Below are 72,089 nucleotides of genomic sequence, written 5' to 3'. Positions count from 1 at the left end.
GGTATGGCAACCTGAGTTTGAGCCCTCGGCATCCGTGTAAGACAGTTGGGTGTGACTGGGTAAAGACAGGACAGTCGCTGAGGCTTAAATAGCTACCAACCTAGCTCCAGGTCCAAAGCTCGAGGCCAAGTCATAGGGGAGTAAGGCAAAGACTGTAAGAGCAAAACACTTGGTGTCTGCCTCTGGCCCCTGTGTATAAACCTGTATACACACATGTGCACATACACTATACACACATACAAGTACACATACACCATACACACACACACAAGTGCACATACACCATACACACACACACACACAAGTGCACATACACCATACACACACACAAGTGCACATACACCATGCACACACACAAGTGCACATACACCATGCACACACATAAGTGCCCATATACCTTACACACACACACACACACACACACACAAGTTAGTACACCTACACCATACACACACATGTGCATATATACCACACACATATGTGCACACACACATACACACACACACAGTATCTGCCTGCAGAGAAGAAGCTGATCCAGGGACTTCACTATGCTATGAAACTCACCATTCCTCTGAGAAAGATGGTCCTTTGCACTCTGGACACAAACAGAGAAATTGATATTTCCTACCTGGCTTCTAGAAAACTACGAAAAGTTTCTGGTTTGAGGCCAAGAGTTCTCAGGGGGAAGACCAAGCACCCAGAGTGCTGGGAGTGGGTAGAGATGTTTCCAGATGGAGTGCCTATGTATCCGTGCAGGACAACTCGCTGGGGCACGGGAGGAAGCTGTTACAATTTCCTGTCTGTTCTTACCTAGGGCTTTAGCTGCTTCACTCGCAGGCGGATGCTAGGATCTTGTCCGTCAAACAGGAATACAGCCATTTATTTGGGGCAACCAGATCCAGGACATTGGTGACCTCTGTCCTGGTACACACAGCTTATGGACTCTGTATGGTAGTTCTCACAGGAACCAAACCTCTTGTCAAGAATTTCCTCTAACTCCTGTCTAGCTGGGTCTCCCTCCGATGCCCTGAAAAGAGCCTTGGCATTAGGTTCACAGACACACACAAAGGGCATGGGAGGCACCAAGTCTATTTTTACTGTGGAAAAAAACAGAGTATAAAATTTTAATTCTGCCTTGGGGAAGCAGGCTGGGAGTCAGAAGAAGGAAGACCGGCACTGAAAGCCACAAGAGAATCTTAACAAGGAACGATCTTTGGAACACAGAGAAACAGCACACGTAAAGGAGACACGCAAGGCTTCTTGGGTGAGCAGCACGGGAATCCAAATGGCAGAAGAAACAACGCCCGGGCAGGCGGGACAAGACAGGCAGAGGGGCTGAAGCCAGAGCACACTTTTGGTGCTCAAAGACGTTTAACACTCTTCTGAGATTGTGGAGAAGAATATTGAAGTTGTTTTGGTTTTCAGCAGGAAGCTCACTTTTTCCAGAGTTTACGCTGGGAGATGAACTTGGCAGTCTTGCTGGTGTGACTGAGGAGAGAACAATGAGAAAAGCGATTCTGCCACCCGAGTGGAAAGTACGACGGCTTCCATGAGGTTCCGGGGGTGAGGATTCCGAGGTGACATTTGGGGCCATCACAGAGTTGGAAGGACTGAGTCAGGAAGGCAGGCCTTTGAACCTGAGGGTCTAGGGCTAGCAGGCTGGTAGGTGAGAGATAAAACTATCATTGAGATCAAGCTTCATAGAGAGAGGCCTTGGGTGAGAGGTGAGAACCGTATGGCACAGGCCAGGCGATCTGAGATCATGGAGATTAGCATGTTGGAAACTCACTGAGTTTGATGGTCCAGTAGGACTTGGCACAGAAGAGCACCCGGGTCATACACTACAATGGAGGGCTATCAAGCAAAATCACCAGAGGAAAGGGGTCTATGATAAAATCCAAGGGACTTAAGCACCGCTATCCAAGAGTTTTCTACTCATGGGTCACACAGGACATGTAACAACACATGGGAAACGCTGTCTTCCAGGAAAAGTTATTAGCGTCACAGGGTGCAGGGTTTTCAATGGATGAGGGTCATATAAGAATCCCTGGCCTGTTGTGAACCATTTGCAGGCTCCTGAGAGAAAGTGGGTGTTTGACATCAAACACATTGCTTTGCAAACAGTCTAGCCAAGCACACTGCTCTTATCATTTCTGGGAATAGCACAAACCCCGCTGAAATCCAGGTTCCAGACACCAGCCAAGGGCTGGACTCCTGAGCAAACACTTCATGGGATAGCAGTCTCGGGCTGTTGGGCTGTCTTCTCTTGAACGTGTTCCTCTGAACATCCCCTGATTATGGAAGGAAGGAGCAGAACGGGGCAGAAGGAGAAGGATGCCACTGAACCAGTTACAACAAAGACCCCAGGAAATCCCAGACAGTGCTGGGTGGCCATCGAAGATGTCCTAATTTGAGGTCAGGTGGTTAGGCCTGCCTATCCTTAACACAGACCTGTAGGAAGCAGCTTCTATGATCACCCCCAGGGATGACAGAAGGAACTCAGGGACCTTCCAGAAGCTGGGTCACTGAGTCTTTTAGCCGTATGGTCAGCATGGTCCGGCCTCCCACAGAGAGTATATTGAAGAGTGCCATTAGCTGTATGAATTGCCCTCTTACAGTTGCTTCTTTTCTAATGGCAGCCAATTCCTTTGGAGACTGAAATGTTGGTAGAATAAATTAAGTCCCATGGGCTCTAAATACAAACAAGAAGCACACAGGGCATAGTATTTTTGAGAGACCTTGGTGTCGAGGAACCCGGAGCACAGTAGCCACGATTCTTTTCCAGACTATATGAGAAATTTCACTCACCGTCAGACAACTTCCTGCGTCCTGACCATGCTCACCAGACACCAAGGAAACTCTTCCTTGGATTGACGGCTTCATTCGGTGCCCGAGAAGCAGCCCTGCTTTGGGAGGAGACTAGAAGTGGCTAGTTTCTAAGCAGTTAAGCACAATGATGCTCCAACATCATTTTGTTGGACATCTCCTTCCATAGATCTTTAATAAGTGTTGGGCAGGGGCTTGAGAGAAGGCTCGGCAGTTAAGAGCATGGGCTGCTCCTCCAGAGTACTCAGGCTTGATTCCCAGCACCTACGTGGCAGCTCACAGTGGTCTGTGTTTCTGGTTCTGGGGTATCCAGTGCCCTCTTCTGGTTTCCATGGGCACTGGACAGACACAACTCACAGATATGCATTCAGGCAAAACATCCACACATAAAATAAATATAAAATGATCTTTCAGCTTCTGCCAGGCAGGACCCAGGTTCCAGCTGCCTCTGGGCTGAGCGCTGGGTGGGCTGAACACTGGGGAATGTGTTCTATTTCCTTTCCATTATTTACACATCTCTGCACCACTAAGTCCCTTTCCCCAGAAGATAGACCCTGGGCCTTGGGTATGCTTTAAGGAGATGGCAAACATCTTTTAATTAAAATACTTGAAAGTTTTAAAACCTCCACATTGTTTTCTTGGGGGCCAGAATGCCAGAATCCCTTGCAAAGGAACTGCTAACTCATAAACGCAATGAACAAGATTGCGGAGGTCGGCAACGACTGCTTTGGGAATTTAAATATTCTGCTGTTGAGAGGTTCTGTTGGTTTTGGAGAGATCATTAATCACTTCCCGAAAGAACAGATAATGGAAGCTTTTCATTCCAAGTTCCCAGGAAATGTTGTCTAAGGACAGAGGACCTTTGAGAACATCAGGACATGCTCAGAGGTCTTTGCTTGACGACCTGGATCATCTCTCTCATCACCAGTCAGCAACTGTACTTGGGAAAAGCTGAGTCCTGCCAGATGTGATGTTCCTCCCAAGTGGTCAGGCTCAGGCACTATGGGAAAGGTTTGTTTCCTTCCTGTCCATTCTAACAGGTTCCGTTGGTCGGAAATGCATTCCTCTGATGGTCAGTTATGGAAATCACAGATTGGAGACTTGTTTTTTGTTGTTGTTTTTTCGATACAAGGTTTCTCTTTGGAGCCTGCCCTGGAACTAGCTCTTGTAGAGCAGGCTGGCCTCGAACTCACAGAGATCCACCTGTCTCTGCCTCCTGAGTGCTGGGATTAAAGGCATGCGCCACCACTGCCCGGCAGAGACCTAGTTTTTAAAGCTCCGGTAAGGGCCTCTTACCTGGAAATTAATGTCCAGTGAAGCCAGAGCCCCGAGAAACTCAGAAGAGCAGATTCACGTGTGCTTTGGGAGATTGTGAGAGAGGGGATGCTTGTCAGCACGAGAGAGGCAGGGGGCAGTCAGCACCATGCCCTGGCCCTCCCACAGCCCATCTATGCTTTTCCATCCTGTGTAGCCCAACCATAAAAATTCACAAGTTGAAACTTGAAGCACTTTTTTTTTCTTTTTAAAGACCGTGAACATTTCAACTCCTCGTATGATACAGCTGAGATCGATTGGCCTTTCCAAGCAAGAGGAAAGAAAGCAGATCAGCTGCGAGACATCGAACGCAATGAGACCTCTATATCCAGAACGGATATAGAGGGCAACCTCTTTTCCCATGTTTCCCCTGGGCAACCTCTTTTCCCATGCTCGTGAAGTGGCACCGAAATAGTAAACAGTTTGTTTAAAATCGATACCGTCTGCTGTCAAAGATCGTCCACAATGTCTGATGAACGCCTTTGCTAACAATCAAAATCAGTCTTCTCAGTTCAACTCAGTGTTACGAGGAGAAGGCAAAACTATAATGTTTAAGTTTTGCAGTGAAATAAAAGTAGGATTGCCATTGATAGAATCTTTTATTTTTCATTGTGAACAAGAGACTAGCGGAAGATATCAGGGTTATCAGTTAGACGTCTTGACTTACACACCGCAGTTGGTCAAGGGAAAATATTAATATCCTAACGTATGTTCTGTTTGGTATCACTTTGTTCTGACATATCTTATTTTTAAATTAACATCATCTATGCCTTATCCACCAGGAAGATGTCTAAAGAGAGCATGCAATAAATTGGTGGTATCTTCTCAAGATTTCAACCAATGTCAGAGATGATATCTATGTTTTGTGAGTCCAGAGTTCCTCGCTGAGCAGCTTAGCTGTGTCCTTAAGCCTCGGCGGGCCTTGTTTCTCATGGCTGTGTATACCTGAGCTTGACAACTGCAAACAGAGGCCAGGAACTGGCCTGTGATGTTTTTATTGCACCAGGTTACGGGGCGGTAGATTGACAAAAAAAAAAAAAAAAAAACAAACCCATTCTGTTCGAACATAACAAATATGAGACGCTTAATTTGTACTATTACAAAAATCACAGGCTTTGATAGTAACACCCTGGAAATGTGTTTATAAAGAGCCAAGTAAAATAACAACTTTTAACGAGACAACGAATTTTGTGCAATGATAGTAGAGCATTTTACAGCGCCTTCATTTCACCAAGAAAGCCTGGAGATTAGTGGAATTACAGACTATTAGAATCCAAAGGGTCCTTGGCCCATAAATACTGGGATTCTCTGCTAATGTCAATGGACCTCACCAAGTCAAGTCAGTCTGTGTTGTCTGTATTTTTATTGGCGCATAGCTAAACTCCCAGTGGCCAGCCCCTTAAAAAGGAAAACGAATCCTTCCTCCCCACCCCGCCCCAACAATCATCAACCCTGAAGAGCTACACTTTGTGGTGTCTTTATCATGATTTTTTAAGGACTCTCTTCAATGGCTTCACGCCTGGAATTTTTCTTTTGTGTGTGTAGGCGGGAGGGGGGATGTGTGGGCCTAGAACCCTTCAATGTCTCTCATTCTCTGAGTCTACAGCTATCCATACCCTTGCAAAAGAAGCTTCCCTACCTACAGCAGTCAGTGGCAGCCTGGATTGTGCCTATCACATCCGCATGGTTTTTGGCGGTAGCATAGATAAGTGGGCATCAGCATGACCTCCAGTAGCAGCTTGGACCATGGAAATCGACATGGCCTCTGGCCATGGACTGTAGACATCCATGTTGCTTCCTGTAGCAACAAAGACCAACGTTCTTGGTGACAGGCAGCATAGATCGCGGACGTGAACATGACTTCATGGATTTTTGAAAGACAGCAAGGGCATGGCAGGATTTTGAGGGAGGAAAGGAAGAAGAGAAATGATGCAATTGTATTAGAATCCCAAAATAATATAGTTAAGATAGCAACAAAAGATACCCTCGAAATAATCCCGATAAGGACATTAGTTATCCTTTAACAACCACTGTGACAAGGAGCTTGTTCTATTTTTGGATGATTAATTAAGCTGTAATTAAATTAATTGAACTGTAATTAAAGCAACAATGGCTTGACACACACTGCTTCTATTGACATAAACTGTGGTCCTCCCTCTCGGTCACCCCTGTAATCCTAGCATCCTTTGTTAGGCTTAAGAATCTTGGGAGTGTCTTAGGGTAGCCTCGAATATGCTCTCAAGAACTGGTCCCTGTTGACATAGTGAGCTGACATGAGACCGTCACTCCTAGGCAAGACTCTTCGCAGATGGTATCCACAGCTGATACCCTCTTCCCCTTCATTCTCGTCAAGACCCTGAGGCGATGGAAATATCTGAGGTGTTGATCAAATTTCCAAAAAGGTGAGGAAGTGTGAAAGGAGAGAGTAAGACAGAAAATCTTGAAGTGGTGACCCCGGGTCCAGCTCTCTACAGAAGGAAGTACCCTGGGGCCCTAGGAGTCTCCCTTCCTGGGCGATCCAGTCAAGAAGACTCCTGCTCCAGTCCTGATTTCCTGCCCCTGTACTGACCTCTGCCAAGGACGGCTGTCAGGGAAGCTCTACCCACTAGACTTGCGGATCCGTGTTCAGACTTGCCTGTTGTCGCTTTATTGTTAATTGACTTAGTAGCTACCACATCTGGCTCGCTGAGCAACCCTTCCCTGAGGAAGTACAAAAGGAACAAGAGTTCATCTTTCTACAAACACTGGCCTTCAACTCTGCCATGTGTATAACGGAACTCCAGTGTCCCCTGACAGCAGCTCTGATAGACATCCAGGTTTCTGACTATGCTCGAAGAATCAAAAGCCCCATCCAGTCTAATTCACTTTCAAATTTCCTGCTCCAATGCAAATGGCCTCATTCTCCAGCCTCAGAGTCCGGATTGCTTCCTGGAACATGTCCCTCTGTTTCCTGTACCCCTACTCTCCCTGGAGACTGAGACGAAGGACAAGAGACAGGGAGGGGAGGGGAAGAGATGGGGAAGAGGCCTTTTTTACCTTCCGGAGGGAAAGTGGCCTCTCTGGCTATTACTCTCTGGCTGTTGGGCCTTCCCTATAGGAGATATCCAAACACTGACTTCCTCATTTGCGCCTATGTGAATGTTTCTTAAGTCCCATTGGGGACCTCCTATTTTACCCGTGCCGCCATCTGCTTCAACTCTTGTCAGTTGGCTGATGTTTGCTATGAGGGTCCATTTTCCTGCAGTGACATCTCTTAGGTTAGATACTATTGAAACAACCCCAAAGCTGGCTGCTTTCCGTTGCACCGCTTGACCATGGTAAAATCTCATCTATGACCAGATGCCAACGGTTAGGCATAGGCGGCCCTCCACCCACATTTCCAAGAGGTGGGGTGGTTGGGTCCTGGTTATTCAGTGGGTTATGAATGTTTGTGATTGTTTAGGGAGGGGTATAGGAATACAGGATGAAAAGACAACTATTAACTTCAAATATTTTATATTGGTATGGACCTTGGTATATTGATACAAATTATTTTTGTTATACTGAATGTGTGTTTCTACTTTTGTTTGGGATATTGTGCTTATGCAGTTCATTTAAAATTGTAATATATAATTAAGAAATGCAGGTTACTTAGTCATCTATAATAATCAAACTTTTGTAGTCATATTAGATATGTTTTTAAGGCTAAACTGTTATATTTTTGATAGATGGGTGATCTTCAGACACTTCAAAGACCTACAGAATATGGCATTTAAGATATTTAATAACCTGAGGCTTTTCATGACAATGAGACACGTCTGCTCCTGGCAGTACCAACGTACTTCATAAAAAGATGATGGGTATCAAAGAACCTCCATATGGAGTTTGCTTTCACTGTGGCAAAGTTAGCCATTTGGACAAGAAACTGCCCTTGCCTTGACTGCTAACAGTTTTCCCTTTAAGCCTAAAAGCTTTTCGTTTAGTTCAAGATGGAGACTGGTGGGCAACCCACTGAAGACAATGTTGGAAAATTTCCCCAATTCTTTATTTGTTATCTGTCCTTTCTGGAATGGCTTGCTGACTAGAGATAATCTATGTAAGTGAAGCTCAGCTTCTTGGTCTCTTCCCACAACACCATGACCAGCATATGCTCTGCAACCTCACTTCCTTCACTGCCAACCACTGTGGCCCCAGCATTCACTGCTCCAACTCCACCCCCCAGCATCTGCTGTGCAACTCTAGGGTAAATTTCTTAAAAATTAAGGGCTAGTTATAACTGGATTTTATTAGTCTCTCTTATTTGTTTTCCATTTTAGCCTCATACATATATATATGTATCATGGAGAGATGGCAGAGTGGTTAAGAATGTTCGCTGCTCTGGTAGAGCGTTGAGTTCATTTCCCAGCACCCACACAGTAGCTCACAACCACTTGTATGTTCAGTTCTAGGGCATCTGACTTTTGACCTCCCAGGGCCTCCTGGAGGCACCTGGTGCACATCCATACACGCAAGCAAATACTCGTGCACATAAACGAAATCATCCACACACACACACGTAACACATGATGAGAAAAGTGGAAGCCACATGAGTTTGCAGTGGTTGGTTTGTTAACTGATGAGAGTGGGGTTTGGGTCTCTACTTCCTATGTTTTAGGAACATTCCACGTGTCTATTGTGTTATGAAAAATGATGATCCATATTTTGAGATGTCAACATGATTAAATTTAAAAAGTTAGAATAGAAAGGTCTAAATTATTTATTTATAAATGTTCTGTATGTGTTATATAGAATTCTCTCTGGCTGATGCTGCGACCAGCCTCCTAAAGTATATGGAAAATGGAATGACCAGATCCGCTTTGTCACACTTCTTCTTGAGGCTCCTGAAGACTCCACCAAAAATATTTTTTAAAAAGGCAACAGGCTTTATTCTTAAGAGGAGTATACACATTGAAAGAGCAACTATGTCTCTGAAATTTAATGGACTCCACAACAAGTTTGAGCTAGCTAAATCTTTCCTTATCCCATGTCCAGCTGCTCCCATGGCATCTTGTAAGGCCCTACAATACATGTATATAAAAGCACCACTATCTTTTCTGGAAATATACAAGCCTTCCGAAAATAGAGCTCACTGCAGTGGTGATTCCAAGATCAACATTTAACATTCTTCGAATTTTCTGCAACAGTCTATGACAGAAAGCTGTTTCAACAATGTATATTGTGCATAACTGAGTGCTGAACTTCATCAAATACTTAAGCTATCAGAATTAAACTGCTGCGTTTATCAAAGGTTTGTGTGGCGATGTAAGTAGCAAAAACGTGCCATTGAAGGAAATAGCATTGACACACGAGGTTGTGAGAATATACTTTTCCCCCGGAGAGTCGTGACATCAAACCCTTAACTCACTGGAGTGGTAAAGACGGCCTTTGTCAAATCAGGAAGGCTCTTCTTCATTCTGATCCTACCCTTGCCTCACTCCAATCTGCATCAATTAGCGATCCCTGTTGCATTACATGTCTCAGCATTGTCTCCACAGTGAGTCCTCACAGTGCACACCCTGTTTCTTCTCTGATGCTCTAAAGATGCTGAAGAGGATGTCGGGCGATTTGTGAGCTCGCTTTCATCCTCAAGACCTGACAGTTCTAAGACGCGATTTCTTTAAAATTAGCTCCTTCAGCTGGGCCCAGGGGCACAAGCTGCTCAGGGTGAAAGGCAGAAGGAGCACAGCTGGCAGAGTGGATCCGAGGTCGGCTCTGGCAACTTGGGGAGAACAGGAATCAAAATAAAAAAGGAAACAGACAGCTGGGGACACAGTGCGGTGGGAGAGGACTCGCTAGCAGGCAGAAGACTGTAGGTTGAAAATTTAAAAGCGGTGTAAATTCTTGGAGAAAAAATGATTGACTAACACCTAGAGACCTGGATTGTGAATGACTTAAGCGTGCATTCCTCCAGATTCACTTCTTGGTATTTTCCAGATTTTCGGAACAACAGTATTAAATTTAAAGCAAAATGACCAGTCTACCATAGGGCATTTGCAGGTAACACAGCTCACTTAATCAAACTTTAAACACATTGCTTGCAAAGGCCATGAGTGGCAGCTTGGCGAGTCTCATGCACAATTCCTACCATTTTATTGATATTACAAACCAAACACAAAACTGGCCTAACACAAACCTCCCCAAGCCATTAATGAACAGCTATCTCCGTTAACTATCTTCCCCATCTTTCTTATTTGATATTGCTTCTTGATTATAATGTTGAAATGAAAAGGAAATCTATGTTGTATAAACCATGTCTCCTAACTGCCAATTGTCTTTCAAGAGATTCATGTTTAAAAAAAAAAACTGTGTGTAAATGTCCAAAAGACACCAGACAGTTCCACAGCACAAATCAAAGACAGGTCCCTGAGAGACTCAGCCTAATCTGGCCTAGAATAAGGGGTTTGCAGAAAGTGGGGTTTCACCCATCTGGTGACGCCATACTTATTCTTATCAGTGCCTGCAACCCCAGAGCACAGTTATTTCGGGAAGGATTTGTAGTGTAGAACTCAATTCCTTCAGTGCGGGCAAGCAGAGCTATTTATAGCTACCTAATTTTTTTTTTTGCTTTAATTTATGTATCTGAGAGAGTCGACTCTAATTGTGGGCGGTTATCTGGGGAACTGTGTTCTCAGGTGCCTCGGGGGATTTGTTTGTGTGCCGATAGTTCTGAATAGCCCATTTATTCCCCAGTGGGTGGGAAAAAAATCAATTTTATAGATCTTCAAACATAGATGAGAACCACCGTGAATAATAAAGCTAAACATTAAAGTGGTATCAGCACACTCTACATTCGCTTTATTGGTTTCTCAATTAGTCTAGAAGCCCTGTATAATGTTACGTGCTTTCCCGAGTGCTGCTCACATAATAGAACACAAAGGGGAATTTCCACACACTGTATAGATTTCTAAGACTAACTGAGAGTGGTTAATACATTGATGAAGGAGACCCAGGCCCCAAGCAACAAAGATCCCCAAGGCATGAGGGATGACAGGAATGAGTTCCCACTAGCTGCAACTGGCCTCACAGAAGCCCCCAAAATGTTTCCTAACCGATGATGAAGCATTTGGTGAGCACAGCCTCACAATCCAGTCCCTACAAAAGCCATTAAATGAAGGTAATTCTTGAAGGCTGAAATACATTTATTTTTGCGTGATTCAGAAGACAGTTAGAAACCCCAATCTTGAATGATTGCCCATAGTGATCCCCTGACAATTTCCATTTCCCCCAACATCCTAGGCGCTGGACCCCATTCCCACTGATCTTGTCTGAAAATCTCATTCGAAAATTTATAGTGATAGCTCCAAGTCATCTTTTCTGATCAAAACTAATGCTTTTTAATAAAACAAAAAAATCCTCCCCGGCCTTTAAAGCCTGCTGAGGTACTACTACCTTCATTTTTCTTACTATGATGAATCGCTGACATTTCTCTTCTGTTTGCTGTGTACTTTATGGCTTAGATAGTTTTATTTGTCTGCATCTGAATGATACAATCCACCCATATATCTCCCATGTATAAATTATGAGAGGGAAATGACGCAGGTGCTACATTTGTTGAGAGGAGAAGGAACTAGACTACATCCCTGGCCCATTCTTCTACAGGTATCTCTTTCATGGTGCCCAGCACCCTGAGTTCCGACTCTATCACAGGAAGCAAACATACTTCTCATAGCTTCAATATCTGTTTGGTCAAGTGGAGAGTGATGGGCTGGGGAGTCAGGCAGGTGCAGTGCAGGATGCGACATGAGTCTCAAATGGATTACGTAGCGGGGTACCTAGTAATGCCCGTGATGGACTTGGTATTCACGGAGGCAGAGAACGTGATGGAGATATAGCTAGCCACACTGGATTGCCTGGCTGTGTCCACATATTAGTGAAAAGCCACCCTGAGAATCAAATAAGAGTAGCTCTATTGTTCTCTGTTGCTGAGTGATAGGGGTTCTGATAAGAAAAATTGCCCTCTGCCTATCTATGACTTCCATAGACAGAGGTTAGCCTAGGAAAGTAGACTTGGCATACTGTAGGTAGACTCTGTGCTGAAGTAAACCTTTACATAAGGAGAGGTTTATAAGGCAGTTGTATTAAAGACACCTTAAAGACAAGGACAACTTGGAAGGGCCATCTTCATCTTTCTCCATCGGGGAGAGTCAGGGCTGTCAGACACCATCCCTGTCTGTGCAATGAGAAGCTGAATCCAAAACAGGTCTCAGAAGCTCCGTCCTGAGCCACGCAGGTGCCCAAACCATTGATCTGAAGAGGCTAGGCAGGGTGCAGGTTTCTGAGCCGAAACACACGTTTGATCTGCTCAGTGAAACCAGCTCCGCTCTCAGGACAGAGAAAGCTCTTCTCACGGTGATGACTCAGCCTGGAAAAAAAAAAAAAGTGCTTGTTTGGAGATTATATTCTGTTGACAGCAAAGACTCATGGGAATCACTTGTTATGCCATGTTTTTCTCACTCTTTTAGAGATAAGTTGTGTCAAGGAAGGTCTTACTGAAACCATAAACCTTACATGTTGTAAAGCAGAGAGAGGTCAAAATTTCATGTGCTAAGAGGGAGTGTTCTAAAAGGTTGCTATAGGACTAAACAGAAGTGTGTGTGTGTGTGTGTGTGTGTGTGTGTGTGGTGTGTGTTAGAGAGAGGGTGGGATAGGGATGAAGAAAAATAAAAATATCTGGAGAGATTGGTGTCTAAGTATGAATAGTACCAGAGACTCAGGTTTCAAAGATGACTTGTTTCAAGTCTAGCTGAAGAGAAAAATGTTGTCTAGAGTTGAGAGTTAACCCTAAAAGGTGGAAGCATTTACCTCTCAGGTGAGAACGTGAGTAGGGATGGTGAGGGAGTTTGGGTGGCGATGCACAGAGTGGTAGTGAGATGGTGTTTGAATGAGCAGCTAGTGTTGGTTACCTTGGAAGATTTTTAATCTCTTTAACGCCAACCGTTGGAAAGTTTCTTTGCATCTGAACAGAACTGATAAAATACAGATCAACCGGAGAAAAGCATACAGACTCATATAATGGCTGCTTCTTGTGGCATAAAGAAACAGAACAAAAGGATCTATTAAAGCCAGCGACCTAAATTCTATAGGCAGAATTTCACAAAGAATATGTTTTGAAGAGACAAGCAATTCCACAAGACATCTTCAAGGTCTGCATAGTGTCCTCTTTGCTTTGGTTTCTACTCTTTGGGTGAGGAGACTGTTGGCTTTCCTCCAGGTTCAGAAGAGTGTTTTTTCATACGGGAATGTCCCCTGCATTTAAGAAACAGAAAAATAGGTCAGCGCGATCTTTTCACACCTGCCGCTTCTTAAGTGTTTTTAATTCAAAATAGTCAATATGCCAAAGTGCTGTATTTTTAGCTCCTCCACTGTGTATAGAGGTATTTACAGTGTCATAAAGAGAACCATGAAGTCTTCAGAGTGATGAGAACTACCACAGCTACTTCTAGAAGTATCTTTAGAATTCAAATAAAGAAACTGGGACACCAGAAGCATGGTGCCAAAGATGATAAAACAGTTTGTAAGGGATTCAATTCTGCAGGTCTGAAAGCTAAGATATATAATGATTTGCTCCTATGAATTAAAAACCGTGTGAAGGACTGGGGATCAGAGATTAAGAGTGCAGATTGCTCTTCAAGAGGACCTGAATTTAGTTCCCAGTACCCACGTTGGGTGGCTTACAACCTCCAGTACCTCTAGTTCCAGTGGTATATGACACCTCCAGCCTTTCCCGGAACCCACACATATACACAATTAATTAAAAAAAAATCTTTAAAGCACATGTAAGGTTCCATGTGAACTGGTTTATTAGTGTGCTGCCATGGCGTGAAGCAGCTTCTTTAATTTGCCCAGCCCCTAAATTAGGTCAGCCTCTCCACACACTGGCCCCATTTGGTTGGACTGTGGCGGACTTCTAACCAGGTGTTCTGGTTTCAATCCTGCTGCTACAATAGGTACTGTAGCAACAAGAAACTTCGTGGAGAAAGGACTTATTTGGCTTTTAATTCCAGTTTTACCAATATGCTTGAAAAGTGTGTTGATTTATGACTTTCTTTGTTGATACTTTTAGCACTCCCATGAAATAGCACATCACAGAAACACAGCATCTGGGCAGGTCTGAATTTGTGTCCTGAACCCAGGGTCACTCATATTTGACTCTGGAATAGACTGTCATTTGTCTTCCTTTGTTGCGAGAGCTGTGTTTTGGGGTCAGCATTGGCAATGTCTTGCCCTCTTGGAAGAGCTGATGGTTTATAAGGGCACACGAGGGACCCGCTGATTCCTGGGTCTGGGACATCAAAGTGCTACGTTGATGGAGGGGCCCTAAGGTAGCGATGCAACAACATCCAACTCACTGTGGCTCCAGCACAGTGTGTGTGCTCATTGTCCATACCTGCAAGACAGGCTGGGCCCTCGGGGTTGCTTCTAGCCAAGGGGAGCAAGGTCCTTGGCTCTCTGTCCCCACGCCATTGGCTATGCCATCTCCTCTTCCTGCTGAGTTCACTAGTCTAGGCTCCTCTTGCCTTCTCTCTTCCTGGCAATGGGTAGTGTCAGTCCAGTCTTCCTTCCTGTTGTCCTAGGACATAGACTCAATGCTTGCTTCCCTAAGGTCTTTTTGTTCAACTCTCACAGTCCTTTAGTTCTCAAAAATCAATCAAACAAACAAAAAACCAACCAACCAAACAAAAACAAACAGACAAAATCCACCAAGCTCAAACTTGTGTTTCTAATAGCCTATTGCAAAAGAGTCTATTTTGTAAATCAAAACAAAAATCTTTAGAAGCACAGAAGCCCAATCACACATTTACACATACAAGTAGAAATACAAACACAAGCATACAGGCATGCATATACAGCATATATATACATAGCACTCATACATGTGAACAGACTGAAAAACATATACTCCAACCACAACACTAGCATGCATGCAAACAGAAGGAACTCCTACACCAATGTTCAACTAGCTTTCCTGTACTTCACAGACCTGTGTACCCTGGGTTGGCCCCGCCCACAGTGGGCTGGGTCCTCCAACATAGTATGCAAGCAAGAAAATGCCCCATAGACTGCTCACAGGCCAATCTGCAGGAGATGGTTTTTCAACTGAGGTTCTCCCTTCCTGTGTGTGTGAAGTTAACAGCCAACATTAGCCATTACATGTCCAAAACGCATGTCAAACCTACAAATACACACTGACAGACATATACACATGCAAAGGTTTGCAAGCATATGTGCACAAACACACAAATCCTCACATGCAAACAACATGCAAACATACACACAAGCACACAAATTACTCTCTCAAGAAAATCACCTTGAGAATGGGTGGGCTCGTTGTCCTTCAAGTCACATCCTCCCTGAGAACTAGGGAGCTGATGAACGTACTTACAGAGATGAAAATGTGTGGAAATCACAGCGACAGTCAGGGAAGCTGGTGGCGACAGGGATGCTTAAGTTGCTGGCATGGTTGAGGTCTCAACCCACTCCGTCCCTCCACTGAAGATGCCCTTTCATCCTTAAACACCCTTCTTCTTCTTTCTAAATGTGTGTGTGTGTGTGTGTGTGTGTGTGTGTTTATGTGTCTGACACCTGTGTGCCTGTGCCCAGGGAGCCCAGGAAAGGGCTTTGGATCCCCTGTAGCTGGAGTTACAGGGGCCGTGAGTTGGCTGGGCACTGAATGCCAGTCCTGTGGAAGAGCAGCAAGTACTCTTAACCCCTGAGCCACCTTTCCATCCCACCTGTGTTCGTACAAACTAAATTTGAGATTTTCCTTAAGCTAGCTCAAGCCAGCTTCTATTTTTAACAACCAAGGCAGTGCTTATTAATAGGGTTTTATAGTTTCAAAGCTAAGCCACATTTCCCCAACTGTCTAAAAAAAACGACTATAGAGATGAACATAGCAGGCAGCTCTATGGGCCAAGAGCGTTCATCATGCAAGTCTGAATTATTCATTGCCGCTGTCTTTCATCTGGCCCAGGTGAAGACTTCAGATTGCCGTGGCAACCTCAGGTCTTCAGGGCTGCAATCATCTGGAAGACGTAGGACCAAGGCAGTAGACTTCCCCACCCTCTGAGTGCTATACGGGGAACGAGCGTGGTGCCCATGCTAGCTAGCTATTGCCCCGACTGCCAACACGGTGATCTGCTTGTCTGGATTCCAGATGTGCCTCTCAGTAGAGATGTGTTCTCTCCTTACGGTTTTCACTCTGACCTGAAACTGATCAGTGGGGAACCTGAAGGTCCCTTCTTGGAAAGTTTGCTCCATATCTCATACTAACCAGGCAGTAACTAACTCACTGCGTCACGTTCACGGCCATCGTGGGAACAATCACATTCTCCCTGTGGGGAATTTGGAATCATTCTTAGTGACTTTGGTGAGTGTTGCGAGGGTCTGGTCAGAAAGGCATTGCTGGTCTGAGCAGGACAGCCAGGGACGCCCTGAAGCAGATACTTTACTGAGGTAAAGCAACTGTGCAGAAGGAAGCAGGGTGAGGGGACAAGGAACCCTCTCAGAGAGGGGGAGATGAGAGCCACTGCCTCGCAGGCCCCGGCATCCTGGGTTCCAGATGCCCTTGGGGCTGGGTTGAACACTGTGCTCAGATTCCCCTGGGATCTCTGTGTATTCCTCCCCAAACGCCCCTCTCTCAGAATGTACCAGAATGTATCCTGTAGCTCTGTACAGGCAAGGGATTAATTGATAGAGTTGGCCTGTTGCCCCATCACCTGATACTCAAAACAGGTAAATCAAGAAAAATAGCACAGCCCAAGTTTGTCCCCGCCCTTCCCGTGCACGGCCTCAGAACAAGGAAGGGCGTTTCAGCTCCTTGGCATTTGTGTTCAATATGTTCTCAGATTCTAGAATGTCCAAAGTAGCATTGTGATTTTAGTTACAGGCCTAGATGTGACATCCAAAGAATGATATAGCATCAAGGCAGAGTGACAGCTTCTCAGTGCTCACTCTAGACAGTCCCAAAGCCATCCCATTCATTTCCCCACAGATTCTACTTGTGGGATGAACTCATGATTAGCTCAGCTCCTTACATCTGTAGGATTTTAATTGCATTTTATTGAATAAAAAAGCCAGCTGAACACGTAATGCCGCCTGTCCCAGTCAAAGGTAGCTTGGGTGTCATATTCCCAGATACAGTAAGAGGAGATGAACCAGACTGGGCTTGCTGACCTCCTGGTACCCACGCGTGTGAAGGCCAACCAGATCAGGGCCTGTTGACCTCCTGGTACCCACATGTGTGAAGGCTAGAGGGTGATTACGGGTGTCTTTCTCCATCTCTCTCCACCTTGTGGTTAGAGACAAGATCTCTCACGGAACCTGAAACTTGCTGACTTGACTAGACTAGCTGGCCGGCGGGGCTCCAGGAAACCCCCTATGTCTGTTTAAACCCCTTTCACAAAGGAAAATGAGATCTAGCAAAAAAAATCATGATGTAGGGGCTGGGCATAGTGTCCTGTGCCTGTAATCTCAGAGCTCAGAAGGCAGAGGCCAGAAAATGTGAAGTCAAGACCAACCTGGGCTACACGGCAACATTCTGTCTCTGAAAACCTAAATAAGTAAGATTTGTTAAGTAACCTACGAATACAATGGCAGAATCCAGGTGCTGGGAATTACCCAATTTTCTCCTACTGTGTCATAGCCCTTCTGCAAGCTTAAATGAAGCCCCCAAAGGCGAGAAGGCGGCAAATAAACAAACCCTGCTCTCCAGTGGAAAGAGAACATTTGTGGATACTGAGAACTCTTGTTTCAATACATGCTAGTAAATACTTACACACTTAAAGACAGAACTTGGGGGCTGAGGACATGGCAGTGGGCAAGAGCTTGGCATGCAGGATATTTATCAGAAAATCAATAATTATCAGACATGAAAAGACGCCTTATATCAAGCCCATAGATATAAACGCTTATATAGATTACTTTTTATCGACGGGTTCTGTTTTACTTGCGCGTATTCCATTAAACAATTCCAATATTGGTACCACTTGCCAAAATGTTCTATAGAGCTCCTCGAGTCAACTCATCTTCATGGCTCCTATGACTGATGCTCTTTATCCTGGGGCTTCTTCCTGCCTGGCTTCCACAATGCCCCTTCCTTTAGTTTGTTACCTCACCTCGCTGGCTGCTTAGTTCTTCAATGGCTCTTCTTATTCTAAACGACAAGTATTATACCAAATGAGCAGAGCAAGTATTTCCAAGTCTTATCCATAGCCACCTTCTTCGTTGCTGGTAATCTCATTTGATGCCCTGGTTTCAGCTGCTTTAGGAAAACTCTGATGGGTCATGAGCAGAAGAGATTTTTTTTTTTTATCTGAACTCCAATCTTTTGTCTCTACACAATCTTAACCAGCTTTGAGATAACAGGTAATTCAACGAGTCCCAAACAGAGCTCACCTGCACGGCTCTGGAAGATGGCCAGGATGACCTCCAGTCTGTCCCATCTTCCGAGATCACATCCGTGAATCGAGGCAGAGGATGGGCCTGTGCGTTAGGTATAGTTGGTAATTCCTGCTTATTCCCAGCATTCCCACAATGCTCTCTGTATTCAATCATAAACATTTCTGGTGTTCTCACTGGGTGAGTCTCACAAGTTTGGACACTGGTTTCTTGTATTTGAGGAGCCTCTGAGGTTTTTAGTTTTGTTGTTATTTTTTAAGACAGGGTCTCACTAGCTCTGGCTGTCATGGAACTCACTAAGTAGACCAGGCTGGCCTTGATCTCACCAAAAATCTGCCTACCTCTGCCTCCCAAGTACTGAGATTACAGATGAGGGCCACTCCGTTTGGCATGCCTTTGAGTTTAAAAAAAAAATATTTTCTTTCATCATAAAGGCCCTTAATGGGCATAACCAGGGCAAGAAATGACATTTCTATTTGGGCTTGAAGTTATCTTAAGTTATCCACACTGTTTCTTCTCAGCTTCTGCACAGCCAGGTCACAGGGACCCTCATGCTGGCCGCGGGGCCCTGGAGAGGGGACTTACGCTTTTTAAAGAGTATGTGTTTCCTTCCTTATTACAGAAAGCAAGCAGGACAAAAGCAACACACAGCATGAAAATGGGTTCCTCCTCTCAGTATCAATAGGTTCTGGAATTTCTTGGTGGTTTTTCCTTTCCATAAAGATGCCAGCACCAGATCTACTGGCTTATAAGCTTTAGGTCACAATTGCAGCAATAACATTCACCTCGCAAGCTTTAAGCCAATGAGCTTCTAGAAATTTCTCACTGGGTGCAGGAAAGGAAGACAGAGTTCAGGATAGTCAATTAGCCCTTCCTCATTGTAATTTACAGATGCAAACGAGGTTAAAACGAACTGCTGTCTGAAATACAACTAACTGGCCGCCGCTTTTGAACCCACCACCTCGCGCGGTCCATAAAGAACACACAAAGCAGACCTCAGCCTCTCATCACAGGGTTCCTGGGGTTTTGTGTGTTGATGCATGTGGGGGCCAGAAGACAACAGCCTGTCTTGTTCCCTCCCACGTGGTCCTTCCTTTTTCTTTCCCTTCCTTCCTTCCTTCCTTCCTTTCCTTCCTTCCTTCCTTCCTTCTTTCCTTCTCCTTCCTCTTTCTTTCTTTCTTTCTTTCTTTCTTTTCTCTTTCTCCTCTCCCTTCCTTTCCCTTCCTTCCTTCCTCCTTCCCTCCCTCCCCTCCCCCTTAGACAGAGTCTCTCACTGACCACCAAGTGGACTATGCATGAATGCCACCATGCCACCACACCCGGCTTTTTACAAAGGTTTGGGGATCAAACTCAGATGAAGTCCTTAACTTCGGCTTAGATCTTACTCTATCTTTGGTCCTTTCCTTTCCAAGCCCACCCCAGTGCTGGGAATTGGATCTAGGGCCTTACCCACACTAGGCAAACACTCCTAATGAACTCTATGTCCAGCCTCTTCCATCATTTCTTGCTGTTTGCAGGACAGCTCTGTCCACACAGGTGAACGGCTCCAGAATTCTCCCAAACAAAATGTTGAGTACCAAACTTTCCTTCCTAAATTTCCCTTTGGAAAGCCTGTTTCCTAAGTTCCTAACCATGGTTAATGTCTATCCAGTGGTCACAAGCTAGACATTTAAACTATAAAGTCACTTCTGCTAGACAGATGTGTCCCTGGAGGCAGGGACAGCTAATGATCTTCTTTACCTACTTCCTAACCCTGCGTGTGCCTGGACATCTTTAGGCAAATGTCTTTGTTTTTGTTTTTTGAGATAGGGTTTCTCTATGTAACCAGCTCTTATAGACCAGGCTGGCCTCGAACTCACAGAGATCCGCCTACCTCTGCCTCCCGAGTGCTGGGATTAAAGGCGTGCGCCACCACCGCCCGGCTTAGGCAAATGCCTTAGCAAATGTTTGCTGTTTGAACTATCAACTGACTGTGGATCCTTTATGCCCTACTCTGCACATACAGTTTGAGCTGAGGTTGGGTATCTCCAACAGCGCCCTCACACCGCCTGCCACAGCCAGAGGCCCCAAAAAACCCTGTGGAGCGTCTCGAAATACTCAAGCATCCGGTCTGTATTATTCTGGGGTATTTCCAACCTTCTTGCGCTGTTTCTCATCTTCAAAAACTTCAGTTTCTCATATAATCCTTTGCCCTGAGTTTCTAGGCATTGGGTTTAACTGGGATTCTCCTTGCTGTTTCCGATCTTTATTCAGCTCCTCTGCTCATCCCTAAGAGCATGAGCCTGTGTCTATCTCACACCCCCCCTTGGCGGTTTAGTCCCAAAGCTGTTGGTTTATCTATTTTCTGGCTTCAACCTTGGCCTTTCAGTGTGTTGGCTGCCTTCAGAAGTCTCTGCTGCAGTCCCAGCAGTCACCCGACTCACACTGCTATCAACACAATCACCCGACGATATACTATCCTGCCGTCAACATGATCATCCCATTCGTGTCTAGAGTTTCTTCATATGTGAATATTTAAGCCGAATCTGTAGAACGTGCTCACTGGGCAGTGTTCATGTTCCTGGGTTTCAGGGATGTCTGTTTGTGGTGTGATGGATTAGCACAGGTATGTAGTAACCATTACCACATCTCAGGGGTGTGTCCCATCTGCATAGCTGGGATGACGACTGTAGATTAAATGGAAGGCTGTTGGCCTTGTGCCAGGAAACTGTGGGTTTGCGACACCCCACCATCGCAGTTATGACTAGTTTAAGATTAGGTCATCGGCCTCACTAGGCAGAACCAGTCCTGTCTTTTAATACGGGACCAAAGAACAAAGTGCCCCTCTCCCTTGTAAACACAAGCTTGGTCTCGGTGAAGGAAACGCCTTTTTTCCCCATCTAAAACATCGCAGTATCAAGCATGTTCTTTGGAAAAATTAGATGATTTCCGTTTACGTCACCATCAATGTTAATTCTAAATGGAAATTGTCATCGGCCACCCTAAGTACTGGAATAAAGTGCTTAGCTGTCGTTGAGATAGCCTGATCCCATCGCACAAGCTGCCTTGTGCTTTATCAGTCGAATCAATGAACGAGTTAGCTATGAACGTGGATACATACATACACACACACACACACACATATAAGGTGGAGCGATACAGTAAATACGGTCATGTTTTGACAGCAGAAAGACTGGCTGGAAGGGCGAGGACGGCCTTGTCAGTATTGACTGTTGATGGAAAACCGCTCTGTCCGAGTCAGGACCAGAGAGGGGAAAGCATGCGTGTTAAATAAAACAGTGAGACCTCCGCGTGAGGACATAGGTCTTCACAAAGAAAGCCCCGTCTGGGAAGGACAAGAGCAGGTCCAGGGCTGGACCACAGGGGACAACTGACAACAGCAGTCAGCTTCAAAAAGTCACCGACGGGGGTCTGGAGAGATGGCTCAGTGGTTAAGAGCATTGCCTGCTCTTCCAAAGGTCCTGAGTTCAATTCCCAGCAACCACATGGTGGCTCACAACCATCTGGAATGAGGTCTGGTGCCCTCTTCTGGCCTTTAGGAATACACACAGACAGAACATTGTATATATAATAAATAAATAAATAAATAAATAAATAAATAAATAAATATTTTTTTTTTAAAAAAAAGTCACCGACGGCTACGCTGAGCAGGTCACTGGCAGGACCCCACCCACAGACACATTCCTTAATCACATTCCCAAGTGCTCACGCCTAAGTGACCTGCCGAGATAGGATGCCGAAAACCGTTAGCGAATGGCCTAGGATGGTACGTGGGCGCTAAACACGGCATTCTCAGTCTAAATTTATGAGGTGCAAACTTTGAATAAGAAGATGACTCAAGCCTGGCGGTGGTGGCGCACGCCTTTAATCCTAGCACTCGGGAGGCAGAGGCAGGTGGATCTCTGTGAGTTCGAGGCCAGCCTGGTCTACAAGAGCTAGTTCCAGGACAGGAACCAAAAAGCTACAGAGAAACCCTGTCTCGAAAAATCCAAAAAAAAAAAAAAAAAAAAAAAAAAAGACGACGACTCACAAGGTTTCAGAATGTGTAAACACGAAGCCCCGTCTGATTTATAATGTCATGGGCTCTCACCCACAGCGAGCCTCGTGCGCTGCTCAGAAAATTGTTTGGGCTCCCAGGAAACATCAAAATGAGGCCCTCTGAGGCTGACAGAGAAGGCCGCTGTGGCAGGATTCCCACCCTGAGCTGGCGTGGTCCCGTACTCCCTGCATGTGAGGCATAGGGGCCTGGCGGCAACATCCGCTGCAAATGTTTCTTTGGGGTTGTGAGGAAGCAGGTTGAATGAGACCCGTAGACAGCGATTATAAAGATTAGAAAACACGGTGCTAAGAACATTGCTCGGTGACAGCGCTGGACGCAGGAGGCTCCGCGTTCAACCCTAGGACACTCAAAATGGATTTAGGTTCTGGAAACCTCAAATTGCCTCCGTGTCCAGTTCTCAGTTTCTATCGATGTTAAACTGTTTTTGCGACGCTGTGTAGGATGACCAGTTCAAAAAACCACTCTACCGAAAGTTTAGCAAAGGCAAGCGAGGTGACTGAGAACAGTCACCAAATGCCTGTCACACACCACCAGGGGACACATTCCCACCCAGGCGCCTTGGTCGGTGGCAATCAGCATGCACTCTACACAGCAATGAAAAGAGCAGGGCTGCCAACGTGGCTCAGGGTAAAGGTGCCACGCAAGCCTGCCACCTGTGTCCAATCTCGTGCCAAGAGGGGAGCCAGCTCCACCGAGCTGTCCTCCGCCCCACACACGTGGGCCATGGCCCACATGCCATTCACACATCATGCACAACACACAACAGGCACATTTTCAAAAAGAATTCATGGTCGTTTGGTTCACTCGAATATATACACTTTTATTTACCGAGGCATGGTTTTCCTTTTGAGACAGGTCTTTCTGTGTAGGCCGAACACAAAACTCACAGTGATCTTCGCCTCAGTCTTCAAGGACTGCCTAAAGCCTGACCTCCTACTGGCCCGATCAAATATTTTAAAAGTAAAAAAAGGAAACATAATAGTAGCGAGCATTTCACATAAATGCAGAGAGAAATCCTAAGGTTACTGTTATGTGATATTATTTCAAATGTTTCTCTTTGAAGGTCATACTGGATTGCTACAAACATCTCAGATTCTTTGGTTGAAGATGAACCTCCATTCTTCTACGGTGAGGCTTGGATGTAGTGGAGCTACTGGAAGAACGATCGTGGAAATTGTGACCAGAATCGGACTTCCAGGAGACCAGACTTCAAAAGGACGCTGTTGTAATGCCTAAGGATTATGTGGCCTAGCAGATGGGGAAATAGGAAGGGAAGGAGTGAGGGAGGGAGGGAAGGAAGGAAAGAGTTCTAACAACTCAATTTATAATGAAACTAGCTCTCATTTATGATTCTGTTAAAAACCGTGGTCAAAACTTGACAGACAGACAGAACACGTGTAAACCAAATGTAAAACTTAAAAACATTAAGAACTCAAACCTCTCGTTCATATTTTCTGATAAGAAACAGTGATTGTTTTTCTTCATTATCATAATCAGTAGAACCAGAATCCACGGCAGTTTGGAAGACTGAACCATTGCTCATTCAGAAATAAAAATGCTACCACAGTGTTAGCATTTGATGATTTAGGGGTTGCAAAAGTTTGTCTTGAAAGGTCACTACAGAGTCAGCTATCACCAAGGTTTCTGAGATCAATTTGGGGTTTCAACAGCCATGTCAGGATGCTTGGTTACCGTGAAGCCCGTTGGAGACTCTCATTCCTGAGAAAGCCCACGGTTAAGAGCAAGTTAACAGGCTTAAATTTCCCTGAAACGACGCTCGCACACAGCGCGGCCAGAAGTGGGGTTTAATGATTTAAAGTATTTGCCATCGTGTCTCCTCGCATTCTGAACCTTCAAAAGAAAACCAAGCACACATCACTGCAGTGAGCAGGAGCCCCTACCGTCTTTTAGTTTTCTTCGGAAGATTCAGAACACTATCAAAGCCATAAACAAAATGGTGCTGGACCAATAATACTTAGCCATCTCCAGTGCGAGATGTGTGAGCCACATACTAGGAAGGGCCTCCCAAGGTAACCAATACCTCTCCGGTCTACAGAGCGAACTCAAGGCCCGCTCAGGCAAGTTAGTAATCCTGTCTCAGAAGAAAAATGTAGAACAGGTGCTGGGCCTATCACTTAGTAGTAGAACCCTGGTCCATGTGTGAGGCCTGTGTGTTCAGCCCCCAGCGTCACGGGAAGAAAAAAGATGTTACCTTGTGCCCTGACACGCTGTAGGCGAGGCGAGTGGGCAGCGTCACGGTTGATGGAAGGTTCTAGGCATAGACCCGTGAGGCACAGAAGTCTTTATTGCCACAGGAAGCAAAGTGCACTCATCTCTTCTCATCAACAGTTTTAAGAATCACAAAAAGTTCAGAATTCACACAAGAAAGATAATACAGACCTGGGGAGAAATGGTCCCTGGGGTTATATTGGCTGTAATACTGAGGTAACCAATTGACCTTGTTCAGTGAAAATATCTTAACCCAAATGAAAAAAAAAATCACTAGTTATAACATCTAATTTATATACACCGTTCAAATAAAAATATATATTATATTTGCTTTAATGTATAGCAAGTTTAATACGTTAGTGTTTATAAAATAAAAACTGTATTCTACTGAACTTTTTTATTTTTGTGCTTCTTTATCTCTAAGCTTGGAAGTCAGAAAAAAACGTTACTCAAGGAAACCTACTTCTAGAGCCAAAGATGCAGGGTCTAGGCCTCGGAGAGACAGACCAATGCCAGCTGGAAGATTTCATCTCCTAAGACCTGCATGTTAAAATCTACAATCCTGAAATGTAAGACACAAGTTTTTTGTTTTTGTTTTTTTTTTAAAAACAGGACCCCATACATTTCTCAAAATAGATTACAGAATACAGGAAGTGGTTCATGAAAGTACTGGGCTACTACTGGCCAGTGCTGTGGCTAATATTAAAACCTGGACGTTCTATTCATCCGCTCTCACGCTCGCTCTCCACAAAGTGTGTGGGGAAACCACGACAATCAGCGTCGGGGTAGCACAGAGGCCGAGGTCCGTAAGAGACTTCTGCAGTGGGCAAAACGCCCTGGTCCCGTGGGAACCCGTAGGAAGGGAGAGAAGCCATCTGAAGGCCCGAAAGCTGCTTCCTGGCATCTCCTACTGTGACCCTCTTCTGCAGGTCACAAGGGAAAGCGACGGTGACAGTGGTTAGAGACTGGGGTGCAGCCATCTCAGGGGACACGCGGTCAGCGGGGGTTCCGTAGAGCGGAGTGGGGGCCAGTGTTTATTACAGCCGTGATCTACCACAGAACTAAAAACAAGACACATACGCCATGCCGATTCACCCAGGTCGCCATCTTTATCACACGGAGGGTTAACTTACTATGCCTTAATTTACTCAGCGTATTCGGAAACACCAATGTTTACGTCAGGGCTCGCAGAGTTAGCTCATTTATTTCAAGCTGTCTGTCCTGCTTTCTTACATCTCGAGCGCCTGTCATAAACCAGCTACACATTTCCCACGAACCAACATCAATTTTAATCAAGCAGTCAGTACACAGCCTCTTCCTTGGTGTAAACCGAGTAGTTGCCTTCCATCTCTCTCCCGTCACTGCCACCGTGCCCATCGCTACGTTGCTTAGGCTTTCTCCGTACGACTGCACGAATCCAAAACGTGGATGGGGGACATTTACCGTAAATACGTTTAGACAGAATTTCAAGTAAAAAGAATGGGTATCCACATCTATTAGACCTAAGGTTTAGACAAAAGGTTTCAACACCTAGATTTGCTTCTATAAATTACACAAGACACGTTGTACACTCTTAAATAGCAGATGCTTACAATATCGAGCCTCTCCATACGAACAACTTACAGAGAAAGGTAACGGTCAGTGTTTATTACATCGCAACGCTCTCTTGATTTCCTCCTCTGTGGCTGTTGCTTTGTCCTGGTTTCCACAGACTGTGTGAGTTCTTATGCTTTGGCTGTGATCTGTTTGAGCTGAATGAGGCAACAGTGGTTATTAAGGCTTATTCTATGATGGAGCATTATCCTTGAATCCGCTGCCGTTTGCAGAGAGCAGTGGGAGAGTCTCAGCTATCTTGGGTCTTCGGGCTCCGTCTTAATGGTTTTCTTTTCCAAGGGGAAAGCGGAGTGAGGATAGTCTTTTAAGATGCCAAGGCTCTCTGCATCCAACAGAACCAGAAAGAGTCAGGTTATTAAAGCCTCGCATCTCACAGCAAATAGTACTGACTAATAATAATTGTGAAATTCTACATGGAATTTTATTTACAGACTCGTGGTTAAAAGCATGGGTTTTGGCTGAACATGGTAGTGATGTATTCCTAGGCCATTCCCAGGAGGCTGAGGCAGGAGGACTGCTTTAAGTTGCAGGTCAGCCTGGGCTACATGGAGAGCAGCTAGCCAGCCAGGACCACAAAACTAGACCCTGTCTTACGAAAAACAAACAAAAAAATGAAGCAAACGAAAACAAACCACAGTTCCATTTAACCCCCAACTACATCAACTGCTAGCTATAAATCAGTGAGTTACCAGCTGAACCTTCATGTCCTTTCCTATAAAATGAGCAAAGTATCACCACAGAGCAGGAGGGGTAACCAGGAAATGTATATGAATAAACAGACCCTTCTAAAATGCCCACTGCACTGTGGTCAGTACCTAGAATCAAACAGGTCACATACAAATTGTCGTCGAAATACATCTTCAATTTTAAATACGAAACTACATCTAGATGTCCAATGGCATTCTAAACTGGGGAATCAAGTGGGAATAAAGAATGAAAAGTTTACTTTCCTAAGCAAAGATTCCATGGAGTTTTATTAATAGTTATTTTAACAATGGAGACCACTAAATGTGAAGTGTGGTCTTTACATAATGTACTAATACTTGGAGATACACACACACACAAACAAACACACATATATACATTACATATGTGCAAACATGTGAACTAATACACACACATAAAGCACACACACACATCCCTTAAGAGGGCTATACAAAGGGAACCAACACACCTACCCCATGTGAACACGGGGAGATAACTCACGGTCTGCAAGCCTCTCTACACAGAAAAGGATTTAACTTGCACTGAGGGGTAGGAAGAACAACCACAGTCCTTTGATTTTTTTACCAGCGGGACGGCTCACATGCTCTTGGTTATGGCTTACAATGATCCTGTGGATACCCACTTTACAGGCAAACCTCATGAGAAGCAGGGAGAACAAACTCTGGGTCACAGGGAATGTGTGTCATTTCTACTCATTTTCCTTAAGGAAAAGATTCCTCAACGGACTGACACGCGGTACATATGAACCACACTCGGGGACAGGTCCCATGCTCAGGAGTCACTGCCCAACATGAATCAGACTTCATGGTTTTGTTGTTGTTGTTCTGTGAAGGCGTAGGAGTGGGAGTAGGTTTACTTTTTAAGATAAAAATCATGAAGTTCGCTGAGTAATGAGGTGGGGACAAAATGGAAGAAATTGTGGGAGGGGAAGGGTATGGTCAATATATTTTAGGAAATTCTCAAAAAATAAAAAAAAAATTAAGACTAAACTTACATCTTAAAAAAAGCAACAATTCTTTTTTAGGTATTGCTTTGTTCTGTTCTATGTAAAATCCCAGCTTCACTAAATCTTCATAGAGCAGAGACACTAAGGTGTCATCGTGGTGAGGCAAGAATGATCAATGTATTGCAGCATGTCTTTTACGGAGGGTCTTTGAAGCAGTATGACTTTGTAGAAAACATGTTAGTTTGTTAAGAACTTGAAAGAAGAGTTGGTTTTTCATAGCGATGAGAAGAGGAGACCAATTTGCTGTCTTTTTGGGAGGGTTTCACTTGCTATCTTTGACAGTCAGGGAGAGCAAGGACTGATGGGCATAAGGTACAGACCAGTATCTAGACGTCAAGCTTTTCTGGAAGCATCTGCTCCCAGGCACATGAACAGGAAGACGCAGACTCTCGACAGACTTCCTAGACAATTCTTAATCCACCATCAGCTCTAAAGCCGTGTTCCCGCCGACTCAACTGTCCTATCCGCCCTCAGCTTCCCCACCTACTTAACTGTCCTATCCACTCTCAGCTTCCCTGTCCCTAAATTCAGTGACTGCGCTCAACTGATCCCTAATGTTACTTTTATTCAAAGGCTAAATGATACCAGATTCTCTTACATGGTGCTGGCATCTACTAATGGATGCTGTAAGATTCATTTTACTTGCGTAAATACCAGAAACCTTCACCCTAAAATGCTTCTGCACCAAAAGTCAGGTTCTGGTAACAAGGCTTTCTCGGCCCGAGAAGGGATGCGGAGCCCACCTGTGTCCCGTCACAGAACTGTCAGCCAATAGAGCCAGTCCAACTCATCGTAACCATTATCACCCAGCTTAGACCGCCTCCAAGTTGCCACCCATACAGAGGCTAGCCAGTAGTCTCAACTCTACGACTCTTCCCTGTCATCCCCTATAAACACCGTAATTCTCAAAGAGGCTGGCTAACGTTCTGGCGATCTATAATTTCCACTGGGGACTGACGTGTTCAGCGGGGACAGGACGGGGAGAGCAGAGCTAAGGGAACGCCATCCAGGCTTTCTCTGACAGCAGACTGCATTCTCACCTGACGAGTGGGACTTCCCCTCGCTGGAGTAAAGTCTGCTCAGCTCCCCATCGACCACAAAATGATGGGGCTGCCGGTTCTGTACGTTAGGCATTCGGAGATTCAAAGGTCTTTCCCCTAACGGAAGGAAGAAAGGAAAGGGAAACGAAGCAACGATTAAAACATTCCCAGTGGGTTTGGTTCGTTTTCTGTTGACTTTGTAGATAAAGGCTCACAAATTGCCGGAGCAGACCTTACGAAGAAAGGAACGGGTCACAAGACCCTGAAGCACGTATGCTAACTGGGAAGAGACATCTGAAATACCCACTTCCGAGGAAAATGGCGAGACCTGAAAGCTAGCACCAGAAGTGTACAACCGTTGGGGTATCTAAGATGAATCTAACAGGAGAGGGACATTTCCAGACACCGTCAAGCACTGTAAACACAGCTCCCTTGTAGCCATTATCCTGAACGCTGGGACCATGTACCCAAGCATGCTGTTACCAAACCACCAGGTAAAAAGAGAGCCAGAGACGGCTTCAGGCCAATTAGAGTTTTGTTCTGTTTTTAAGCACAATCCGTGGAAAAATAATTAGCAAAATGCTTTATAAATTATTACGTTATCATCACAGAAAATTGATATCCCTCTGTAAGCCACTCTAGGGTCATAAACTCAGCTCCATCAAATCTTTCTTAATTGTGTTTGCTTAACTGTTAGTTCTTAGCTACTAAGAAGGGTCAGAGAAGTTAAACAAGACCTCAGCTAACACATTTTTGTCATGTTTTAGAAAGAAAATCTTTCTTTTACTCTTGTGTCATGATCTAGGGGGCAATATTTCATCCCATCGCTAGAGAATGCTTGCTAACATGCTATTCTTGTTTGGATGGGAAAAAAAAATCCTTGGCAAGACACATCATACAAGGGATTAATATCTAGGACATATAAGGGAGTGCAGAAAAATTAGTCACGAAAACCGCTAACCTTCCAAATAGTAACTGTATTAATGAAATGATTAGATAACTCTGAAAAAAAAAAGAAATACACATGCATGCTCCCCAAATATTTGAAAACCTGCCCAACATTCTCGGCTATCACATAAAAACATACTAAAATTAAAATTGCTTTGATATTCTCTTCACCCCAGTTAGGATGGCTAACATTGAGAAAACAGAAGCCAACCAATGCCAGAGGGGATGTGGCGGGGCAAGAAGATCCCTACTCCTGCCTGGTGAGAGCCTACACTGGTACTGCCACACCAATGGAAACCAGCGGGGAGGGGTCTCAAAACCCAACACGACGGCCACATAATCTAGCTATACCACTCCTGTGTATACACCTGCCAGGATGGCAGAAATTCTGCCACTGAGATATGCACACGCTTGGTTATTGCTGCACGGCTCGTAATAGCTAAGGCAACAGCCCGGCCCAGATGTGCACCAGCGGATTAACGGTAAGGACCACGAGGCACAGATGCGCACAGAGTTGTGTTCTTCCACAAAGAAGAGCAAAATGACAACCCTTGCAGGAACGCAGATGGAATGGGAATCATTATACATTATGTTAAGTGAAATAAACCACATTCAGAAAGACAAACAGCACATTTTCTTTTGTACGTTGAACCTAGTGTGTGTGTGTGTGTGTGTGTGTGTGTGTGTGTGTGTGTGTGTGACGAAACTAGAAAGACTAGAAAGGGGACAATGAGCTGGGAAGAAGGGATTTTAGGGGAGGGCGAGGGGAGAAGAGGGTAATGCCATACACGTGACATGAAAGGGGGTGTGGGAGGGAGGAAGGCACTGGGGGAGTAGGGCAAATAAGAACACCATCTTCCCAAAATGCCTCATCAAAACCTGTTCCTTTATATGGACTTGAACCATCTTTTAAAAGATGGGTTCTAGCCGGGCGGTTGGTGGCGCACGCCTTTAATCCCAGCACTCGGGAGGCAGAGGCAGGCGGATCTCTGTGAGTTCGAGACCAGCCTGGTCTACAAGAGCTAGTTCCAGGACAGGCTCCAAAACCACAGAGAAACCCTGTCTCGAAAAACCAAAATAAATAAATAAAAGAAAAGATGGATTCTTACATGAGAAGGAGTTACCAGCAGTGGTAACCACTTGCTAGAAAGTGAACACCACATAAAACAAGACAACTTGGAAACACTGTTTTCCTTCAACATACTATACGGTGATATTTGAAACTGCAGGACCTATTTATAGGTTGACACGGCATGCTTCTCTACTCGAAGCTAAGCTGCACATGAACAAGGATATCTTTTGAGTTTCTATGCCTTCTGGGCTTAGAGGCATGCCTGGCATACAGAAAACCACTTCAAAAAAATCCTCTGAACAAAGGGATAACAATGACTTGGGATTGTCTTCACGCTGGGGACATGAGAAAAGTAAAAGAATTTTCACTGTGAAAATACTCACAATCCACCAGGCTCTCTGACATGGACTGGTGTTCTGTGTGTTTTAGAGATAACCAAGTCTTCTTAGGAAATAAATACTACTATATTTTGGACAAATTGGTTTTTGAAATTTAAAGAAAGATGTTTTGATCATTTTGAAAAGGCGAGGGTGTACCTCAGTGGAAGGTCCTAGATTCAATGCCTGGCAAAACAAGGGAACAGAGTCCATCTAAGTATGGTCTTTGATGGGAACTGTTTCTTTGAGAAGTGGCCTAATTGTTCGCATCTGCATCCTGACTAAGCCTCTCCAAGACACATGTGCAAACTATAATACAGGAATAATAAAACTTGAGGACTTCAGAAACGAAGGTAAACAGGATGAATAATTTCCTTTGAAAAGGAACTAGCTAAAACAGATTTTCACAGAGATAAAGTAATCCCCTCACAATATTGATTTAGCTCTAATCCATCCTCCTCCCCCTTTCTCTTGGAAAGGCGCGTGGCGCTGACTTGGGAGGCCAGGTCACCGCCGCTGAGGCCCACCTTGTCCATCAGAGCCATCGGAGGGCAGACCGTCTGGGCTGCGCTCTCCGGAGCTCTGCCTGTAGAGCCCTGCCGCCAGTCTCCTCTCCTGCTGCAGCCTCTCGTAGCCGGCCTGGGCACACAGGAGCTCCATCTGCTTGGCCATCCCCTTCTCAGCCTGCTAGAAAATAAAGCCGAAACAAAACCAGTAACTGCAGCGGTCTAGATTTCCTAACGGCTTAAAGACGCCAATTTGAGACGCCAGCAAATGTATTTAGTATTTATTAAAATGAGATCACACTTTCTATGGTATGCTTGTCTCCCTAAATAGGAATAAATGTCTGTGTCCTGTGAGATATTGAGCTTCAAAAGGTTTCTCTTCTGTCCCATAAAGAGAGTCCCATGTAAGCTCAGAAACAATAGAACTTTCACCCTTCACTTTGTTTTCCAAGGTCCTGGGTCTTTTAAAGGATTTCCCTTTCTTCAAAAAAAAAAAAAAAATACCCAAGAGCACCAGCAACATCTGCTATCACCTACTTTGAACATAGGGTGAAATTCTGGCATTTTATTTTAGGATTTGGCGCTACCCAGACTCCTGCTTGGAGGAGAGAAAGTGTAAAAACGCCCGTCTAGAAGAACAAGACAGACACACCTCCCACCAAAATTAAACAATGCAGAGTATGCAGAGAGGCCTCCTTGCCAGCAAGGCTCTCTGCCTCCGCCCAGTCAGAAGCAGCAGCGCCCCAGCCAGCACAGAGGGACATGTTTAAAACACAAGGCTGGTGTGTGACACAGGAAGTCGTATCCGCATGAGTTTCAAAGCCCCTTTCTTAGGTACTGTTCTAATTGACTTGCGAGTGATATTCAAAGTAGTGTATCTACGACATTTGCCAAGGAAGCCATAGTCAAAATGCAGAAGTGATTCATGACCATGTTACATAAAAGCACTATAAGGATTCTGCTATGTAAAATTGGTTACCAAAGCCATGATTCACAATTTTAAAAATCAATAGATGGAGCACATAATGAATTAGGTAACCAGGAAGACTGTCCACGCTTTTCTAAACGTGCACAAACCAAGCCGAAGGTAACAATAACTTCATTTCACTTGCGATGTCAGCCGGTGAACAGTCTGACATTTCAGCAGGTAGCTTCGCGCGGGAAGAGGCAAGGGATCCCTCCGTCTCCCCGGGACAGGTTTGGCAATACTACAGGGATACAAACATCCCCGGCGTCAACAAGGGGCAGTCACACACGGACTTTGGAAATACCTGTTTCTGAGTACATACAGAGTTAACAATTTACTAGAATTTGGAAGCAGGGGGAGGGTTCGTGCAGCACAGCGCTAGCTGAACAAGCCTGAGAAGCCATATTCAAACCCGGGCATGCACTACGATCCCAGCACTGGGGAGGCAGAGATGGGTGGATCCCTGGGGCTTAGCAGGCAGTAAACAAGATCCCACCTCAAAAAACCAAGGTGGGTGGATCCTGAGGAAGGACACTCACGGCTTTCCTCTGGCCTCCACAGACAGGTGTGCACACAAACATGCGCCCCTCACATATATACAGAAATCAGTAAGCTACCCCACTAATTTAACAATCCTTCAGTAAGGCTTGAAATGAGGTAAGAGTCACAATGTTGACAATATGTTACTGAGATCTTGTGTGATTTCACCTCAGAATTGTGCTGTACATGGTCATGGTGAGACTGGCTGCTTCCCCGCAATGCTACAAGAATGTCTTATTTCCTCTAAGAAAGGAATATATTACCAGACTTTGTTCATGAACCAAACGAAACCAAGCTGTTTCCGCCACCTTACCGAGATGGCTGCGGAGAAGACATTTTAACAATAACCAGAAACAAACTCAACCCTCTAAAACCTCAACGTGAAGCCGGCTGAAGCGGCCCCCTCTCTTCCAGCCTACAGCCGTCTCCCCCAAGGCATCCACTGTGGGGTTACCTGAGTACTGAGCGCCGCAAGCTCCTCGCTCTTGGCTCTGGCCTGCTGGAAGAGCGTCTGCACAGATTCCTGGAAATCTGGAAATCCGTCCTGCGGGGCAGATCACAGGGCCTGGGTGTTTAGACTTTGTTAGCACACAAAGAAAAATAACACTGCAGTGGTAAATGATCTAATGCGGCTGTAGAGTGCGTGGGTCATCGGCTACCACGCCTCACTCGCTACAGTCGGCCACGGGTGAACAAGATGGGAAACGCCAGCCATCATCACGGCCACCAGCACTGCCAAGGGGACTCTGGTTTTATGAAGCGCTGGGAACTATTTCCATGGAAACAGTACTTTCCTATGGGTTCAACGAGCCAGTAGGAAAACCATCATGAGGAAGAAGGAACCCTTCATCAGGACATCCTCTGCCACCATTTGCGGTGATTCCAAACCTTCCTAATACCGCGACCCTTTAACACGGTTCCTCAGGTTGTAGTAACCCTCACCTATAAAATTGTCATCATGGCTACTTCACAGCTGTAATTTCACTACTGTTGTAAATCATAATGTAAGTATCTGTTTTTTTTTAAATATTTATTTATTTATTATGTATACAATATTCTGTCTGTGTGTCTGCCTGCAGGCCAGAAGAGGGCACCAGATCTCATTACAGATGGTTGTGAGCCACCATGTGGTTGCCAGGAATTGAACTCAGAACCTTTGGAAGAGCGGGCAATGCTCTTAACCACTGAGCCATCTTTCCAGCCCCAAGTATCTGTTATCTTATGGTTCACAGCATTTTCTACTTAGCCTCAGAAACGATGCTTGGTTTCCTGCAGTCCACAGTTGCAGACACTCGCTCCGAGCCTAGGTTCAACCCATACACTCCTCACATGAAGACATCTTGGAAACACCATCCTTACAGCTGGGGTTGTCCCTGGTATGAAACCTAATCCTATTGTTCTTGCTGCTATGGCAAAGCAGACCATTTTGTCCCGGGTATACTGCTCCATCTGTAGGAGGGATGCTCTGGCAGTCGTGAGGCTAATTTATATCATCATTTTCAGAGGAACAAAAACGCATAGAAAATACTCAGGTCAGTGTTTGGCACGTAGGAATTATACATGAAATTCCTTTTTTTTTTTTTTGCCATTTAGACAATCCAAGTAAAAAGCTACTGGGCTTAATCAAAATAAAACAGCCCAATGTAGGTGACATACCATTCCAGTTATATAGAGGGGGGGGAAACATGTTTTAGAGATATTTACACAGTATAGCTATACGAGGATGAGTGGGTGATGTGGGAGTTCCCTCTGCGTGCTGTGATTACCATTAATGAATAAAGAAACTGTTTTGGACCTATAGCAAGGCAGAACTTAGGTAGGCAGGGAAAACTAAACTGAATGCTGGGAGAAAGAAGGGCGGAGTCAGAAAGAAGGCATGGAGCCACCACTGGAGACAGAAGCTGAAAACCTTACCTGGTAAGCCACAGTCATATAGCAATATACAGATGAGTAGAAATGGGTTAAATTAATATGTAAGAGTTAGCCAATAAGAAGCTAGAGATAATGGGTCAAGCAATGATTTAAATAATATGGTTTCTGTGCGATTATTTTGGGTCTAAGCTAGCCGGGCGGTCAGGAACCAACAAGCAGCGAGTGGCTCCTTGCAACAAGTGGGAACTACAAACTCTATAACCAGCAAGAAAGTCCTGGGTATGGGCAGGGGTGCACACTGGTGGAAAACACAGGGGAAATCCAGAAACACCTATTGGACAGAGACCCAGAACACCCAGGAGGCTCCCTGGAGGGCCTGGAGCTTAAGAGATGAGAGCGCTTCAGGAAAAGATGGTGACTCGTGTAGAGGCCTGAAGGCGAACCTGCCAGGCTGCACAGCACCGGTTTACTGTGGCTTCTGTAAGACAAGCCGTAAGGAAGAGAGCGGCAGGAAGGCTAGAAACTCACAGCTGGATTCTGTGGGGCCCGAGCAACATCTGAACCTCATCTCAAATGGAGTAAATATTCTCCTTCCTATAGAGAAGCCACCGACAGACACGCCCCGAAGACCTGATTAAGGCCACACGACGCACAGCTGAGATTAGCTGATGCCTATGCTGAAGACAGAGCAGAGGTCTGGCACTACGTGGAACTTCTGCTTCAAGCAAGGCTGCAGGGCCAGGCATCACTTAAGAGAGAACTAGAGATTGGTTGGACTCAGTCAAGAGGCAAGACTTCCTGCACACAAACCAGGCACAGGGAGTCTGAATGAAGGGGTGAGGTCGGGACTGGAGACTCCAGTTACCAGCTCAGCAGCAGGCTGTGGGTGGAGCTGCTCATGCCCCGGATGCCCCCACATCTCAAACGCTGTTGGAGGAGGCTTGTGAAGGAGGAAGAAGCTAGCCGGTCTTCTGCAAGGACCAGATGTGTGGTCTCAGCAAGTCAACCTCATTATTCTCGGCGTTCCCAATGTTTCCACAGAGATTACATTACCTGTTTGGCGGGCTCAGGGGGGGAAGAGCTATGGGCATTAAATGAACTAATGCAGATGGCAAATCTTGGCAGAGAGCGCCATCATGGTCAGGACTGTTCAGCCATGAGAATAATACAGCAAGGCTGGGGAGGGGCCCTCAAAATGCAGAGAAAGCTTTCTGGGAAGCGGGTAGTGCTTTGTCCTGAACAATGAGAAAGAAGCTATCTGGAATGTGTGAGGAGAAATGAAAGGGAGAAGCCTCCCCACCCCCACCCCCCCAAACACCCCCCCACACACACACTGGCGCACTGGTAGAGGAGCCTTGGTCCTTGGTCTCCTTCTCTGGGTTTGGCGCAGGACTTCCTCTGAGTCTCTACAGCTGTCTTTCCAGGCACCAGCTGTACCATGCTATGAGCCATTTATCTCCCTGTCACATTGCTGGCTGCTGCCATAATTCACAGCGTTCCCTTGGTGACGAGACTCCGGGCCTCAGCACTGAGAGAATAATATCTACGTTTGGAAGGCTGTTCCTGCCCTAATTAGCCTCACCGCTTCCGTCGATGCCCTCACGGGTCTCCATCTCTCCCGCCAAGCACCAGCGGGGCTGTTGGAAGCACTGCCCAGCTGTCTTGGAGTGACGTGGGGCGGCAGATGTTCCTAACCCCGTTGTGTTTCCCCCTTTTCTCTATTCACGCTTCCTGGATGAAGAGCAGATTGCACGGCTTCTGCCTATACTTCAGGCTCGCCAGCTTTCTTTCCAGAAGCGCGGCCACCGTGTAGGTGTAGGTGGGCATGCTGACCCCGGCCCCGCCGGGCCCCCTGGAGCGGTGGGCAGCTGTTTCCGGACCCAGTTCTCTGACTTTCTGGGCTCCGCTAAGAAATTCAAATTCATTCCACTCAGCTGCTTCTGTACTCTCCTCCACAGGGACGGGGTATCTCTGCCCTTTTCCTAGCAGCTCTGGTGGAAGAAAACTAACAGGGAAAAGATGCACAGCAGAGAGTCCATCCACACAGTCGGCGGCCATCAAGGGTGGGGACTGTGCTCCGCCTCCCTTTCTAAGAAGCTCCAGTGACTCTGTCAGTACTGGAGATAATGATAGTTTGTCCAGGGAACCTCACGTGTTCTTAAACCAGGAAGAAATGCTACCAACCGACTCTAGTTTTAACCAGTATTTTATAGTTTAAAGCAGGCCAGGGATTCTGGCTCCTGACTCTTCATATTCTATGGTTGGCTGTCAAGCCATCTTACCCTGTTCACAGGCAGAGCATAAATAAGTCAGACTGACTTTTACAGGTATACTCTATCTCCCCAACATACCTTCTGAACTCATTCTAAGCAGGCGGAGTATTACACAGTGCTCCCTTCGATATAAATATATTCTGTGGCTACCATTTTCTACCGAAAAGTTACAGCTGTTTCCCAGTCATCCTTGGATTAGGAAACAGTAACGGCCATTCCTCTTCTTCAGAGACCACCAGTTCCGTACACGTTCCCTTTACAAACACGGACAGGGCAGTTCTAAGCCCAACGGAGCTTTCCTGCGCCGTTGAGGTGTTCTGCGAGGGCTCATCGCCACCCAGAAAGGTACTGCCTAAGGCTCAGGTGTAAGACACAGGCTGGAAACCCCGACGCTGGCCCCTGGACAGCAACATGGCAACTCTGGGTCCGCCGTGGCTGTCAAGCAGACGTCATAAATGCTTGTATGCACACAAGAAGGTTTGTCACAGATGTCAGGCGGTGACTGGCATATGACAGCCTGAATTAGAAAACCATCATTGTTACGACTGTCCCGCAGCTAGGTGCTCTGGGGTCCCTAGTGAAAAATAAGAACATGAACACACAATTCATTCTCAGTTTAGCTAAAGGTGGGCTGGCTTCATGCAGCTGCTGACTGCTGCAGGTGTTTCCAAGCCTGACTTTCTAACTCGCAGGGCTTGGGGAGGGGCTTTCCCTGGAGGCCCACTTCCCTGGTGCCCCCTCCCGCCTAGGCTCACCTAGGTGGGAAGGGTCTCTCTCTCTCTGTAATTATCTCATTTAATCTCAAAATTGAAGAAATAAGGCTCAAACTCTACATATTTTAATGTCTCCCATACCTTGTAAGGCAGCATACCAGCGAAGGACAAGAGATAGATAGGTCTACAGAGAGTATGTTTATGCCTGAGAAAAATCTAATACAGCTTTTGTTATGGGATGACACTATGTTCTCCGGGGAGGAAAGTCGGGGTATGAGTATTTAAGATTTATTCCACCCGACCCTTCATGTGCAGATCAGGACCCAGGAGTCAGCAATAAGTACGGATCTGACTGCGCCTGTACACAGCACCATCTGACGTGGCACCCCGAGACACTGATAACGGCAGCAGAACCGCTTCCTCCCTTAGCACGTCAAATTCCTCTGATGTCACTTTTATCTGCCGGACATCACACTTTTGTCCTTGTCGTTCACTGCAGAAATAGTCTGTTTATAAAACACGGGAATGAAGGAACAACTTGCGCGTGCGCTTCCTGGTGGCTGGAGGAGATTTTGGAACAGAGGGAGGGAGAGAAGTAGCTGCTGCATTACTTTGGGCTTAAGCAACTAGGACTCTGTCCACCGTCTATTTTTATGATACTATCTTCAAATAAGGAATAAATTGAGAAGCACAAAGAAGTTGGCTAACGTGAGAGGCTCCAAGAGTTCTAAAGCCTCTCTGGTTTCAGGTTTCATTACGAGGTCCCCTGCATCGGCCATGCCTCTAGACAATTCTATCTACTGTTTTTCTGAGCATGTCTCCCCCATGCCGGTTGGTCTTTACAATGCCACCCTGAATACCCACTGGCATTCCTACCTTCTTTAAAACCAGCTCAGATGACACCTCCCTAGGTGGCCCCATTCATACGTTATCCTATGCCACAGCCTCCCTCTCCGAGTTGCCTGTGGAAGACAGGCTCTCCCAAGGCATCACTACTCAGTGAAGTGTTACAGGAAGCAGATCCATGACAGTCGGTCCTCCCCACCCCAGGAGCAGCTTCCAGAAGCACAGGGGCAGAGACAACCCCTAACCATGACTTAGAGCAGAACCAGGCTAGGACAATGCCGGACCACAGACCGTGAAACACGTCACGACACACACACCGTGTGTGTGCACAGGACACACCGAAGAGGCTGACGACAATTCCTCAGTGCCTTTACAAAACTAAGCAAAATGAACAACAATGAGAAATGGTAAAAAGTGAATCACCGTCCTAAATTCAAGCTAAGGTCTCCACTTGTTTCTAGGAACAAATTAGGAGTCTAGTGTTCATGCGAGCTCTATCTAAAGAGAGTTGAGCTAGTTAGTCACTGGGCTTATTGGGAAGGATTAGAACTTTCACAGGAAAAGGCAATACTGATCATTTTAAGCCTGAACAGAAAACTATTCAAGTGTCTTTGTGACCCTAAAAAAATGATGAGCCCACCAAACAGAACTATCCAGCTAAATTATCTCCAGTGAGATGTCTTTCAAGGAATTGAAATTTCACAGATAATGCAATTACCCAATACTCAAGTTTCTCATGATAAACTGTAGGAAGAAGTTTCAGCTCAGGGACACTGTGAAGGTCAAGAAACAGCGGCAGCTCCAATCAGCCATGACCGCAAATTTCAGCGTGGAACAGTTGGGCTGACATGAAGAGCACACCGAGTCGTAACCACATCGAGGTCCCATGCTGAAAGGAGACACAGGTAGGCCTCTCTCTCTGCAGCAGCCATGGCTAGGGGTGTGAACGGCCCAACAGCACATACCGGGCAGTGTCTGCGTTCACCTGTTCCCCCTCAGTAGCAGCGGCAAGCCAAACCTACAAGGATCTTCTCCAGGCCCTTACCTTGGTGTGCCTGGAGACACAGCCTGTTAGACAATGTCAACAGACCTCCCGAGTGGTTCCTGAGGCTAGCCCATCTCCAAGAGTTCTCTACAGTGAACACCAGGCCAAGACGACAAACAAGGAGCATGACTTAAAAGAGAACTGTCCCTTGGGAACAGAACACTCGTCCGAGAACTTTCCCTTGAGGGCAAAGCTTTGAGAAATCGAAGCTACTTCTCCACAGTCCCTCACTGTCTTATCCGAGCTGCTACTCATGCCTGTCCCCCAGGCAAGAACCCTGCTCATCTCCAGCAGGGCAGACTGGCCCCGAATTAAACATAAACATCCTAGAGTTCCAAGTAATCGTACGTGCTAGGAAAAAAAGTTGGCCAACGTCAGAGCCTGATTTGGGGTACACAAGCCCCATCCCCTGAACTGGAGGCGAGAGAGTCAGAAAGCTCAGGCATAAACCAGGGACGGGCAGCAAACGCCACGCACAGGGAGCCCGGTAAGCACCTTTGTCAGTCTGTGCAGGTGGAAGAGTGGGAGGAGCAACGGGAGGCAGCCAAGAGCAGAAGCCCAATTATGAGGGCCACAGATCTGTGTAGTAAGGAGGTCGCTTGTTTGGTTCCAGGCCGCCCGGGTAGCTTAGACCCAAAATAATCACACAGAAACTGTATTAATTAAACCACTGTTTGGCCCATTAGCTCTAGCTTCCTATTGGTTAACTCTTACATCTTAATTTAACCCATTTCTATTAATCTGTGTATCACCATGTGGCAGTGGCTTACAGGCAAAGTTTCAGCATGTCTGACTCTGGCGGAGGATCCATGGCTTCCCCTGCCTCTGCGTTCTTCCTCCCAGCATTCAGTCCAGTTTTCCCTGACTATCTAAGTTCTGCCCTATCAACAGGCCAAGGCAGTTTCTTTACTCATTAACCAATAAAAGCAACACACAGACAGAAGGACCTCCTACACCAGATCTGGGAGGGTTTAAGCAATTAAAAATTATGTTTTCACAAGATAATTCTGGCTTGGTAGCAAAAAAGGACTCTGCCACACAGACAGGCAAGGATAACACAGTAATGGAAAGTCTGTTTTCAAATATCCGAAAAGAGCTATGCTTTTCTTGCTCAATTTCCACACCTTACCATTTACAAGTTAAAATTACAATAACAGTCTCAACCAGGGTCGCTTGAGAAACGTTTGAAGTACCGTGATGTTTCCACAACTGTCAGTTCCCTCAGAAAATACAAAGTGCTGCATTCGGCTCCTGAGCGACTTGCAGCAAGATGGTAAGAAAAGCCATTTGACCAGTGAAGACTTACAAGTCTGTAAGACACTGATCACTAAACCAACCACGGATAAACCAGCTATCAATCTAGTCAATAACAGTTTCCTTTTAAGAATCTCCTGGGGGGAACAGGGAGAGACCGGACAGATGGCTCAGTGGCTCAGCACACTGGCTGCTCTTGAAGGACCTGGGATCAATTCCCAGGAAACCCCATGGTAGCTCACAACTCTCCAGTGCTAGGAGATCCAATGCCCTTGTCTGGCCCACATGGGCCCTGCACACGTGTGATGTATAGACATACATGCAGCAAACCACCCACACACCTAAACAGAAATAATAAAGTCTAAAAAACATTTTTAAAAAAACAATCTTGGTTTGCTCACTGAGATTACCACAGGTACTTCAGGGTAACAAAATTCTATATCGCTTTTACGATTCTGTAATTTTTGTTTGTTTACTACATGGCAGGGCCACTCTTTTTTGTCTGAACTAAGAAGATCTTACATTATTTTGGGTGATCTTATACACGAAGCAAAGCTTATTAGCACACACATAGATTCCATGCAGCCATACCTCCACTTTAATTCTCTTCGGAGACAACTCTTCTCGCTCGCCACATTTTAGCCTGCAGGGAAGGGAGAAAGAGAGAGAAAGCTTGAGACCGCAGCAAACTTCATTCCCGAATGAGCTCGGTCTGAAACGCTCCCTAGGAGTATTTACTTCTGAAACGACAACATGAGAAATGACATACAGTAACCATTGACATAATCGAAGAAGACACAGTCTCATCGTTTCCAAGTCAGTATTAGGGGATATCTAAGTAATATTAAATATTGTAAACTCGAGAACTCTACCAGAGAGAGCAGTGTTTCATGACAATATAACAGGAAAAAAAAAAAACAAAGAAAAGGGAAAAAATATTCAAGGGATATGTGTCTTTAAGAGTTCAGCAGGAACCATTTAAGGTAACACGATAAAAATGGTCATTTGAAACAAAGGCCACGAGGCGTATGAAATAAGATGGGCCATGCCTATCTCTCGACACCTCAGACATTGTTGCTTGACTCGGTCTCCCTTCTGGGAGCTATCCCAGGTCACACTAGCATGCGTAGGCCATAGTGCCCGTCAGCACTAGGGCATCCCATGCTTCAAGGCTTCACCTTGATGTATTCTCGCCAACTAAATTATGAGAAGTCAATCTAACTTATATGTAAAAAAAAAAAAAAGCCCTAAAATGTAAAAAGTGTATCTTGGAATAGGCAAAACACAACTTTACTTATTGTGGCATTATTTCCAATAACCAAACATTACAAACAGGAATCCACCCAAGAAGGGGACTGTGCCAGGAAGATCTCGTCTTCTTACACACCAGCAAAGGAACCAGCTTCCTCACGGCCACCACCAAGCCCGGCTGTCCGTGAGTGTGTCCATGTGTCCTCAGCTTCACACTCAAAGCAAAGGTCTGGGTGAGAGAATGTCTACCTGTGGCCAGAACACTACAGCCTTAGAGACCGAATCTTTCAGACGTGGAGACACAGAGGAGGATTACACAAAATCAAAACCTGCTGTTAAGATCAGAAGGCCCAGTGGCCACCACGTAGTGGGCTGCTGTGGACACATTACATACAGTTTATTTCAAAACCCAGAGAAAGGTTTCGGGATGTCTTCATTAAGAACACATGATTAGTGCTTGAATGCGTAGATTTAACAACCGATTTCAACATCATACAATGCATACATGTATTCCAATACCAAATGGTATCCATTGATACAGATACTTTTAATGCTTTTAAGAGCCAGTTAAAAATAATTTAATTAAAAAAATTTCTTTGAACAATGTTTTGAAAAGTGACTTAGCACTGTTTAATTCTGTATTAATCATATCTTACCTTTTCTGGAACACTCATATGTTAACCATGAACAATGTCTCAAACTCTGTTCCTACCCAGTGTGCAAATGCGCCATCCTCGACGTACCTGGTGGTCCTGTAAGTGTATTTGTAGGTGACTTCTCGAGAAACCTGTCTAGCCAGGGCGAAAAGTTCATCTCTTCTTGTCAGCAGGGCGTTGTCCTTCACACAAAGCTGGGCGGCCGCTTCGTTAACAGTGAGCTGAGCATCCAAAAATAAATAACTAATAAATAAATAAACAAACATATCTATCTCACTAGATAATAGAATGCTTCACTTAAGGTGAAAAATTCACATCATTACGGGAAGAAGTAACTCAGAGAGCTCCATTATCCCCGTGTCAGACTGCAGAAGGGGCAGCTGGCTTTGTCTTCTGGAGACCAACCAATTCGACATAATTATCTTGTTTTTACCTACTTGCATTTACATATTCTGTATTTTTGACTAGGCAGCTTATGAATGATAAAGAAATAGTCTACATCTTATTTCTCCTATGGAAGAAACCCTACAAAATTGATTTTTGAAATGGTGACAATCTTTCCTCAGTTAAACATATACGCAGCTGGCTGAATTTCTCACCTGAGCGGACATGAAAACTCCTAATGCAGAACTCATCAGATTAACTTCAACAGCACTGTGGTGAAGAGTCAGTACGGCACAGGAGAAGTGACGCCGCAGAGACTAACTTTCTATATCGACTTGATTCAGTAATTCTGAAAATACTGCCAGCATCATCGCTGGCTGGTCAGACACCTGTGCTTGAAACTTCAAACGGCACAGGAACTCGCTAACAAATCTGCATGTCCTCCAGAGTTCTGCCAAGCTGATGCAGGGAGCTACTGGCGGATAAGCCACACTTCTTCCAGAAAGCAAGAGACGTTCTCCATCACAGTGTGGGCAGTGGCAGGAAGGAGGGCTTGGTGCCAGCCAGACCCGGCGTTAATTCTGTGCCACCCACCGCTCATGGCGGGTGCGTCTGGACAACAAAAGGCTCTGTCTCCAGCCTCGGGGAGACAGCACCCCTCAAAGGCTCTCACAGGAGGTTTGAGAGGTGTTTGGTTCTCGTTTTTGCTTTAATTAGAAAGTTCAGGAATTCACCTTTTCTCTCTCCCCTGGCATCTCACCCTCATTGCTAATAACTTCTCTTATTTCTCTGCACTAAAACCTTTAGAGTCCTTTTCCATTTATGCAAATCTGTTCCTTTTATGTTTTTCCATGGTTTATGACGAAAAGTTGGTATGTTTACATCGGCACCTGATACGGGTTCTATGCACAGGGAATATTGTTGACTCATCACTGGATTTTAAAATCCTTTATTTTTATTTTTGCTACACACACCCAAGCCATTCCGGGAAGAACAATATATTCTTTAGCCCAGCCTCACCTAGGCAACCCCCGTCCCTCACGTATTACAGCAGAAAACCACATTCATAAATGTTCATCTTTGCATGCATATCTAATAGTTTACTTGGCATAAACTCCAACAAATGGACTTGTTGGATCATAGAACATACTAAGTTTTAATAAAATTTTTTTTAAAGATTGATCTTTATTTATACGTGCCTGTCTTGAGTATACGTCACATGTGTGCAGAGGCCCGAAGAGGCCAAAAGAGGGTGTAAGGTCCCCTTAAGTTGAGAGCTGCCAGACATGGGTGCTGGGAACTAGACTCAGGCACTCCAAGAGCAGCATGCCACTCTCAAGACACTGAGCCACAGTGCCACCCCCTACTAACTTCTTATGCCCTACCACAGTTTCCCTTTAGATAAAACTTCTCTAAAATGATACCATGGGCACTCGCAGGGAGACTATTCCTCGAGTCCTGCCCCGTGTTGCTTCCCTTTAAAAAAATAAAAACAGAAACCTTTACCTACTTCATGTATGTAACGGGAATTTGGTTTCGGTTTTCATTCATCTGACTAGAAATCAATCCTTTCCTACGTCTACTTCTAAGGTCTATTGCTAGAGGTACGCCAGTTTCTTCTATTGCGGTGTTTCGTTTGGACTTTAGGAAGTTGAGAATTAACTTTGAATCATATGTGGTGCAGGTCTCTTTTCTTACGTTTTTCAACAGCCTTATAGTCTTCCCTTTGGATGCTGTCTTAGTCCTGCTGTGAAGAAACACCATGTCCAAGGCAACGCTTATAGAAAAAAAAAAAAGGCATTTAACTGCTTACAACTTCAGAGGGTGTCTCAGCCAGGGATAAAACAGCATGACCAAAGCAACCCTGGAAAAGGGTTAATTTCACTTACATTTCCTTCCAGGTAACAGTTCATCCCCGATGGAAGTCAGGGCAGGAACTCACACAGGGCAGGAACCCTGAGGCAGGCGCTGATGCAGAGGCCATGGAGGGTGCTGCTTACTGGCCTGCTCTCCACGGCTTGCTCAGTCTGCCTTCTTCAGCACCCAGGATCACCGGGCCCGGGATGGTCCCACCCACAATGACAGGGCCCTCCAATATCAGTCACTAATTAAGAAAATGCCCTACAGGCTTGCCTACAACCGGATCTTATAGAGGGGTTTTTCATCTGCGGTTTCCTTTCAGATGATGTAGCCTGTATCAAGCTGACACAAAGTCAGCCAGTACTGAGGTTTAGTCCATTATCATCATGGCAGGACCATGGCGGTACTCAAGGGTACCCAGAGCAGTAGCTGAGAGCTATATTCTGAACCAAGGGCAGAGAGGTGGAGAGGGAGAGAGGGAGAGGGGGAGAGAGAAGGAGGGAAGAGAGAGGGAGGGGAGAGAGGGACGGAGGGAAAGAGGGGAAGAGAGAGGGATGGGAGAGAGAGGGAGGTGGGGGAGAGAGGGGGAAGGAAGAGAGAGGGAGAGAGGAGGGGGAGAGAAAGGGGAGAGAGAAGGAGGGAAAAGAGAGGGAGGGGAGAGAGGGAAGGGAGAGAGGAGAGGGGGAGAAAGAGGAGGGGGAGAGAGAAAGACAGGGAGGGAGGAAGGGAGGGACGGAGGGAGGGAGCAAGCACATCTGGGCCTGGCATGGCCTCTGAAACCTGAACGCTCACCCCAGCGACACACTTCCTCCAACAAGGCCACACCTGTAGGAGCCTATGGAAGCCATTCTTACAAAAACCACCACAGGTGCCACGCATGGAAACTCTTCCTTCCCTAGAAACACTTCAAGGTTCCCCTAAGCCCACCTTACCTCTCCCGTGTTAGCATTTAATCCACCCAGAACAGTGTGTTAGTATGACACAGGTGTCTGACATCATGTGTTGTGGTATGTAGCATGTCACAGACGTCTGACATCATGTGTTATGGTATGTAGCATGCCACAGACGTCTGACATCATGTGTTTAATATGTAGCATGCCACAGACGTCTAACATCATGTGTTTAATATGTAGCATGCCACAGACATCTGACATCATGTGTTTTGGTATGTAGCATGCCACAGACGTCTGAAATCATGTGTTTTGGTATGTAGCATGGCCCAGACGTCTGACATCATGTGTTACGATATGTAGCATGCCACAGACGTCTAACATCATGTGTTATGGTATGTAGCATGGCCCAGACGTCTGACATCATGTGTTATGATATGTAGCATGGCCCAGACGTCTGACATCATGTGTTATGATATGTAGCATGGCCCAGACGTCTGACATCATGTGTTATGATATGTAGCATGCCACAGACGTCTAACATCATGTGTTATGGTATGTAGCATGGCCCAGACGTCTGACATCATGTGTTATGATATGTAGCATGGCACAGACGTCTGACATCATGTGTTTTGGTGCGTAGCATGGCACAGACGTCTGAATCATGTGTATGGTATGTAGCATGCCACAGACGTCTGACATCATGTGTTTTGGTACGTAGCATGGCACAGACGTCTGACATCATGTGTTTTGGTACGTAGCATGGCACAGACGTCTGAATCATGTGTTTGGTATGTCTACCACCATCCTCCCTGGATTTCCCACTGCACTGCAGTACATGTTCTGAGGGTATGCCTTCCTGCTGACTGCAAGGCTGAATGTCCTGTGGGGAACTCACAGCTGAGCTGAGCACCAGGGCAAGAGAAGAACAGTCGCCTTCCTGTTCCTAACGCAGCATCCAGGATCAGCTGCGTCCTCAAACGTTTCCTCTGTCTTATTTTTGAGGGTCTTGTGTAGTCCAGGCTGGCCTCAAACTCTCTAAGTAGCAGAAAATGGCCTTGAACTCCTGCTCCTCCTTTTCCACCGCCCAGCACTGGATACAGGTGTGAGCCACTACACGTGGCCCCTGCTTTTGAAGGTTAAAGGGAAATACACCCTACAGAATGACGCGTGACCTGCAGGCCCAGCATGCCCGCCGCTACAGTGGCCAACAGGACCCCTCTCAAAGTGCCTTCTGGGTAGCCGTTTTTTATACTTGTAAATCTAAATGGCTATGGAAAGCTCTTGATTACCAGTGAGATAGCTGGGTTACTCACGTGCAGAACTACTAGTTTAGATACAACCACAGAAAATGACTTTTCAACATAAACCGAAAACTGTTTTATGTACCTTCTGCAAACTTATAGGACAAACAATGTAACACGCGGTCATGGAATTTCAACACCAACGGACGGGAAAAGAAGGCGGAACTTTCCCTGCTCTAGAGGACCCTCCTGGTGAGAGACTGGAGCAAGAAGCTAAGTCACAGTCTCCCCCTCCAGCCCGTCTGTCAGTGTTCCCCAGATTCCGTGGCCTCTACTTGGCAATAGCTAGTGCAGGACCCAGGCGAGACAAGCTCCACAGAGGCCTGAGTCTCAGTAGTTTACCACGAGAAAGACCATGAACGGAGATCACCCAGGCACCACCCCGGAACAGACCATCCAAAGGAATCCCTAACGTTCCAGTCATTGTAGACAGAATCACCTGCCAGCACACACCCATCGCCTCTCACCAGGACACCCCCAGACAAATGCCAGCCAATCAGAATTGAACCCATCACCCCACCCCCTGCTAATGTAACCTTTCTGGTTTTGTCTTTAAATAATGCCCCCAGAAGGGCTGGGTACCTCCTCTTGCCGCTGCTGTGATGACGGAGGTCCCTGCCGGCTTGTAATGCGCACACAAAAACCCTTGCTTTTGCATTTCCGTGAGTCTGTCTCCCTGGTGGCCTTTTGGGGTCCCCATGGACTGGGCATAACATTAGCACATCCGTGACTAAGACTTTTAAAGAAGACTGCAATTGCTGTCGCGGGCACTGCTGGCTGCTGCTGAGTGCCACCACTGCAGCTTTTCCAGAGTAACGGTCAGGGCTGTGCTCCTCGAACAACAGGCTCATGCATCTCTCCCGCTTCCTGTTTCCATAGCCCCACATCCTAAGGTTCCATTCCTATCTTCGCCTCGAAGATGAGCTCTTAGTCATTTACAGCTGAACCGGAAACAACTCAGCCATCTTCGTCTTCAGAAAAAGGTGGTCCACCAGTTCTGCGACTGTTCCTCTCACTGCCGTTAACATGTTTATCACTAGCGACCGAATTATTTAACCGTAGTAATGGTAAAAGTAAGGTCAAACGCTGCGGGTCTCCAAGTGGCTGCAACAGCCCATGAGTCCCAGGCAGGGAGCCGCATGGTGGGTGAGAGATCTCGATGGGGCAGCCAGTCCCACGAGGAGAGACAGACAGATGGGCACGCCGTGAGACCACCGCAGGTCTCCAAAGGCGGCTGGTTCAGGGTAGGGAGCAACACAGCAAGAGAGAGACAGAGACATGGATAGACATGCCATGCAGAGTGAGGTTGGATATTTATTTAGTGGGTTATGGAAGGGAAAGGGAAGTAGGGGAGGGGAGAGAGAGAGAGAGAGAGAGAGAGAAACAGAAGAGGAGGGGAGAAGTGGGGAGAAGAGAGAGACAGAAGCTGCCTCTTGGAGGCTAAAGATCAGCTTGCCTCTGCACACTGGGGTGGGGAGTGGGCGTGACTTGTCTCTTAAAGGGACAGAGCAGACCATTACAACTGTCAATGTAGCATTGTTGACATAAAAACACTTGGCAAATGCTGGGTGACAGAGAGGCTCAAAAGGCAACTGGACTTTGTCTTCTGACTTTCAAGAGGACAAAGGCCATGACTGCCCCTTCCCCCCAAACAAAACAAACTGTGATGATTAATCTCAATTGTCAGCGTTGACGAGATCTGGGAAATGTCTATAAAATCTGGGTGTGTCTATAAGGGACTGTCTTCCCCTACGACAGTTAGAAGGCATGCTTACTGTGGGGGGCACCATTCCCTGGGCTGAGATCCTAGATCAGCAGTTCTCAACCTCTCTGCCAAACACTACAATTCATAACAGTAGCAACATTACAGTTATGAAGTAGTAATGAAATAATTTTACAGTTGGGGGTCACTACAACATAAAGAACTGTATTAAAGGGTTGTGGCATTCGGAAGGTTGAGAACCAGTGCCCAAGACTGTACACTGCTCTGTACAGTAAAGGCAATCTCCTGATGTAAATGCAATATGACCGGCTGTATATGTGCCTGCTGCCTTGATTCCCCAACATGACTCCCACTCGTGGACCACGAGCCAAATCAAACTCTTCTGAAGTTGCTTTCGTCGGGATAAGATGCAAGGGAAACCCAAAACAAACCAATAAACAAACAAAATTGCTGAGTAAAGCAAGCAGAGAGGGAAGGAGGCAGGACGGCAGGGACATTACCTGAAATGCTCAAATGCTCGGTGGGCCAGAAAAAGAGCAAGGCACATGAGCACAAACCGAAGACAGCAGTACTTCAAAGAGTAGGTAAATTAAGGATGCAGTGTCCAGACTGGATGAGAAGTTTTCATCTTCACAAGGCTGGAATGTGTAGGAAAGGACCAAGGGGTGAAGCTTGGTGCTCCCCAGAGTGAGGAGTCCTAAGGTGTGTTCTTCCGTAAAGCTCCAAGTCAGCTGTTACCCAGGGACATTTATGGAAAATGGCCCGCCTTGAGCCTCAGAGCCATGTGAAAGCCAGCAGGCAAGTCTCTTGGTTCTCACGCAGGCCTCCAGCCATAATTCACTCACACTATGGGTCTCATGGGCTGAGAGCTTATCCCCAGGTTTCTGTTAACTCGTAGAAGCAAAACCAAAGAACTGCTCTGGAGAGCTACTTCCTTCCAGGGGCTTCTAAAAGGTCTTAGGAATATGGGTTTAGTCAAAGGAATTAGACACCACAAACAGGGCCAGTGAGATGATCCAGCGGGTGAGGAGCTGCACCAGGCCTTCTTGGCTCAGTGCAAATTCCAGGATTTTCACAGTGGGGAGAACCAACCACCATGTAATTTAGACAGGAACCCTTAGAAAAAAGTTGACAGTGGTGGTGGTGGTGGGGGGGGGATTCACTCATGTTTAGAAACCACAGCAAATTCTAAATAACTCGTGAGTCAAATCTTAAAAAGAAAACAATAAAAAAAATATCAAAAACTTAATGAATCTATGCCCGGTGAAAACACAGAGTCACCACGGGTTACATCGGAAATATAAGAATAACGAACACTAATGACCCCAACCCAGTTTAATTTAGAGGAGACTGCGGACACAACCCAACCCAAACCTCCACTAAGATAACAAGTTCTTCTTCAGATCCAATAAGCTCTTTCTGGAAAACACAGAGGGACATTTTAGGGTTCATAGGCCGGACGCTGTTCGGCTGTTCAACTCTGTCATTGTAGCTTAAAGACAACCATTGACATTGCACAAAAAAGCATGGGCTGTTGCAATACAAAACAGGAGGCAGGCTGGCCTGGCCCACTGACCCTGTCGTGCAGTTCTCAGAGAAAAACTGTCCAATTTCTGGGCAAGGGTGGTAGGTGGGGGAGAGACCTTATAAACTAGCTTAGGTAAAAATTACAACTACCTATGTGCCGGTATTGGAAGATGACCTGAATCGACATGTTTAGAAAAACGTAAACTCACCAAATGATTCAAGAAGAAATAGACGACCTTAATAGTCCTACAACTAACTTCTTAAAGCCATCCAAGGAAAACCCAACACCTCTTTTCAAGTGTCAGGTGCTGCAAACCATGTCCTCTGAGCGGAAGCATGGAGGAAAAGCATCTCTGTGCACAGCACGCTCTTGTCTGGGAGGGCTCCGGCTCCAAACCGAGGCTGCTGGAATTCTGAAGCCTCTCCGCTCTGGCTTCTTATATTGTGCTGGCACCTGACTGAAGCTGGCCTCACTGTTATAGGCCTGGGGCTTGATCTTGGTGACTTCTTAGCAGCCTGGTCTCCACAGTTTTGACAGAACTGTAATCTATGAGCTTCTCCACCCGGCAGCTCTCAGTTCCTGGACCAGCGACAAACGTAGGGCAGGGGAGCCTCGGATGAGCTCATGGCGCTCTAAGTCCTGAATGCTCTCCTGTCTTGTCATTTCCAGTTTCCAGGTTATTTCTCATCATCCCTTGACTCAAGATCTGAAGCATGCCGCCCGCCTTCTTTACCCGCTCCTGTCCCCTACTATATATCTCTGGACAGACGAGATCTTCCGCCGGCCAAAATCTCTAACGCCATACCTGGGCTGTCCCTGTCCTATACCAAGAATGTGAGTGGTTGTGTTGCCATTGCCCAGCACCATGTGTGTGTGCGTGCATGTGTGTGTGTGTGCATGTGTGTGTGCACACGCGCGTGGTACATGCACACACCTAAAGCTACAGAACAATGCTCTATTGTATAATTCTTCACCATAGAGGACACAGTGCTTTGGGGGAACAAATACAAACATGTTTACCAAAAAAAAAAAAAAAAAAAAAAAAAAGAATTCTACGGACTTGTTGGGGTTGACATTTCCCCCTGGCATCGGAGATGGTAGTTTTCACCACTACTAACTAAAAATTTAAACAAAAGCATCAAAAGGTTTTTGTTGTTGTTGTTTTGTTTTTTTTTTTGTTTTTTTTTTTTTTTTTTTTACAAAGAAAGCTTTCAGAACAGACAGATAGAGCCAAGGATGTCACATAGTTCCTGATGTGGAAACCGAAGCTAAACAGGTGGCATTCTTTTATCCTAGATATCTATAAATATTAAAAGGCCTTTCTCTGATTTATATAGCTAATATTTTCATAATGCCTGGAAGGCCACAACGGCACTTCTACCTTCTAGTCTCTCATTAATTTCAGATTTCCAGTGCCCTCCAAGGTCTGAGAGAGCCGGGGACTGGGTTTGTTAACTTCTACCCCCATCTACAGTGTTCTGATAGATGCACACACTTGAGCCCCAAGTAACAAGAGCTGTCCAAGGGAAATTCTGAGGCCAGAGGACTTTCCCAAAGCTCCACCCCCATCTCCCATCATCCAGCACTTGACTTTCCCAAAGCTCCGCCCCATCTCCTATCACACAACACTTGACTTTCCCAAAGCCCTGCCCTCATCTCCCAGAACCCAGCACTTGACTTTCCCAAAGCTCCGCCCCTTTCTCCCATCATCCAGCACTTGACTTTCCCAAAGCTCCGCCCCTTTCTCCCATCATCCAGCACTTGACTTTCCCAAAGCTCCGCCCTCATCTCCCATCATCCAGCACTTGACTTTCCCAAAGCTCCGCCCTCCTCTCCCATCACACAACACTTGACTTTCCCAAAGCTCCGCCCTCATCTCCCAGCACCCACTGCTCATCTGCGGCTTATGACGGCCTCAGGACTTACAGACCATCTACACCTATGAAGCAAGAGCAAGCAAAAACAAAGGCCTTTGCAGGAAAGGCCTAGCAAAAACATGATTCTCTCGAATTGTTTAATTTAAGGAAGGGTGGTTTTCATCGTGAAATTGGTTAGGGTTATTAAAGTCATCTTGTAAAAGTTACTTTGACATTGAGGAAAGTATGGGATTTTTACTCAGCTTTGTGCTTCATCCGTAAAACGTTAAATATCATATAAAAGATTAGGTTAAAGTGCGAAGCTGAAATCCCCAGCACGTTTCACCTTTTCCCTGCTAATTACGGCTTTCTAGCTGGATACCTTTATTCATTGACAGGTGATTTCAAAAGGCACTGAAGAGCACCCCAACCCTCGGGCGCAAGGGTGCCTGTGAACCAGGAGACAAGGTAACACCCGATAATTGTTTATGCTAATTCCAAAAGAGACCATGCAGATCAGCCATTCTCGCCAACCAATTCTGCAGTCATAAACTTCACCAGAGGGTGAATCTGCTGAAAACAAGATTAACATAAAAAAAAAATCAACCAGTGATAGCCATTAAAAGGGTAGTGAGGAGGAAAAAATTCTCATACTCTTTTACATCAACTCATACCATTAAAGCAGAGAAGAAAATTAAATCGATGCAATAAAGACATTCAACATATATAGAATCTGACCAAACAAGAAAATACACATGAATAAAAGAATCACAAAATTTCTTACTGAGGAATGTAAAAGATCTATTATAAAATAGGGAAAACCATATACTGTACCGCTCATAGGTCCCATTAGTATAAATATGCCAACTATTATCAAGTCTATTATACAGTAAAACAGTTCTAATCAAAATAACGCATTTTTTTTTAAAAAAAAGAAACTTGATAAATGTATCTAGAATTTTGTTTGGAAGGAAACGTGTAAAATTACCAAAACCTTAAAAACCGAACCAAACCCAGAAAAGCTGTAACACAAGAGGACAGAGGTACTTGTTTTTCTGGGCGGCAGACAGCATCGTAGGGCTATCCAGTTTATATAGTCCATGTCGTTGAGGGACACCAAACTCAGTTCGGCCAAACAGGACCAGATCAACAGATACAGCTAAGTAAAACAGCGAATGCCAAAGGAAGAATGGCCGTATGGGAAAGAAACAGCATTATATAAGACAAAGGCTTATGTCCATAAACTATATGAAATTTTCATCTATCTTGATTTGGGTCTCACTATATAACCCTAGATGTCACACTTTTGGTATTTTCAGGGCTGCTCCTCCCCTGAAAACCATAAGCAAACTCCTTGCAGGAAACAGCAGCGTGCAAACAGCAGCATGCGCACGCACACACACACACGCAGGCATTCACAGGCTCACCCACACCCACCCAAAACGTTCCTTACCTCATGCAATGTGAGGTGTTTGCCATCCTTTCTCTTGGAGTCGAACCGTCCATAGATGGCGCTGTACTTTCGAATCTCCTCTTCCTTGTGTGGGTCATCATCGCTCATCTCGAAGATGTGACCAATCATTTTGGCCAACTTCTTATTGTTCTTGAGCAGCTCTTTCACTTCGTTCAAGTCACTTTTGGGCAGCGTGGAAGCCATCCGCTCCACACACTCGGCCACAGAGAGCGCCGCGGCAGCATCCAGAGCCTCGCTGCTCTCCTTCGGGGAAGCCGGGGAGCCCAGGTCAGCTGGGGAGAGACTGTGCTCGCTCTCACTGGCGTGGTGTCCTTGCCAGAGCCTGGACTCGCCCACGCCCTGCAGCGCCAAACTTCCCACCTCCGACTTGCCCTGACCCAAGCTCTGCACACACGTGGTGGCGGCGCACTTCGGGATCTTTAGATGGGGTTCCCGCGCACTGCTGTTCCTTTCGTAACTACTGCAGGATATGCCGAGCCAGGTTGGTGACCCCTCTGGTAATTTATAGATAGGTATGCTACTGACCGGAAGGGAAGTCAGTGGCTGATTGAAAAGGCCAGGGTTGGTAACCCAGTCTCTCAAAGCCTTCTGCAGCCTTCTAACGTGAAGGGGCTTGCTTGCCATGCCCACGAGCGCCATGATTTCCAAAAATTCCTCTTCTCCAGCTTCGCAAAGTTGCTGGACGTCATCGCCACCTTGTTGGATGAAGGCATCGAAGTAAGAAAGCAGGTTGGCCTTCTGCAATATTCTGTACAGCTGCAGCTCCCCCAGGGTCCTGGGTAAGGCTGTGGCCATCACTGTGGATGGGCTTAACCTACAAAAAGAAGGGGGAGAAGGCTCAGCACAATTGCTTCGAGCTCCATCATCGGGCTGAGACGTTGTGAGATAGAGATAGACAACACAGGTGGAAAAAGACGCGACCCATCTGCAAAGCGGTTGATAGTTATGGATGCTATCTCCCGACATGCATACTTTATCTAACTGTGCACTCGGCTCAGAAAGTCAGTTGCTGAACTGACCCTATGCTCTCAAAGGAAATGGCGATAAAACACAGACTGGGAACTCAGACCAACGCTTGCCAGGTTTAGCCTACATTCTCAGCTTTTATGTTTTCTTCCCTTCATCGTGTAGACATGGTGATGAAGAAGAATAAAACAACTGCCTTGCCTGTTGATAGGGCAGAGTTTGTGTAGGCTGAGAGGACTGCACTGCATGCTGGGCAAAAGAAGGGTGGAGTCAAAGAGACGCCATGGAGCCATCAGAGTCAGACATGCAGAATCTTTGCTGGTAAGCCACTGCCACGTGGCGATATACCAATTAAGAGAAATGGGTTAAATTAATATAAGCGTTAGCCAATTAGAAGCTAGAGCTAATGGGCCAAGCAGTGATTTAATTAATATAGTTTCTGAGTGGTTATTTCTGGTGTAAGCTAGCCGGAAAGAACAAGCAGCCCCCTCCTCTTACAAAAAAGTCCACACAGAAAAGCATGTATATGCAGTCTTTTCCGTAAGAGGATGGTAGCTTCACAAGGTCTACTGAGTGCTATGCTAACTCACGCCATTTTTCTTCTCCAGATCATGGGATAGAGGAAACAGTTCACAATAACAATAAGGTGAACAGAACATTTTAGTCTTTTTATAGCAATGAGAAAAATGAGTATTTGTTAGACAAATATAAAAACACAAAAGGATCTTGGGACCCAAAAGACTTGAAACCTAGATTGTAGTCTTCTGAGGCAATGGTTTTACAAACCAGCAGCTTTCAAGTCTTACCCTTTCTCCTGTACTTTACCAAGCCTCCTGGCTCTTGAGAGAAAGTCCTTGCGGACTGGGGGAAGCACCTCACAATGGAAAGGAGGATGGGGACAAGGGTACATTTCCAAAGCCAAACCAACAGACGAAAGACCGACATACTGCTCAGAGTCCCAGGAGGCTTTCCAGAGACCCACACCCACAGCGGGGAGAAGAGGTTTCTCCCTGAGCTTTCCTGCAGGAAGGCTGCATCAGTCTCCGTCAAAGCCCGCTGCGATCATTTAAAAGCCCACGACTTCATAGTTACTTGATTCGATTTAAAACTCCTATGAGACTTTCTGCTTCCACGACATTGGTAACCATCCGATGAAAGTCAAATTAGCTGAATGTAAACTTTGCCTGGGTCTCTCTGAGCTGGGTATCAAGGGTCCTAACAGCCATACAGACAGGCAGTTGATGATACAATATATCCACTCAGCTAAAAGCCACATTACCTGGCACCATGAGCACCAATGGAGCCTCGGCGGCTTAAAGAAAGCATTGACTCATCATTCCTGCTGTTTCCCAAAGGTAACCTACTGCCTATGCGATCCCTATGCCTCAGTCAGCGAGAAGAACACAGCGTCAGAAAAGAGGAATTTTCAAAGCAGGAAAAGGTAATTCAGAATTAGCTCTAGAACGCTTACTGCTCACTGAACGGTAACCTCACACAATGTTTCCCACGGTGGCCCATCCCTGAGTAGCATCGGTAACCTGCCTGGCCCAGGCTGTGCTGAGAGAAAGGAGCAGCTGTCTGGTCACAGATCACCTCTTACTCTGTCTGCTAGGGGAACAGGATCTTCCATGCCTGGGGCTGACAACTCAGGGTAAGACAGAGAGGGGGCCTTTCGTGGGCTTCCAGTCCACAGCATCAGGACCCACTGGATTACCCCAAAATCTCAGGGGACTTCTGGCTTTTCACCAGGGATTTCCCGTAATCTCCCGGTGGCTTGCCATGCCCTGAGATGTTTTCATTTGACTCTGGTAACGGCGTGCGGATTTCCTCTCCCGTCTTCTCTTACTGCATCCTAAGTTCAAACGCTCTTTGAAGATGTTGGCACGGAAGGGAATTTACTATGATGGCTAGACTAGTCTCAGGTGGTCCCCCTGCCTCAGCCTTTCTGAGGCTGAGATGTCCAGGTGTGGGGGGACACCACAGCCGTCTCTGAGAGCTCTGAACTGCGTCTCTTTTCCCAGGCTGCCGTGATGTGTCTTGATGATCTGTCCTACACCAGACGGTCAACTGTTATGGCGGGCAGTCACCAAATCTGTGCCCATGGCTTGACCAGGATTTCTTGAACCTCTTCTACTTACCACGCCTTCCCGCGGAATAGTGAAAGAGACACCAGTGTAGGATATAAAAGACTATACAAACCGAGCACTTTCTGATAATAAAATCATAAGGAAGCCTTTGAACAGCTCCTTAGCAAGCGTGCAATTTTACATTTATTAAAGATGAAAAGCTAAGGAGGCGACTGTGCTTGTCTTTACGTGAAGAGTGAAGCTTTGTCTGAGCGTGCGAAGTGGCAGGACACACAGCATCTGCACTATTTTCCTGAGCTGATCAATATTTTTATTTCACAACCGTCCATGCTGCGTATGAGGCTTTCGCGTAAATATGTAAAACGAAAAGGCAGCATTCTGTTCAGGGCCACTTCGGACACTGTGAGAAATCCCGTCCCAATCTGAAGCCAAATTTTATTTAATAAAGTTTTGTGTTTGTAAAACTTGTCAGCAACTCAAAACAGCGACTTCTAAACCCAAGCACCCTAACATAATCAATCCACAGACGCTCTAATTAGATACTAACCCACTACGGAATGACGGCAGAAAAATAGAGTCTTTGTTTTCTGCCACCGAGCTGTTTCCATAAAAGCAGAAAACGTTTTATGTACAGTCAAAACAATGTAGTTCATAACCTATAATAGTCTCGAGTGTGAGTCAAGCGGTTTCTGGTCGCATTCGCGGGTGCCCCGTGCGTGGAGTGAAAGCTCGACAGAGTGACGTGTGTGTGTGTTGCGTGTTCGGAAACCAAGGCCTTCGTAGAGAAGGAGGAGGCAATACAGGCCGTCCAGCCAGAAACACCTTGAATACTAAATCTTTTATTTATTTATCGGATTCTTGTTGAGTTCAGAAACCATTTTCTACTGCCAAACCTTCACCACCCCACGCACTGAAGTACATGATCCTACACGGGGTCATTACCCATACTTTCATAACCCGTGGCTTGGTGAGGGTAATTCATGAATAGAATATGGAGTCCCTACAAAGAGATCTCAAAGTAAAAATGAAGCTTTTTCGTTACTTTTCTGATTTCGTAAGATACAGACCGATTTAATGTCTTACTTTGAGAACGTTCAGCGCAGTGTCAATGAACAATACTAAAAGTCACCCTGAGTGGGTGCAGGTTTTATATTCAAAAGTGATTCTCATGTCTGAAATATCTGAGGATGATGAACCTGAATTGTTGCCCATGGACTGGAGTTTGGCATCACCCAAGGACTGCCAAACCCGAGGACTGCCAAACCTTGCCTGGTGTGCTCCCAAACAGGGCTATGGTCTCATCTTCTTCCAGCTTTCCAGATTCCCAGATGAGTTCTTTGCAACCCCGTCAGTCTTTGTCAATGCACTAACTTCCCTGTTTCTCAGATGAATACAGATGTTTCATCCTTGCCTTCTCCATTTCTCTTTTTGAATCTGCGTGCCCTTAGACCATTCCATCAGCCCCAGCCTTTCTTTTCCCCAAGCACCAATCCTGGTTTTTACTGCTTCTTGCCCGCTGCCCAGCCCCTTCACTGCAAGTCCAGGTTTTCCTTCTTCTCTGCAAATTTCCCCACTGCCTGAGACAAGCAATCTAAACTACTCCTGTGGGCACCCCACCTAAACCTGCCTTCCGTCTCTAAAACAACGTGCTCTAAAAACAAGGTACTACCCTGGTTACTGGAGCCCTGAGGGTAGGAACTGGGTTTTGTTCATCTTTGCCTTTATTCTCAGCAAAGCATTCTATGTGGAATACTATTTCCAGACTTCTATAGCGTGAAGCCCAATGTTTGAGCCCGTCTCTGCTCAGCAGCCTCCTTTCGTATTTTGAGGGCTATCCTCAGCCAACTGCTGTCTGCCCCAGGAAACGACCAATCCAGCAGCAGCATGTTCTTCTACATCCTGCTCCGTCATCCTCACTGACTCATCCTAAACAGTCTGCTTTCACAGGGGGCTACGCTGCAGACTCTGACCAACTCTTCACCCAAGAGATCAAGGGATGAATGGCACCGAGGAACTGCACATGCTCAGAACTGTAACGGATGACATGTATGACGTCACCCCCAAGTCAGAGGTTTCTAAGAATTTAGTTCGACAAGCAGAGGACCAAACTAGTCCCTCTGAATGTGACTGACAGTTGCATGGCTGGGGCAGACTGAGGGGACACTGGCAGAGGCACTGGCATTTATCTCTACTGCATGGACTGGCTTTTTGGGGTTCTCCTATTCTATTTGGAGGGATACCTTGCTCAGCCTAGATACAGTAGGGAGGGCCTTGGACCTTCCACAAAGCAATGTGCCTTACTCTCTCTTAGAATTAGATGGGGGTGGGGTGGGAGGGTATGAAGGGAATGGGAGGCGGGGAGGGAGTAGGAATTTGGATTGGAATTTTTTTTTAAAAAAAATCTAATTTTTTTTTTTAAAAATTAGTTTGATCATGAGAGATTCTGGGTCATGTTGCCTGTGTTCTTAAAAATCCAAAACGGTGTGTTTCAAATAAATAGCAAGCACCTCATAAATCATCGCTAGCCTTTAACAGATTTATGTCTATTTCTTAAGTGTTTTCCCTCAGTGCTGTAAGAATGATTGGCACATACACATTCAGCACCTGTGAATATATACTCGATATGCTCTCTGGAAGTCTGTGGCAGTCCAGAAGACTCGGGACCAAGAGCAAAACCTTGGTAAGGCCTGACTTATTTACGCAACACAGTGTGAATTTTCACTTCAAGGTTTCAGAGTTAATAACCACCTCTTGGGAAACATCAAGTAACACCTTAGCGAAGACCTCATGCGTCACTGACAGAGAGAGAAGAACTAACCCCATTAGACTGTTGATCTCTTAACACCTAAGTGAGGTCTGCTGTCCTCACAAGTGAAATTTTAGAAAGGAAGGGGGCAAGGGCCTTAAAGCCTCTGAAGCCCCAGCGAGTTTCAAAGTGTAGCTTGGAAGCAGAGAGGCCTGGGAGAAGGGAACGGCAACCACAGCAAACGATGAGACTCCAAAGTTCGGCCTGGGAAAGGAGAAGCCGGTAGGAGACGGCACTTTCTCATTTCCAGTACCGGACTCCAGAACGTGTCTGTGGTTCGCTGTGGTTTCCTTGCCTTTCATGGGCTAAGGCTGCAGAGCTCTCCTGGAGACCTATCAGTCCCCGTGTGCTTCCCAGGAAGCATGGGGTGATGGGTGTTCACTTTGTCTGGGCTTTGCTGATGCTGGAGGCTGGACAGCCAGCCAGAAGCGTCCATGCATACGCTCCTACCATGAGCTACACTCTCGGGCCCACAGTGGTAGCTCTGAAGACAATTTCAGGTCTTATTGCTCACGTAGCTATGAATTTATGCTAACTTGGGAACGTTAAAGTGTCTGTCCCTATGGATTCTTCCCTCCTATCTGAATAAAACCGGGAGCAGGTTTTCGAGAGATTCCTTTTAATTCAGCCCGAGCCATCGAAGGGTGAGTTAAAACACATGGATGAGAATTAGAAAAAGATAAATCAGAGTCACTTGGTTACTCAACAACTACACATTACTATCAACAGACAAACACTAACATCTTACATGATGGCTGAGAATTCTTCAGCCAATGGGGGTGACACACGACAGCCATTAAGAGAAGCTGGGCAGACCGCAAGCAAAACGTAGACACATAGAAACCCGACGGTCTTCCGACCTTCCTCTGTGAGAAGTACTAACGCACCATGTAAATTAATACACAGCCCCTAAATACAGTGCGTTGAAAGATGACATATTATTTGAAAGCTTAATGATACGTTTTAGCTGTGAGAATTCTCAAGATGAACATTAGTGCTTTTCCCCCAGCATCAACTTCTGAAATTTCCCTCTTGTTCCATTACCAAGACGAGAGAGTATATTCTACCACTGGAGGAGTTATTGAACGTGTCAGACCAGAGAGGAAATTTGCACTTACTATAATAATCACACTAGACTCCTTTCTACCTCTCAAGGGATCAAAAGCAGCACGTGAAACAGGAGAGACCCAAGCAAAGCAGCCGGTGAGCTTACATTATACTCAAGAGGCTGTCTTTTATTCTGTACTATGGTTGATAAAATCCACAATGAAATAGGCACACACAAAGGAGCTGTACATGACCATAATCTTTAGCCAATAGATGGTGGCCCTGTGGTATCCAGCACACAGCTTCACATGATGTCAAATACAGAGCTTTTCAAAAAAAAAAAAAGGGGGGGGGCAAAACCAGGTTTATTACCATGAAAGTTAAGGACTAACTCTAGGGCAGATTCTAAGTCGCCAAACACAAAATTCTAACACACTTGTTTCCATCCAACCATTCTGGACTCTAAAATTTGTTCATGAAACACTATCTGCCTCCCTTTAGAATTTCTTCTTTCAAAGCATCTACAATGCAAATTTTAATAAATCGTTTTGTCCTTCAGTTGAAGCAAAAGAAAATATGAAGTGCTTTAGCTGATGGTCTAAATAACAAAGAGGAAACAAGGCTAGGCTTTCCATAGGGCAGTGGTTGCCACGAACCAGCAACCCAAAGGGAAAACTTGTAGTTTAGCTAAGATGATGCAATTACACTAGTTTATTTATTTGATGTAATTTATTAGACATAATAGCTCACTAAAATTTCCTGTATCGGCTATATCTTTAAGAATTTGCCATCTGAAATACAGTCACATCAAAGGGACAGAATGAAATAAAAGGTCCAATGCCCGGGAGTTTTTCTTTCCAGTTGTTACTGGTACAGTCCCACACAGCAGGAGGCTCAGCGGCAGGAGATAAAAAAGTGTGCTCAGTAGTGGAATTGGCAGGTTAAGCAAAAAACGTTCAAGTCAAAAATGTAAAAGCACACAACCAAAAATCTCCTTAACGTTCCTTGAGGTTATTTTCTTTCAAGATGTAACGTTCCAATATCGAAACTGGAAACAACAGGGATGAAGAAAGCCGACCCTGATGCCCATCTACAAATGCTCAACAGCATCTTTATGGCAGAACTGAAAGTCTCAAAAAGATGCAAGGTAGAGGAAGAATCCGCCAATCAAAGTCACTTGTCCTGGCACACAGGCAGGGCATGAGGCAGCTCTTTCACCCTCAGGAAGATAGCCTCCACCCAAAACATCCTATACATCCTCTCTCCGATATCTGTTCCTAAAACCGGAACATGAACTATAAATATCATAACATATTATACAAAGGAAGAAATTTCAAAAAGTGAATATTTTAAAAGGGTAATTCGCTGCGTGTACAAAACAGCGAGGCATTTCGGATGTGACTAATCTATTTTAAATCCGGCTCCTCTGCAATCTAATATTACCTATTAAAACTGCCAAAATATTTTTAAACGAGATCCCAGAAATCTCCCTCAGAGATTCTGATCTTTGCACTCCGTGAAGTTGGCAGGCACGTCACTGGCAAACCAATCAGTAGTGACAAGTTACTCCAAACCAGCTCTTTCGGATCAAACTGTAAATTAACAAGACACGCCAAAAATTCCCAAGCCTCCCTGAGCCAGGGCATGGTTCCTCCTGGTCGCCGGCTGCAAAACTTGGTCTGCGCAACCTACGAACGCACGGTCCAGCTCTACACCCCCGGGAGCCTCTTTGCACATCTCCGGTTGGACCGGACTTCGGTGTTTGTCCCCAGAAGGCCACACACCTGCATCCAAAGCTTCTATGTCCTACACGTGTCTGCACACTCCCCACTCAGCCTCAGAGGCTCGGCGACTCTCGCTTCCCTGCACCTGGGTGCCAAGTTTCTGCGAGCCACTTCCAAGCAAAACTCTCCTTCCGCTTTGAAAACAGAACTACAGTAGGAAGGGGCGGATAACAGGAAGAAAACGGAGACGGAGCGGCACTTTTAGGAAGTCGCCGATCGCGGCGGCGCGGGCTCCCCACGCGGGCGGCGGGCGCGCGCCCCCCGCCACCGTCCCCCCCCACCGACCCCCCCCCCGCCCGCGGCCGCCCCGCCGAGCCCCACGCCCCCCGCTCCTGCCCCAGGCCCGCCCGGTACCTACGCGGCCCGCGGCTGCGGCGCGCTGCGCGACGACGGCTCAGCCCGGCTCCTGCGGCGGCTGCAGCGGCCGGGACGCCCCCGCGCCCATCGAGGGGGGCAGGGACGCGGTGGGCGCGCGCTCCGTCCCCCGCCCGCCCCGACGGCGCTCGGTCGGCCGCGCGCGCGCGCGCTCGCGCGGGCGGAGGCTCAGGCGGAGGCGGGAGGCGGCGGCGGCCCCGGGCGCCCTCCCTCGGCCTCTCCCGCCGCCCCTCCCTCCGCCTCGCCCTCCCCCGCCACCTCCGCCGCCCCCGCCCCCGCCCCCCCTCCCGCCCGGCGCGCTGTCACATCGGGAGATTCCGCTCTTGCTCCATTCGCCGCTCCGGCTCCCGCCCACGCGCGGCCGAGTGACGCAGATCCCGGCGTGGGCGGCCGCGGGGCGGGGGTGGGGGCCGGAGGGGCTGGGGCTCGGCGCGGTCCCGGGGGAGGCCCATTCCCACGGCAGCTGGGAGCGCGCGGGTGGGCGCGCGGGGGGGACGCGGGCCCGGGAGGAGGATGCAGCGGCCGCGGTGGAGCAGACAGCGTGGCCGGCCGAGCCCCGCGCCCCGCCAGCCCGGGTGTGTGTGCGCCCGGGGGGGGACAGCGGCGGACTGGGAACCGAGCGCCCGGGCCGCCCCACCCGTGCTGGGCGAGCTGGCCGCGCACCGAGCACGCCCACAGGTGCGGCGGGACTCCCGCCTCGCCCACCCCACCCTGTCCCCACCCTTGCCCAGGCCTGGGTAGAGAAGGGAGGAAAGGGAACCCTCTGGCCTGGTAACTGAATGCCGCCCTTTTCACCATCTGAAAACCCTGTGGCTGGTCTCTGTTGGCTTCCTGTAGGCAAATGACACCGCCGGTACTGTCTTGGAGTGTGTCAAAATAGAGTTCTTGAGGCACGCTGTAGAAATTTTGAGCTTGGTTTGCATAAACTTTTCTAGCCAAAGAAAGCATTAAAGCACCTTCAAAATTGAAACCGTTGCCAGAAATTAGAAAAAATAAATAAATAAATCTGTTTTTGCCTTCCTTTTTTTTTTTAAAAAAAAAGTATCCAAGCTTTAATGGTGTGCCCTTCTGCAATACAGGTAGAATCCTGTTTTAATATACACATAAAACCCCAGTTTTATATAGGAGGCTGTTCCCACTTCCTGGCTGGCCTCCCAGAGTGTGCCTACTTGGTTGAAGGGGATACAAGGCATTCTTTGAGAAGAGAAATTCTTCAACCACATCTTTATGTTGCAACAATGGATGGGATGATAATATTGAAAGAAAAAGACCTTATTACACAAATCTTTTTTTTTCCTTTTGTAAAAACATGATCTACCAATGAGTGACGTCAATGAAATAAATATGCACTTAGATAAATACATAGGTAAACGCACAAATATATATATATATATTTAAACTGAAATATCTTTCCTGTTAGTGACTAGCTCTATGTGGAATAATTGGTATTTTAAATAAATATGCTTAGTTCCTCAAATTCTTCAGAAGAAATCACTGCTGCGAGTTTCTCCCCACCCCTCTAAATGTCAGGGTTTATGCAGCTGGGGCCCGGCTCTCCGATGAGAAAGCTAATTTGAGTGGTTGCAGTACAGTCAAGGCTGCCGAGGCAGTTTCTTGGCTGGCGTGGAAAGGTAGAGGTTAACGGATAACCGGTTGGGCAATGAAATCCACAGAATTCTTCTGATTCTTCGCTGGAACCCTGATGGTTTGCAAACATTGTTGGTTCTGAAAAACTGGGGTGGAGGTGACGGGGGGGGGGGGGCGGCGGGTGTAAGGGGAGCGCTTAATAGGATGTAGTTAGTGAGTCATGGACCGATTCCACCCCCACCCCCACCACCACCACCACCACCATGGCCTTCCCTGGAATAACTAACTACTTGCGAGGCTCTCCCAGAGCGGGTGTCTGTCGTGCTGAAGGTGATGTTGATGAAGACGTGGGGCCGGAGAGTCTGACTGGTAGCGAGGCTATTGCTCCAGCTAAACACTCAAGTCCTTCCTTGTTTGTTTTCTGGGCACATTAGATAGTGTTCTTCCCACATTACGAATGGCATTCTGGGCCCACTTTGCTTCGCTTCAATGCCCTATGGTGCTGGGCGAGGTGGTGGGAGGAAAGAAAATGAAAGAGAAAATCTGAAGCTTTTAGGCATCCGGTTCGGTATGACGACACTGGCGTCGACAGGACTTCTGGGAAAGAGCTGAGGTATTCGCCTGTATGTGAGACAACCTGGAGGAGCCAGCCCTCCCATCCCTAAACCCCACCCCCCTGGTGCTCTAGTGGTTGGTTAATGGTAGGAGAAGGAATCCACTCTGTGAGGTAGCAATTAGGGAGCTGGGTTGTTCTCTGAAGGTCCTCTGGGAGACATTAGACAGTTTTAGAATTTCTTGGAGGCAGTCCCAGGCAGTTCTAAGAGAACATGGCAACACAAACGGTTCTTGAGACCATTTGGATATCTTTGTTCAAAAATGGTCCCTGCAGTGGCGGCTTTGTTGCTTCTGTTTTGATTTTCCCATAAATACCTGTATGCTTAAGTTACTCATGTTCTCCAGGACATCTTGTTAAGTGCTAATTAAATACCAAGTTTAAGGTTGAGTTCTTGGCACGCGAATAACCAGTCTAAATCACGGTTCCACTCCCAGGACTTTTCTATAAAACCGCAAAAATAAGGAGATCAAAGGAAAGCCAGCAAGCTGAGGACCTCTCTCTGTTTCTTTGTAGCCTTTTATTTCCTATATACCCTCCCAGATGCGGGCGCTAACAATAACACCATCCTCGGGGGCACAACTTTAAATACAACCCACAGTGAGATACAACCAAAGGTCTTTAAAATGGGGGAATCCTGTCTCATATCCCAGAAAGAACCTAAAGGTTAATGGGATGTCATCTCTAGTCGGCAGATGTTTCTGTCTCTTGGTCTTTTGTTTATAGCTTGGGGGGGGGGGTGCGCGCATGCGCTCACTAAACAATGGCCGACTCATACCAGTCAATCAATATTTGTTGAGTAACTGAATGAAATAGAAAACAGCAACTTACTAGCAAACGATTTCTTGTGTACTTTGTAGATGGTCTTAGCATGAATTTCATTTCCTGGTAGAAGAATCTAAGATGTGTCTTATCTACTTCTGAGCGAATGCGTAACTCATTCAATAAAACATTGAGGTTGAGAATATGTTTACAATAAATTGCAATATAATAAGTTCCGAAATAATGCCTGACTGTTGGAATAATTTATATTACGTTTTCAGGCATATTTTTTTTTTTTTTGGCTTTTTCGAGACAGGGTTTCTCTGTGGTGTTGGAGCCTGTCCTAGAACTAGCTCTTGTAGACCAGGCTGGTCTCGAACTCACAGAGATCCGCCTGCCTCTGCCTCCCGAGCGCTGGGATTAAAGGCGTGCGCCACCATCGCCCGGCAAGGCATAATTTTTTTTAAAAAAACAAATTGCCAAGGTTGTTAAATACACCAAGTTCTGAGCTCAGCCTTAGCAGTTTGGAAAGATGCCTAGGAAGCATTGCCCCTCACCCTTCCTTAAGTTGTGTTTATTCTCAGAACACCATCTGCAGATATCCCCGGGTTAGCTCTTATCTGCACAGGCAGGGATAGACAGAGCTACTTCCCATGACTCAAATCTAAATTGTTCTAAGTTTTGAAAACACTTTTCTATGAAATCTGAAAGTTCTTTTTTAGACTATTATCTTAGCTTTTATCCATCCCTGATAAAGATGGATTCGGGAGCTTTCTTTTTCTCCCCTCGACTGCTAATTTTAGCCGATGTGAAGTGTGTCATAGCATATAGTCAAGTCTAATATTTATCCGGAAAGAGAACCAAATTTTCTCTTCTGGGTTTAGAAATTATCATTTTGGAAGAGTTTCTGGATGGGGAATTCAGAATGATAAACCAACATCCAGGAGACCATCCAAGAGTCACAATGAATGCACAAAAGTGGCACACCTTTCAAAACAGCCCGGATGTAGCCGATGAGCGCCGCCCCTTCCCTGTCTTCTAATGGCTTCCCTAGCATGGGAAGCCGGCCCAGGAGAATCAAGACTGCGGTAGATGGTGCATCAGATAGCAGCAAATTACATGCTGAGAAAATGATTCCCTTTGCGTTTCTTCTCCTTCTGTCCTTGGAAGGGAGAAATCCAAGTTGCCAGTCTGCCTCTAATCCTCTTACAGTTACTAAATTCTGCCAGAGAGAGAGAGAGAGAGAGAGAGAGAGAGAGAGAGAGAGAGAGAGAGAGAGAGAGACCAGGTTTCCTTCAGAAGCCTCTGGCAGGCCTTAGTCTGTAGCTAGAATCTGAAAACATTGTTTCCCTTTTAAGGTTGTCCTCTACGGAGGCAAATGAGATTCGCTGAAATAAAGATACCAAAATATCTTTTAAATAGGTGTACTTAAGTAAAGGAAACCCAACTGTATAAAAGAAAATTGCTAGGGGATCTAGGTTGTGACCTTTGTGATTAAGAAAGGTAAATTATGAAAAGATGATGGAGGAAGGTCATTGGCTAATAAAGGCACTGCCCTGGCCCATTTTATTGGTTAGAGGATAGGTGGGAGGAGTAAACAGAACAAAATGCTGGTAGGAAGAGGAAGTGAGCTCAGAGACTCCACAGCTCTCTCGGGGGCAGACGCCTCAGAGAGAGACGCCATGCCCCGCTCCCGGGATGAAGCTCCGACCCAGGATGGACTAGGCTAGAATCTCCCTGGTAAGCGCACCTTGGGGTGCTACACACAGATGATTATAAATGGGCTATATTAATATGTGAGAATTAGCCTAGAAGAGAATGGGCCAGGCAGTGTTTAAATGAATACAGTTTGTGTGTTGTTATTTCGGGGCATAAGCTAGCTGAGCAGGCGGCCGGGTGTGGGGGACGCAGCCCTGCCGCCCCATATTACTTCATATGGCACCCACGTGGACAACTGCTTCCACATAAAGCCTGAGACAGCTTGGGAAGTAATTCTAGAACAAAATGAAAGCATTGTGCCTGGTTTCTTGGTAGCAGCAATTTCTCGGTTCTACTCTGCTTGCTAGAGGCAAGCAAGCACCTCATCTAAGAGAGGCTTCCTGACTCAGCTTTAGCTGCAAAGCCTGCAGCTCATTAAGAGGTCCTGCCACGAAACACTTAAATGGTGTTGACGAAAAGCTGAACGCATGCTTTTCGATTTTCAGCCGTAGCAGGAAAAAAGCTGCGCCGTTTAAAAATGCCGGCTTTCTGGGCTGTCCTGCCAGGGCAAACTCTGACTGTTTGAGGCAGGAGGGCCGGCTACTGAGAGAGGACTTGAGTGTTGTCTGTTGTAGCTCACTTGCTGGCAGGGACCTTGAAATGCCATACAGTTGTTGCAGTAAACATGGCTACAGCCTGTATATCCGCCATGAGGCTGGAAAGCTAAGGAATGGACTGGATCTAGCTGGCAAAGCCACGCCTTTAATCCTACTGAGATCGCTTGGTAAATTAAAGATTCATGTGGTCAGAAAAAGAGAGATATACAGTAAAGAGAGATTCAAAGACAGAAAAAATTTCTGAATGGTTTAAAGTGTGTTAAAAATATATGCAGACTAAAAGTTAAAGTTCTTAAAGTAAAAAAAACAAAAAAAAGGAAGAGAGTTGTTGTGTGTGGTAGCACACGCCTTTAATCCCAGTGCCTAGAAGGCAGAGACAAACAGATCTCTGTGAGTTCAAGGTGTAGCAGTGTACACCTTTAATCCCGAATGCCTGGGAGGCAGAGACAGGCGGATCTCGGAGAGTTCAAAGACAGCCTGGTCTACAGAGTTACTTCAGGTCAAAGATACAGAGAACCTGTCTCAAAAAGCAAAAAGTTAAAAGTAAAAATAAATGAAATAGAGGTTAAAACAAAGGTGTAATAAGATGGAAAATAAACAGAGAATTTTGATACTGTATGCTATTATGCTCTCTTTGAATTGTTTGAATGCTGAGGAAGGACAAACAACTGCTAAAAGATATTTGTTTATAAATGCTGCTGAACTAATCCAACATAGATACTTTGAAAATGCCTTAAATTTGAAATTTGGATCTAAAGACATGATACTTTGGAAAGGAGTTTCTTATTTTGTTTTCACAGAGGATGAGACGCTGTTCATTTCTTCTATTCCGATTTGGTATGATGGACCACGCCCTCCTGAAGGGTTGGTGTGAAGGCCTTCAAAAAATTGCTTCGCTCAACTGCCAACTGAGATGAAACTAGCACACAGGTTATACCATGAAAGACCAAATTAACGACGCCCCCATTCAGCAGGAAGCAGTTTGGAGAGAAATAACTGCGCCCAAATTCCCAAAAAATGTTTATAAATGTTCTTTTACATTTAAAGGGGGATATGATATAGATATGAATAATTTGCATTAGTATAGATTTTGCTTTATTGATAGAGATTTAAGGTCAATTTTGTTATATGTATAAGTGTTTCTGATTTTGATTAAGGTATTGTGATTGTGTAGTTCATTTAAATATGTACTGTATAATTAAGAAATATAGGTTGTTAATGGATAATCATCGATAATAGTAAAGCTTGTAGTTATGTTAGTTAGATTTTCTAGATATATAGAGATGTATTTCAGTTAGATAGACATTCTTCATGTCTTTCAAAGATTACAGAATAGGACATTTAATGTTTTAATAACTGAGGACTTTTCATGACAATGAGACACTCTGCTCCTGGCAGCACCAATGTACTTCAAGAGGAAGATGGGCATCGAAGAGGCACCTTATGGAGTTTGATAGCCATTTGGGCAAGAAACTCCTCTTGCCTGGACTATTGCATAAACTGGACACAGAGAACCCGCAGAGAGAGGACTACTGAACTTTCCTAAGGTGAGATGATCTTTCGGGGTTCCTGATTCATTTTGAAAGAGTCTGCGAGACATTCTGCAGGACACAACAGATAGTGACTGAACTGACTTTGAATTTTCCTGCATTATGGAAATGTCTGCTGGATACCATGGGCCTGAAGGCTGAAGATGGATGCCCCAACGGTACAAAAGAACTTTGGGTGACTGTCCAGGCAGCGAGATGTCTTTGTCATTTCTAGAGTTTGAAGTTTCTTAGTTCTTGTTTACTTAGGTAATATATCTTTCTGGAGTCTTTGATGGAGTTAAGAATAGTTAGTTATAGTTATAGTTTTCCTTAGTTATGATAAAGATTACTGTAACTTTTACTTGATAACTGTTTTTTTATATGTAATTTTGCTATGTTAAAGCCTTTTTTTTTGTTTAAACCGAAAAAGGGGAAATGATGGAGGAAGGTCATTGGCTAATAAAGGCACTGCCCTGGCCCATTTTATTGGTTAGAGGATAGGTGGGAGGAGTAAACAGAACAAAATGCTGGTAGGAAGAGGAAGTGAGCTCAGAGACTCCACAGCTCTCTCGGGGGCAGACGCCTCAGAGAGAGACGCCATGCCCCGCTCCCGGGATGAAGCTCCGACCCAGGATGGACTAGGCTAGAATCTCCCTGGTAAGCGCACCTTGGGGTGCTACACACAGATGATTATAAATGGGCTATATTAATATGTGAGAATTAGCCTAGAAGAGAATGGGCCAGGCAGTGTTTAAATGAATACAGTTTGTGTGTTGTTATTTCGGGGCATAAGCTAGCTGAGCAGGCGGCCGGGTGTGGGGGACGCAGCCCTGCCGCCCCATATTACTTCAAAAAGAGGTATAAAGTTTCCTTAAAATTTAGAAATAGAATTGCCAAATCATGTGTGAATAATCAGAATATGCTACTGGGAATATATTGAAAGGAACTTGAAATCAATGTCAGAGAGATGTTTTTGACAGCCAAGGTATGATCAACAAGTTTCTTATTAGTGGATGAGTAAAGTATATGGAATATATAGTGCATATGGTATATGCACAAATGCAACGTTATTCTGTCTTTACAGGGCACAGACCCCTGTCGTTTGCAGCCGTGTTTGTGAACCTGGAACACGCTATGTTAAATAAAATAAGCCAAGCACAGAAAGACAAAAACCTCATGATCTCATTCCTACAGAATCCAGGAGTGTCTGTCATAGAAGGAGAGACCCGGGGATAGTTAATGGGAGCTGGGGTGGCTGGGGGTGAGTGCAGAGAGGTTGGCTGAAGGATGTACCAGGCTTCAGTGAGGAAAGAAGAGTAAGTCTGGGAGATTTACTGTACAACTTAGTGACAGAATTAGCAGTATGATATAATCGTGAAAATGTTTCCACCACAAAAAATGGTGACTGCGAAGTAATAGGTATGTCGCTTAGCTGGGTTTGACCATCCCATAGTGCGTATGGATCCAGATGTACTGGAGAGGCTGAAGAGAGGGCTTAATGGGCAAAGTATTTGCTGTGTGTCCACATTTTCCTTCCTGTTTCTGAGACAGAGTATCCTAACAAACGCAACTTAAACAAGGCTTTGTGATGGTTGGTCAGAAAATGGCCCCCCCAAAGGGAGTGGCACTCTTAGGAGGTGTGGCCTCCT

General features: G+C 45.9%; 1 protein-coding gene across 4 annotated transcripts; it reads right to left on the bottom strand.

The window, feature by feature from the left end:
• Window positions 1-25,934: 25,934 nt before the first annotated feature.
• On the bottom strand, window positions 25,935-63,742 carry LOC121458982 (NGFI-A-binding protein 1). Of its 4 annotated transcripts, none has more exons than XM_041668430.1 (8): window positions 63,618-63,742; window positions 54,549-55,383; window positions 43,638-43,771; window positions 42,235-42,286; window positions 34,095-34,184; window positions 32,155-32,314; window positions 29,231-29,347; window positions 25,935-26,780 (listed from the first exon to the last, which is right to left on the bottom strand). In XM_041668430.1, exons 2-8 carry the CDS (start codon window positions 55,362-55,364, stop codon window positions 26,692-26,694), a joined length of 1,458 nt encoding a protein of 485 aa, XP_041524364.1. In that variant the 5' UTR covers window positions 55,365-55,383; window positions 63,618-63,742; the 3' UTR covers window positions 25,935-26,691. The 4 variants fall into 4 exon arrangements, with proteins under 4 accessions (XP_041524364.1, XP_041524366.1, XP_041524365.1 ...); XM_041668432.1 differs by having other exon boundaries at window positions 32,155-32,311; XM_041668431.1 differs by lacking the exon at window positions 63,618-63,742 and adding an exon at window positions 63,260-63,397.
• Window positions 63,743-72,089: the final 8,347 nt, after the last annotated feature.

This window comes from Microtus oregoni, unplaced genomic scaffold (assembly GCF_018167655.1).
Source record: "Microtus oregoni isolate MIOR12 unplaced genomic scaffold, Mior012 000018F_ref0000195, whole genome shotgun sequence".
Lineage (NCBI taxonomy): Eukaryota > Metazoa > Chordata > Mammalia > Rodentia > Cricetidae > Microtus > Microtus oregoni.
Note: the sequence above shows the minus strand (reverse complement) of the source record. Positions and strands in the feature narration are given on the sequence as shown.

Bases quoted from the DNA above. Each gene is read 5' to 3' on its own strand.
- LOC121458982 (XM_041668430.1), bottom strand. From the start codon at position 55,364: ATGGCCACAGCCTTACCCAGGACCCTGGGGGAGCTGCAGCTGTACAGA. The intron at 32,315-34,094 runs GTAACCCCACAG...TTTATTTTCTAG, and splicing joins TTGCGGCGCTCAGTACTCAG to CAGGCTGAGAAGGGGATGGC. The intron at 29,348-32,154 runs GTGGGCCTCAGC...TCCTTCCGTTAG, and splicing joins CGATGGCTCTGATGGACAAG to GGGAAAGACCTTTGAATCTC.